General features: G+C 37.8%; 1 protein-coding gene across 4 annotated transcripts; it reads right to left on the reverse strand.

Annotated features, from left to right (window-relative positions):
- Positions 1 to 19,587: 19,587 nt before the first annotated feature.
- ZNF280D (zinc finger protein 280D) lies at positions 19,588 to 60,678 on the reverse strand. Of its 4 annotated transcripts, none has more exons than XM_027644402.1 (16): positions 60,660 to 60,678; positions 56,318 to 56,478; positions 52,005 to 52,360; positions 49,150 to 49,267; positions 43,301 to 43,410; positions 41,421 to 41,650; positions 39,270 to 39,427; positions 38,692 to 38,792; positions 38,449 to 38,595; positions 37,738 to 37,872; positions 36,032 to 36,276; positions 34,938 to 35,078; positions 33,270 to 33,332; positions 32,590 to 32,708; positions 32,377 to 32,413; positions 19,588 to 22,477 (listed from the first exon to the last, which is right to left on the reverse strand). In XM_027644402.1, the coding sequence occupies exons 2-16, from the start codon at positions 56,469 to 56,471 to the stop codon at positions 21,841 to 21,843; spliced, it is 2,751 nt and encodes a 916-aa protein (XP_027500203.1). In that variant the 5' UTR covers positions 56,472 to 56,478; positions 60,660 to 60,678; the 3' UTR covers positions 19,588 to 21,840. The 4 variants fall into 4 exon arrangements, with proteins under 4 accessions (XP_027500203.1, XP_027500200.1, XP_027500201.1 ...); XM_027644399.1 differs by lacking the exon at positions 60,660 to 60,678 and adding an exon at positions 57,649 to 59,603; XM_027644400.1 differs by lacking the exon at positions 60,660 to 60,678 and adding an exon at positions 55,611 to 55,695 and having other exon boundaries at positions 56,318 to 56,516.
- Between the last annotated feature and the right edge of the window lie 347 nt (positions 60,679 to 61,025).

A 61,025-nucleotide genomic window follows, 5' to 3' on the forward strand; every position in this document is an offset into this window, starting at 1 on the left:
AACAAGAAAACAAAAAAATCACTCCCCCAATATTATGTTTTGCTTTAGCTTATAAATAACAGTTTCCTGACCCCATATCTATTTACACATATACTGCAGAGATACAACTGCAGGTTAAGAACCTCATTTTAGTATTTTCAGAGGAGTTATCTCTACCCTCTTTCTTGTCTCTGTTACTTGTTTGGTATTTTTTTCTCATCCCACAGAGGTGTTTGTTCTTTTAAGTATTCTTTTCGGTACTCCTACTTCCTGGTTTTAATTTTTCTCTTTTGTGAAGCATTTTTCAGGCCTTGCCTCATTTCATTGACATGAAATTTTTTACTCCTGTTCCTCTCCCTGGGGTGACTCCTCTGTCAGTGGATTTGGAAAGACATCTCTCCTCAGATTTCTCCAGGATCCAAGACTGGGATCTGATTTCTGCAGACAGAAGAAGCAAAAAGTGAGACTAACACAAAATCTGTGTTAAATGAGAATTTTGCATTGCTCCTCCAACACAGAAACTTTTCACTGCTTGGATCTATTTGGCCATGGGTGCTTGATCTGAGATAATTTTTGTAGTGATCACTTATAACCTCAGAAAAGCATTTGAGGTCTAGCAGAGTAAATTCCCTAAATCATTTTGTCTCTTGTGTGCTGCCATTTCTACTATTGATTTTTTTCTTCCACCTTGGAATGGTGCTAAAACCTTCTCTCTACCAGTTGCATGGGGAAAGCAATCACTCCTAGAGTGCCTCACCTCTTCTTTCCAGGTTGTTTTAACATGTTATTTATCTATTTCAAATCCAGTCACTTCTTATTCTCACACCATCTGGCCAGAAATGTCTGCTTCTATATACTGTAGATGTTTTAACTTAAGATACTTGATCCTTAACAGTTAGATCATGCAGTTTAGTTAAAATTTATTTATAATTTATTTACACTTAGATAATGAAATATCCACTTACACCTTTTTTATGCATGTAAACAGAGATGCCAAATGGATGTCACTATCAATTTGCTAGGAATTCATACACGTTCCCTAGTGTTTATACAGGGGGATTAATTCTGGTTTAATACTCACTCGTTTTTATCCTGTGTGTTCTAAATAATTAATGTTTATTGATTATGACTTACAAGTACCACTGCACCAGGACTCTTCACCAGCAGCTGCATAAAACAAAGTTACGATTATCTAGACTGCAAGATTCACTTTCTAAATATTCTTCTGTTTTTAAAACTGACTTGAAAAAACAGTTCATTCTTACCTACTGGTTATGCAAAACGAAAGTACCTGTTTCCTGAGGGAATGTACATTTGTATTTTATATCTTCCTTAGAATGTCAATATTTTGCTATTTGATATTTGAAAAACTGATTCTCTCTGCCTTCCAGGCAGTGAATACCCACCTTGCCTGGCTCCCCAGCTGGCTCAGCAACTCATGGCAAAGCATCCTGGTTACTCTGCACACAGCCTGGGATGGGAAAGGCATCCAAGGCACTCCAGACCCAAGGGGTAGAAGGGAGTCCCCTGGCACGAATCCTTGTCTGGACACTTTGACCTTGAGGACACAAGCCTGAGTCCTTGTAGCAGCTTGTCCCCAGCTGAAAGCAAGGAAACAAACAACCAGCAGTATTCAAACTGTGCCTTCAAAATGGGATGTGGAAATGTAGACTATAAAGGAGATACATCTTAAATAACATGGAATTCTAAGCAGCCTTAGTTGTAGCAGTAGTCTTAGTTGTAGAAGATCCACCCTCCATGCCCTCAGCTGCATCAGATAGAGAATTTGTCTCCTTTTCCTCAAGAAGCAGTGAAAAAAAACTGAGCTGTTTTTCATCCCCACGTGTATGAAGCCCTCCCTAAATAATAATTTTCTCGCCAGTCCTAGTCAGTGCTAAATAAATGTTAATGTTATATATATAGGTTCTACTAAGATGTATTTTATCTTAGATTTGAAAAGTTTAAACTGATCTGCGTAAACACAGAAATAAATCCTACACATTTGTTGACACTTATTTTCTAAATAATATTGCCAAAAATGTATAAGTCAGCAATAAAATAAGCAGAGTTTACAAGCAAATGATATAATAATAATGCTAAACATAAGCTTAGTCATGTCATATTGTAAGGCAAAGCTCTGTAGTGAACTCATAATGAGGGATGGCAGAAACATTAAAAATAGAAAAGAATAACAATACCAGTACACAACAAATACTAAGCCACATGTTTTTGTGTCATCTCTACCTACCACCAAAAGGTGTTTACTCTGAATTCTTTTTATGCTCTGCAGATTTTATTTATACAAAATTTTGAAACTGTTCTAGTCAGTAATCTTTTAAGTGTAAGGAGATGCAGCAATTAAGATGCTTAAACATAAAGCCATGGAATAACATGACATTTGTGACATGCACCCAAGCTTTTCTGCAGGTCTCTTTCAGGTATTTTTTTTATTGTTGATACCCTGCAAACAGTGACATTTTTAAAATAGGTCAAGTAAGTTTTAAGCTTAATAAATTAGAGAATTAACATATTTGTAGCATTCCATAAACGTTGTTCAAGTGCAGGAGCTGTCTCTCATACCTTGTTCAGGCCTGGCAAAGGAGAGGTATCCCCAGGGCACATTTTTGGAGTGAAAGCCACACTGTACAAACACTGATTTACCAAGACACAGAAAGGGAAAATGAGCTCTTGCAGCTGTTTGCATCAGACTGTGTCCAGCCCTGGGAGAGGATCTCGGCCTGGGGAAGGCTCTGCTGGTGACACAAACCAGAACCTGAAACGGTGCATCCACAGCAGAACCACACTGCTGGACACCACCCTCTGCACCTCAGCTGTGACTCCAGGTTGTGGGATGAACTGGTCTCACACTTGGTAATAACCTGCTTTTCCACCAGTGACATCACCTGCCTTTACAGGCCCTTGTCCTTCATGACCTGGGAGCAGAGGCCTGCACTGATTTCAGCTGTCTGAATGCAGGTCTGCATGAAGATGACCAGAGTGACTCTTTTCCTATACACTATACTTTAAAACTCATCTTTTAAAAGTGGACTGTTAAGAGACACCAAAATAAACCCTAGGCCTTGGCTGAATTTAAGTTTGCTATACCCTGCTCTTCCTTTAACACAAGTGCCTTGTTTCCCTGGACAAGTTTCTGTGTGACTTACCATCTCCTTCAGCCTCACATTCATGAATGCACCAAGGCTATTGAATATTTATCAGATTTTGGTCATTTTTTTTTCTGAAAGATTTGCATTTAAATAAGTAACAACAAAAGAGAGAGCTGAAAAGAGTCTTCCAAAACTCCCCCACATCACCTCTTTCAACTTTTGTACCATCACTGCAAGTCATTGTCTACCAAATCTTCCCAGGCAGACAGAGAATATATTACTGTTGCAAAAGCCAAGATGCAGTTTAGGAACAATAACTGCATGCTATGACATGAGTTTATAACATGTATATTGTTATGATACTTGTAGTTTTTTATTGCTATTATTAAAACATCTACAATATTTGCTTAGTCCTTCATTAAAACTAATGTTGAATTTGCTGTTTATAACTCTTTTGTTATTTTATTTGATTTCTTTTCCTGGAAGATGCTCTACTGGAAAATGTGAATTTATCTTCCTTTAGTTCATTTAAAATTAGCTTCCTCAGCATAATCTTCTTCTATCCTCTCCCTGGGTGATAGCCACTCTTCACACAAGAGAGTCTTCTGGCAGCATTCCCTCCTCTTTTTGGTGCAAATGCCACCAATGAGGACCTACCACTCTTTTTGGTGCCAACAGAACTGAGATGTTTGTGCTGGACTGGCTCCAACAAGGGTGAAAATCAGAGCTTCTGCATGTTCCTGCAGGCAGCAAGAAAGAAGTAGCAAGATCTCGCCTGCCTACTCTTTGTACAGCCTTTCCCTTCCCCACAGGCACCCCTGCAGCACCAAACATCCACAGGGCAGAGAATAGGCTCAAGATCAGAAATGTGGAGACTTGTGCTGCCAAAGGAAATGGCTGCTCAGGACACACACAGTTGTGGGGAAAAGCTCTGAATGCATTTTCCCTTCACCCCCCACTCAGTAACACAGAGAAAGGGAAGATAAAAGTGAAGGGGGAAAAATTATTAAAAAAACAAAGAGCTACTCTGAGAGCTTGAAGCTGCTTCTGAGGGTCTGCAGAACAGAGCCAACCTCTGCTAAACATCCACAAATGTCAGAGCAACAACTGAGCTCATCCCCCTGTCCCCAGCACTACCCAAATTCCACAAAGAAGAGAACAGGAGCAACTCAAGCTCCTTTCTCCCCTGCCTATGTCTCACCTGAGCAAACCTGCAGCAGGAAAAAGGCAGCACCAGAAGTTTGGGTGTGCCACACCTCATACCAAGTCACACTTGAAACTGATGGTTTCAAGGGCAGGTTTTTCTTTTGTAAGGAATTTTTTGGCCTTGTTGCTACTGTGATGTGTTCAGAGGTTCAAGGACAGAGAAGCAATGACTCAGAATGCCAAAGCTGGGGGATGAGGTATCTGTAAGGACCAGCAATCCCTTCCCTTTGCTAGAGGTTTGTTGGTCATTATACTGGTCCCACTAACACTAAAGTGCGCTGCAAGAATATTAAATGTCTTTTTAGTACTGGTGTTCTATGCTGGCAATTGCAGTAGTTACAGAATATTACAAAACCACAGAGAAAGGCTGGATCCTCCATTCCCAAGGGGGCACCATGAGGAAGTTCAGCAGCTTCCAGACCATCACACTGCATCCATTCAGGTGGTGAGAGCCAATGCTGAGAGTGTTCACTCTGTATGTTTACTAGAATTAATCTGTACCTTTCTAAACTCAGAGTAATTTCCTGTCCTGAGGAATAGTGTCTTCTCATTCTAAATCCTCTTTAACGATCACGCCTACCCCATTCCACTGAGACTGTTCACAGGGAAGAGCCTCTAATCTATTTAGCTTCACGGAGGGTTTCTCTCTGACACGTGCTTTCCTAATAGACCATTTATCAGGATGAAGGGTGATCCCTAGAGAGTGCAGACAGCAGGACTGGCCTAGCCTGAGTGACAATCTGTCCAGCAGAGATTGACTTTAATGAAGCACAGAATAAACAGGAAGATTAAGAGAGTGCAAAAATCAGTGACAAGTTTTGAGTCCACCTGGGCAGCTTACTGTGCAGCACAGATCTGTCATGGAGTTATAAATGTTATATATATGGTTGCTAAGGATCAACTACAGCACACAAATCCTGCGCACATTACAAGAGAAAGCTTTCCCCTTGATTCTCACCCTTGAGAGAGGGTACCTGCTTTAAACCCAGAAACACAAGTAGAGACTGGGCTGGACTCTGGTGGTTGTCTGGTCTGACTCCCTGCTCAGAGCTGGGCCAGTTTCCAGTATGTTGCTCAGGGCCTTTCCAAGTAATTAATTTTCAGTTGACAACCTTTTGTAGATATTCATCACAGAGTTTCTTCTTTCTCTGCAACAGAAATGTAGTGACAGTGTGGCTACATTATATGAGATCCATCTTAGCAAAGTGCAGACTGCAGCATCTCCCAAAGTCCTGTTACTGCCAATGGACAGAAAGCAGGTGTGGCTGCCAGTCAGAAACATCCACCTCAGGGTGAGATCTTGTCAGCAGCTCTCTGCCTGGCTGCTAATGGAAAAAGATCAGCTCAGACACAGACATCTTTGGACAATGACTTCCAGCCACAAACATTAGGCATATAGCCCTGAGGTACAGCCAAGGCTCATTCTTCATTGTGACTGGTGCAACTCCTGCGCCAGACATCTCTCCATCTTCACACTCATTTCTTTCCATCTGTACTCAGATAGAAATTCATCAATGGAGGCTGAGGCTATGAATGGAGAGAAGTTTTTCACCCAGGGATAATGAGCCTCAAATGTGGAAAGGATCCTTGCAACACCTCACAGCTAGAAAAGCCTGATTACATCTATTAGCAGCAAGTAAGACTCATGTTAAATCTTCTTCCCCTGGATGACCTGCTGAATGTAAAGAGACCACTTTGGTAAAGCAAAGAAACCAATCATTCTTTCTGCAGAATCTAGTGCTGAAGAGAACAAAGAATACTGGCAAGATACTGTACTCCAAAAAAAGTGAATTGGGGTTTTAGCTCTAGTTTCTAGAGCAGAATTAAGTCAGTATTAACTACTTTCAAATAGTGCTGCTCATGCTGGTCAGACAAAGGACCAAAACCAAGAGCAGAGGTTTCCAGATAGAAGAATATACACTCTTGCTGCCAAATTTCAGGAGCACCTGTAGTTTTTGACATAAAGTGGCTATGTAAAATCAGCTTTACAGATGCAGTTCTGGAGCTCACACTGTCCAGTTTATTTCCCTGTAAAAATCCTGGCTTTTCTGCCTCAGCATTCACATGACATCCAACCCAACAGCCAATGGCTGCTCCACGGGACAGACTTCTGTGTGTGTTTGTTTTCTTTAAAGCACCACACACTTCTGCCAGCACAAGAAATGCAGCTGGACGTGAAACAAGCAATACCAGAAGCGTAAGGTTGGCTGTTCCAGGATTCCAACCTGCCCGTGCTGCAATTGTACACGGCCAACAGATGATGGCACCAAAATTCAGTCTGTACACAAACACTGCTCAGTAACTGACAGAGTGCTTGGACAAATAAATCAAACAATGTACTGAAATTCAGCTCATTTAACCTGTATAAAAGAGATATAACTAAGCAGAGGCTAGAATTCACCTTTTACAATTAACTATCACCTTTCCCCTGCTCCCTCTTCCCCCACATCTCAACAAAGGTTTTGCCTTTCCAAGTGAGCACGCTCAGAATTTGCCTTCTGAGGGATCCTGTGGACAGATATTCATGTTACTGCAGCCCTCTTACTCTCAGCCTTTGCTAATCTCGTGCTATATCCAGCAGTAAGCACGCTCTTAAAAGCCCAGGTTAAATACAGGATCAGGTGCACAATCAAGAATGTGAAGCTCAAGAATGTACTTCCAAATGCATGAATAATTTGGCTGTTGGAAGCCACAAATGTACTACCCCATCACTGATATCTCCATGAGTTCCTTCAATCTTTCTCAATTGCTCTGGTTTAAACACCATCAGTTTTGGCTAGCACTTGAAAAACCATCTGGTATATAAATATTCATAAATTAATTTATGAGAAATATAGTCTCCTTTCACTGCTTCTCAGGTAAACATCATGTGCAGTTTTAAAGAAGCAGGAGCAGTACAGTTTTAAAGTAGCAGGAGCTGTATATGTGATTCAAGATTTGATAACCTGATTAGTAATAGTATTTCTAATGCTTATTATACCTTCGAGCAGGAAGGAGGAAAGTGTTAAATAATTAAAACAAAGTACAGCAAACACTTAGGTGGTTAACAATTTACTGGGTTTAGTTGTTGCAGAGGTTTAATGGAAGCTACGTTGTTTAATCTGTGAAAAGTGTTTTCTGTTTGCCATATGTTACAGAGCCATCATTAAAACTGTAATGTATTATGGGAATGAGCCTCAAAAATATTGCATCCCAGCATCCTGTCCTGAAACCAATGGTCAGGTCAGCATTTTGTTCATGTATTAAGCTCTGACATGCCTCAAGCAAGACAAAGAGGTCCATTAATTCTGAAAGGCCCAAACCCCAACAGCTACACTTGTTAGAAGTATAATTAGTAGGTTGAATTCTATAGTCCAGAATAATGCCAGTGGCTAAACAACTTTAGAGGGTAGAACTCACTGGTATTTCACAACGGGTATTTAAACCTAAAAAATACTACGAAGTCTAATTATGGAATTTTATAAAGAGTAAACCTTTTTTGACACCTAACACATTCATATGTTCCTGTTGCCAAAATGACTGCACTGAAATTTGAAAGCTTAAAACTGCATCTTCTGTGTTCACAGATCACCGTGAAAGCAATTTCTATAACCTGTCCATTTATTCCTTCAAGCTCATTCATTTACTGATAGGACTGTCATTTTTTGACAGACAGTAATGAAGGTATTAATAGCTGGTTTATCCTGCTTTGTACATTTGATATACCTTTCCTCATTAAAGAATATTTTGACACATTATAACAAGACAACATTATTCTTTATGGTTGATGCACAGGGAGCATCTTTATACTAGGATGTGCCTGCTAAAAAAGAGCAAACATTTTTATTATTAGAAACTGTTTACTCTCTGCTTTTAAGGTATGTCAGGAAAAGGCTTTAGATGAGACATCAGAATCTTGCTCTTCAAATATGCAAAAATGATTTTTACACCATCGAAAATAATAATGAGATTCAAAACCTACCTTCATTCTTCATACAAAGTATGTTGTAGGGATTTTTTTTTTTGGTAACTGAAGTTATCTGTACTGTTCCAAAGTAAATCTTCTGCCATGGGCAGGGACATTTCCATTAGACCAGGTTGCTCAAAGCTCCATCCAACTCGACCTGTGGCAGTAGAAAGTTTTGCATGGCTTGGACTGTTCAGCCACCCTCCCTGAGTGGGTGTTCGCTGTACCCGAGCTCTTTTGAGTGGACTCATGTGCAAACACAGGGTTGGCATCCCTGGATGCCACAACTGCCTGCATGGCAGATGAACCAAGGCAGATAAGACTGCTTCAATGGGTACCTCAGCCGTCAGGTTAAAACACCCATTAACACATCCCATTTACACATAATTTGCAGAACAAAGGCCGTGGAAATTAGTCGTCCCTGAAGCAATGCAATACCCACCCAGTATATGGCTCACCCCTCCAGGAAAATAACTCAGCAAAGCCATGATTCTAGCTCATATAAATCAAAAGAGAGGGACCGGAGGGGCTTTATTACTGTGACCGGTAATAAAGCACCAGAAGTATAAATGAAATGAGTTTCTCCGATCCTAAAACATCACTCGATGAGGGGATAGGGAAGTTAAAAATCCCAGGAGTTTCAAGAGGCCACACCTTACTGACAACATAATAAAAAATGTCTTCTGTTTTAAAGAAAGGTATGAGGATTATAGTGATGTATTTATCTTTGGGCATCTTTTTGTTCAAAACCAAAATACCAAGCTCTGTTCTTCTGGGACAAATGTATGTGTGTTCATGTATTTGTGTATTTTAGTAATTTATATAGAACTAATCCAGTGGTGTGATGAGAAATACACATTACATTTAAATGAGCAAAGGGAATAACAAAGAAAACAGATGAATCCCATTACAGGTGTCTGTGAGGAAGAGAATACTGATGTGAAGCTGCAGTCTGAGAATTTTAACAGCTGTCAACATTAAAATACCCCAGTGGGAATTAGAAGAGTGAAGCCTTTAACAATTCTTGCAGGTTACTGATGTTTGGCCTGTGCATTCACAGAGGGTTGAAATTAATGGAGCAAGATTTAAACTCAGTCAGTGGTTTAGGATAATTTTGTGTTCTGGAAAAACTCGTCTTCATCATCCAAAATGAATGCCTGTCTTCTACTAAGAGAAATCCTGTAAATGTAGCATTTTTAACATTCAGAGTGTTCAGACCAATAAATACAACTGGAGGACTAAAAGTATTGTCTCGCTCTTAAACTCAGCACAAGTAAAGTTTAAATTGTCAGCTACTGGTAGCTTGGTGTTCATTTGCTTCAGCTACAGCACTAGAAAGGTCAGTTGGGTTCAATAATAGGGCAAACAATAATGTTCTACTTAATTTCTGTTAATTACAAAAAAACCTGAGACCCTCCTTAAGAAAGAGATATTTGCCTTGTTTATAGAGATTCTCCCCACTACTATGAAACACGTTCTTACCTTCACACAAGTGCTCTTCAAAGTTCCAGAATTTTGGGCAAAGAACTATGTGGCTTTCTGTAACATTCAAACAGAAAATACACATTACAGGATCCAAACTACATTAGGATTTGGCTTTCAAAATTCAGAGATGCTTGGATTTTAATGCTTGGTTAACTTACTTCAGCACCTGAAACTCTAGATGAGATTCTCAAAACTTCTGAAAATAATGGACAGTTCAGATTGGGAGTTTCCATCTGCTCTGGCAACAAAGAATTTTCTTTCTAGTCATCTGGTAAAAAGGATTCTGATATTCTGTTCTTCCATACATTGATGTACCCAGGTAATTTTAGATCAGTAAATAATTACAGGTTCTACAAACCATTAGAATACTCATTTCAGAACAAAATGACTGCCCCTTATGCTCACTTGTCCTTAAAAGAAAAATTATAGAAATTAAAATAATTTAAAAAGTATTTTAAAACAGAAGATGTCATTGTGTTTGTAAGAGAAGGAAGAAGTAGCTTTAGTTTTCCATGCCAAAGGTATAAACTGCTCCACTGGTAGAGTCAAACCTGTTAATTGTTATTTCAAAGGTTATTCACAACAATTGCAAAAGCAAGGCAATACAGGGAATGTCCAAAACACACATCCAGAACCAGGTTAAGAAACTGAGTATTTATGTCATAAAAATGAAAGGTAACTTGAACAAAGACACACAAAAAATCCCACATTTGAATCCAGAAATATTAATGTTGTAAACTGGTATTTAAAAGTCAGCGTTTTTAAAAGATCATAGAACTTTTGTGAAATACCATATCCTTCCAACTGCCAACCATCTAGTGAGCAAGAAAGACTGGGTCCAAGAGAGGTTCTTTTCGTGGAGACTGCCACCTTTTGGAATGAAATCTAAACTATGGTTAAAAGCAGTTTTTTAGCTAACTACAGTGCAACACAATAGTATTTGGCTAAGCCTCCAGACCTCCAGGGATTATTAACCTTTTGCTAGTAAATTTAAACTTTAAATTCATTTACTACAGACCGAGGAAAGTGGAAAAGAAAGCATTGGGTTGAAGATCTAAAGTGAATAGAGCACTACCTAATTTCTTAAATGAGTCAAGCCTATGTAATGACTGGAGCACAGGGAGAATGTGCTACTCATCCCGAAGTTGTCTGAAGGGGAGGTAAAAGCTGCATCTTGCAGCACTAACTCATCACCTGCCACGGGGAGATCTCCATAAGCACAGACTGCAGGGGATGGGTTGCAGTGTGTACTTCTGCTGCAGAAAGAAGGCAGCTACAAGCATATCTGAAAGAGAAATGACCTGGCTGTAATTAGGGAATAAGTGCCCATCAGAGGCTTTTAAAATTTGATTTGGATACCAAATTACAACTTATTTCTCTTTCCTTAACCACCAACAACAAAAAGCTCATGATCTAAAATAAGCTTCTTTAAAACTTAGTACAGCAGCTATTACTCAGCAGCTATATTGTACTATCACCCTGAAAACATCATCCAATGAGGTCTTGTTGTACTTGTCCTACAAATTTATGACACAATCCCTACCCTAACGAGTTTGTAGTTTCTATGTCATAAAGTCTAATTATAGTGTGAGCATAAAACAGAAGCCCTCCTACAAGAGGCAGAAATCCAAAAAAATCAAGATAATTACAACCCTAGCTCATCCTGATTTTTGAGGCTATTTTTGGAAAAGTATAGGCTGATGTGCATTGTGCTTTTTTATATTTGCATTAAGTCCTCTGTGATTCCTCCTCTGAAATGTGTGCATATGCTGAGTCCATGTGAGATGCTACCACTGGTGCTTGTCATAAGAATTAAATCCCTCTCAAGCTTGTTTACAGCTCAGCACTTGTCATACTGCTCCCCTGAGCTTCATGGCTGGTTGGGTTTTTTCTTTCTCTTTGGCTTTGTGAAAGATTTAATTTCTTTTTTGTTTATGTGTGTACTTACACTTGCAGGTGCAGAAAAGAAAAAAAAAAAATCGCTGTACCCAGATGTTTTGAAGCTGCAGTTGCATACATACAGCTGAAATTAGGGAGAAAAACTGTAGCACATAAAACCAACTTCCTCATGCAACATTCTATAGCATATTTAATAAACCTATCATGTTCCATTGACAAGAAGATCCTTGAAATCAGTTTTAGGAAGATCAGAATATTTTACAAGTTGTTGTCTCTGCCCTTTGGCAAAGAGTTTTTTAAAGTCAGAAGGTGGTCCAATTACTCATATTTTCAGTTTTGCTAATATCTTCTTGTAGTGGTTACAGACTCAATCACCAATACAGCTACTGCATACCAAGCTGTTTTAGCTCATTACTGAGGTAGTTGAAGCTCAGAGAGTTTTATCCAGATTTTCACCCATAATTTGAAAATGATACTGTGTTGTAAAAAAACCCCTGAACAACAAAAAAACTCAGACAACTTCTGCAGCAATAGGAGGAATCATTGTCAGGATTGCCTGTAGGGACTCCAGTTCTAACCTCTCATATAACATCTAGTTAAGCCTGTCTCCATTTCACAACTGTAGCTGGTTAACCCTGCAATTCATTTACCCCAGCAGACACTGGAACAGTCCATAAAAGGGTTGAAAATACTAACGAGCTCTGGTTTCATTGGCAACTACTGCAGCCATCCATCTACACACAGAGTAATGGCTTGTGTGCTTCACCTGAACAGCAGGTGCAGGCAGAGCCCTTCCCCATCACTAGAAGGGCTTTTAAAGTCTTTGTTCCAGCTCAGAGTATCTTTCCTTAGATATGTGTATGTTCCTGGTCAACTCAGTTTATTCACACAACTGCAGTGTGGGACAAAAGGATTCTTCTGTGAACTTCCTTTGATCAACCTTTACCTTTTAACTTCTCTAGTCATGCACAATTTGCAATACAAAACTTGCTGATGATGGGAATAATGAAAATACAAGCATATGATGCAGAACCCACTGGAATTTTAAAGGACACTCCTGTGAAACCTAAACAGATGAATCTGCTTTTTTTTTTAGCTGTTTTCAGCTTCAGTAACTTTCTCTAGAGCTTCCACTGAGCACTGTGTGGAGGAGCCTGATCAATGGCTCTGTGACATGACCTCTACAATCACAGTGTTCTGCTGCTGCCGAGAAGACAATTTTTAAATTTTTATATCCAAGTATTTGTTGGTTTTCCCTCGACTTCCAACAAGCATAAAGGTTTCCTGCTCTCTGCCTGTTCTTTCCAGCAGAGATATGAAAGACAAGAGACCCAAATGGATAATACATGTGAGGTGCAGGAAGTGCTTTTCACCTCCCCCAAGCCAGATATGACAATGATATGTATGATACACATTTTTCTTGAGGGACAGGAACTATTGCTCAGTTCAGACCAAGTGAACTTCATTCAGTCTTTGACTAATTGGTGTAGACTGTACTTGAGAATATCAGTTTACACTCAGGTCAAATCTTTGTGCTGTGAAGTGACTGATAACAGTGTGGTCAGATGCTGCACAGAATCTCATGTTCCTTGATAGAGATGTCTGCTCTCATTAACCAAACTCTCATTAACTAAAGGGCTAAAAGTAGAAGCATTTTGCCTGTACATGTTCTATATTCCACTCACAGCTAAGTTCCCATTTGCTGCTGCTTCTTATTGATCTTTTATTGCAATGAGGCATCTTGACAATCCAACGACACACTTTGTTTGCTGCTTTGTATTTTCTCTGGAGAGTCTGTTCAGAATTCCTAACAGCTTTAGCATCACCTATAAGAGTTTTTCTTCCTGTTATTGCAGGGAATCAGTTCAGGGTGGATATATTTTACCCACTCTAATTAAGGATAAGCAAGAGAATGACCTTTAAAACATTTTTTCCTGGTTCCCTCTCCCTGTATGTTGTATTTATGTTACCCTGCATAAAAGGTATGTGACCAAGAAATTCCCATAAAAGTGCAAGGGGATTATAAGATCTATCAAACAATACATTTTATCTTGATGGAAAGAACCAACATATTTGTAAGGACTCTGTAAGCACGTTAAATAAAGAATACATTAATATAATCCACAAACTATGTGAGAAGACAACAGATATATTTTTATTATTGCCAAAATACACATGGCAATTAAGAGGCAATAATATGTTAAAAGCTTCCAAGATACCACTGCTAAACAGCAGTTTCCTAGTGTAGTTAAATCACTCTGTGCTAGTCTAGAGTAAGAAAAAGAGAGGTCCATTTTCTGGCAGAGTTCTTTTTTTTTTTTTTTTAATTTAATTTCAGCAATGAATAAACTTTCTTGAATATAATGGTGTCTATGAATCAACTGTGCTAGAAGGGCCAGCTTTATCCTGGTGGAAGTGCACAATCATAGCAGCAGTTTTGAGAGGCACAGCTGTCCTGGACAGGAAAGTGCTTCCCAGAGCCCTCAGGGAGCCCTACTTCCTTAGTGCACATCTCACCTGCTTTTATGGAGAGTGTAGATGAAATCCCATTTCCCTCCACTGAGTAGCTCACCTAGTCAGAAGCGTGCTTGGATTAGCAAGATGCTCTAATTCAAATGTAATGGCAATTTTAGAACAATCTGTTTGGACAACTTTATGCTCAAAATAGCTTAAGGATTGTTACTGAACTCTACCCATTTTTAACATGATAAAACCAAGCCCCTTTGTTCTTTATTCCTCTGTTCATGCACATCAGGGAAAACAGAACCAAGTTATGTTTTTGTTGTAGTTGCACAAACAACTCTGTGTGTGTGTGGGTACAAGGAAAAGTAATGGGAATGCAGGAACAGTCCAGTGTAGTTAAGGCTTCACCTGACTTCCTACACTGTCACCACTTACCTATAAAGTTCAGGTTTTTTAGAGTTTTCCTTTCAGGCTGAATTCTTCCTAATTACTCAAAGTACTGGAATTCATTTTACTCCCTCCATTCCTTCCCAGGTTTACTGAGTAATAAGGGTTCATATATAAATAATTAAAAATTAAAGTGAGCAGTGAACATCTTCCTGGGTAGCAGACTAGTTTTCTACTTTCTAAAATCCTACGCAAAAACATTTGAATTTTTAGAATTTATACTAAAAATTAGTCTTCTGTAATTGCAATGGGGTGCCCCTACTGTGATGTGCCTGCTTGGATGAACCAAATACATTCAATTTGCACAGATCTAAAAACATACATCACATGCATGTGATTTATAAAAGTTGTATTTTAACATTTAAGCCTTTACGCTGCCGGATGTACAGGTCACACTAAAAAAAAAAGGCTTTTCCCTTCAGTGGCAGGAGTTAATTGAAATATATACAACTAGTAAGATCTCTGGAGATCCAGCCATAGTAAGCAGTTTCCAGAGGAACTGATCCAATCGCTACATTACTTGCAGCTGTTTGGTACACAGAAAGCTCACTGTGTTTACTCCTCTTATGGAAATGTTTTCCACCCCCGGCAAAGTAGGAATTTGTTTACAATTCCCTATAGACTATTCTGAAAGTTGTATTTCTGAGGCTGTGGTTTCCCATGCAGCAGCAACTGAACAGCCTGAACTGGCCATGCTGTTCTCTCCTGCTGCCACTGGGGTTTTTTCAGCCTGAGAGCTCCGGGATTTAGCTCAGCATGTATCTGCAAAAATTACTTTGAGCTCTGTTGTGTTCCATTAATTCCCCAATTTGAGAGAAAAGGCAAATTAAATAAGTGAAGAGCACAAGACTATCTAGTGGAGAGACTAGGGGAGTTTTAAAACCCTGCAGGATGGGCAAAGAAATCACAAGGAAAAGCCAAGGATGAACTTGAAGAACGATTCCAAGATTCTAATTTCAGTATGTTTTAGTTTTATACTGTACTTTTATTCAGGTCATTATTTCTAATATTATTTTTAATATCCATTAAACGTTTGAAATTTAGCTTCCAGACTCATCTTTCAAGCATCTTTTATCTTCTGGTTAAAACCTTGATACTGTCACTACATCCTTGCTAGTATTTTCAATATGCTAAGGGAAACAAAGCTTCCTCCCTTCCCTTTGCAGTTATCTTTCACTCCACTGAATAAAACTGAGAAGAGTTCTGGACAGAGCAGATATTATACATTCCCACCCACAAGTAACTTCCACTATTTTTGCTAGGAAAACTTCAGTATGTTTACTGTATTTTAAAGACAGCTTGTGCTTTCACTTCCTTTCCCATCATGACTGCCTTCCAAGGAACCCAGAAGACAACAGATTTCTTTTAGCTAATAAAAATATATTTTATGATATTAAAAACTATGTTCTACTTTAAGAAGTTTGCCTTAGTAGCTTAAATCAAATCCATATTAAGTAACAAGCAGGTCTATAAACAATAGAAGTCCTGTGCATTCGAGTTTCTTTTATGACTAATTTGAAGAAACTTCACAGTTTATCCTCAAGAAAGGCCAAGTCATTATCAGCCTTAAAGCAGAAGGTGTCCTGCTGTGGTACTTACTGGCCTGTGATCTCAGAGAGAGGTCACTGAAGTGACAAGCTACAGTTTAAAGGATGTTTATTTGGAACTGTATTGCTAAGGGACCCTTCAGAAGAACTGACAGAACTTCACTGTTTAGCAAAGATTAATAAAATGCCAGTACTCAACACTAAGGCACATCTTACTATCCTAACATAAAGCCAACTTACATGCCATGTGTTAAGAGATTCTTTTTGGTTCCATCAAGAAAGATCACAAGCACTCCTGTCTCCTCTATGATAAGTGGCCTTTCTATGGTCTCAGGAGGGCATCCAGTATCTGTTATTTGGGAAAGAAAACAGAGTGGAAAGTCACACAAATAGAAAAAGTGCTTCCCTAGCATAAACATGCTGCCTTGGGCTCCTTTTGGGAATTCTGAGCTATATGGATATCTAAAGCTCTTGGCTAACTTTCATTAAAGTTGTACCTAACTGTTCTGGTTCCTAAAGTTGCAATTTTAGGAATCAGTCAAAAAGCCTCACTGTATCAGATAGAGCAGGATTACCAACCTGCCCGGAATGTTCCACATTACTATTCATGATTAAAATTTGGAATTACTTTTGCTTCCCCTCTGTAGAAGTGTCTTTTGGTTTTTCTTCATTAGCCAACAGCTTAAAAGCTGATTATACACCAGCCATCAAGAGTCAGAGATATTCCAAGATGCAACAGATTGTGACAGGGTAAAGAAGTCACTTAAATGATATCTAACAAATACACTGGATTTCACTAAATACGCTGGGAAATGGTACCATGTGCCATCAACTTGCTGGAAGAAGTAGTGATGTCTTTCCAAAAAGATTAAGTGGAAGGTTACAAATCTCATCTGAAAACCTGAGAAACCAGTACATAAAATTCAATCCTCATTTCAGGCAGCAAACACCCAGGTTATTCAAATATACACGATTTAAAAACAATGAAGTATTCAGGTTCCACTTCTACAGCATTAAAAGAGAAATAAAAAAGGATTGTGATTTGTTGCTACAATATCACAACAGGATCAGAATGAAACAGTCACAAGAGGCTGTAAGGGACAAACCCACAGGTGACTTTCCTTTAGTCAAAAGGATTAATTATTAATTACACTATTTATGAGCAAAACATATGAAAGTTACATTTTTGAGGCTACCACATGGTCAGGATGAGACAACTTTCTTCATAAAGAAACCATTATATGCTACCCCATACACCAAGACTTTTGGAGAAAACAGCTCTTTAGAATTAAATGCCTAACACTGAGAATTTAGTGAACCAAAATATGAAATGCAGTTTATTTACATTAGATTCATAAGCAATTTACAAATGTTGCTTAAAAATCACTTAAAAATGGAGAATTGGTTGCTGACAAGTTACTATTGCTGAAAATGGACTTCATCTTATTTGGCATTGTCTGATTACAGCCCACACACGTAATTTGGGCATTTAATCTTCATAATATGAAGATAAATTCACCCAAACTTAAATGCAGATATACACATAAAATCACAGTTATCCTTGTGGTTGTCAGAAGAACTTCAGCTGCTCTGATATAACTGTTTGAACAGTAAAGAAAACCTCAACAAACCCAGCATATTTTTACATCAATAAACACATCAGCTTTATAGCACCTTGCAGGCACAACAAATACATTCATCCCCCTCAAATTAAGTGTTTCACAGCTAAACATTTTCCACTTTTTTTTTTTTCAAGCTCAGGTGCAAAAAGGAAAACATCAACTTCACAACGTTAATTTGGGTCAATGAAATGACTGAACACAAAATTTTAATTAGTTGTCTTAGAGCTAGAACAGTGATCCAAAACTCAAAGGAACACAGCAAACAACTTTTGCAGAGTGTCTGTAAGCTAATATGAAATACCAGTCAACATACTTTCCCTTTCAGCACTGAATTAAAATTAGAGTCAAACTTATGCATAAAAATGTAATGTTCAAAGGAGACAACATGCTGGGATTCACCGAAGAACTATGAACTGTCCTTTTAAACTACATTAAAACTGCAGCTATTAAAAAACTGTTCTATTAAAAGCAAAAATCATTCAAAGTAATCATAAAACATACTTACCGATTTTTTTTTATTAGGGGCATATTAAGCACACATCATAAACCACAGGATGCAACTAGACAAAATCAGTTCAGAAGCCTCAAAAATCAACACTAATGAAAACAAAGAGAACAACCAGGTATAAAACTTCCCCTACACAAAAATTTCTAAGCAGTCTGTAACAAAATTGCTGTGACAGCCTATGGCCATAATCTTTGGTGCAGTACTAGTATATCCTAACACATAAAAAACCCCCTGCTTTCTACATGCCAGCATATAAATAACAATGCTTAATGCCTGCAGAAAAGCTTTAAGACCTTTTATTTAAGGTTTTGCAGAATGTGTTAGTCAAGATTCTTTCCCCTGACCTTCAGTTTCTGATTCCTTCAAGCAGTAAAGCACCATGGAAATGAGATTTAACATATTGCCCAGGGCTCCTCTCTCTCTGCCCCAGGAAAAGTGGACATAGTTTTGTTATAAAAACTTGGTTAACATACATAGAATTCACTGTGTGCTACAACTGGATTTTTTTCTGGTTTTACTCATCCATTCTGTTTAAGAAAACCTGAACCACAAGTCAGCCAAAGTTTCTCTCCCAAGTTGTGCTGGAGGAAGATCCAAGTGGCTGAACACTCACTGACCAAGAGCTAATAATGACAGTTTTCCATTAAATGTCAATAATGTAGACAGCATACACATGGCACATGACTTCCTTAAAAATAAGCACTATATAAACAATCTGCAATGATTATTCAAGCAAAGATGATAAAACTCCTGAGATGAGGGGAAAGGGTGATTCTACTATGGACACCAAGAATTAACTTAAGTGACTGTTTTTTGGTAAGGCAATGAAAACTGGAGGTAAACTGTCTTTTTAAGTACAGAGAGATGGCAAAGAACTGCTGATGGCTGGATGGAAAAACAACTTTTAAATGACTCAGAAACAACAAACTGAATAATGTGCAATATGTTCAATTAACTCCAAATGCTTTCGGTGTAACTTGATCCTCCACAGTGGTTTCAGCCAAAAGTATCAATTCAACTTACCTCTGGGAAATCTCCCAAATAACATGAGAGAAATCCATCTTTATACTTAAGTAGTCCATTACAGTGTCTAGTCAGCAAATCTTCATATAGGAAAAACAGTAAGAAAATTTTAGCATTTCTCCTTCATGATAATACCATGGCAGTGTTCTCATGATATACCTTCCTTGCTTTCTTAAAGCTGATGCACTTGCTAGAACCATCTAGTTCTCTTTCACCTCTTCCTTCACAAGGACCAGTAGACATTTGAGTGTTTGTACCTACTTGCACAAGCATTCTCAACAAGGTTTGAAACAAACAATGATTTACATATTGAGTAATTGAGATGATATCAATATACTTCCCCCAAATATGCAGATTTTTAGACCTGAGGTTTATTTTCCAACTTTTCTCAGCAGCACATGGCCAAATCCTTCCCAATTTTAACTATGAAAATGGTAAATGTTTTAAAAATGTAATTACATAATAAAAGACAAATGTGATGAATTTACAAGCAAGTATTGCACAACTGGTTCCAGTTGAACTCAATCTTTTCCAAAACATATATGAGAGCATTATTCAAAATATAAAATTTGCATGGAAGATCATCAATTGGATTCAAAACACTATAGAGATTTCCCTGGGTTCAAGTACAGATGCATTCAGGAACTCGCCTGGTAACAAACACATCCAAGTCTGCAGCTGATCAAGTGCTTTAAACTGTATAAAATAAAGCACCACAATGACTATGTTCCATGTGTAAAAGCATGAAGACATCAGACTGGTTCATCTAACCACTACTTAATGATTTCACCAAGACCTTTAAAGAACAAAAGAATAATGCAACTTATTGCTCTCAGCCCTTTTGAATATCTTGATATTTGCAGTTCCTGAAGAGGCAGATCTCGAAGAGCTGTGACTATGTAAACTGTTCCACTTTTCTTTTTAGAAGTCTTCTATACCTGCATGGATGAAAATTAAGATGCAATTCAAAATTTAAATCACAGGATTCCTCAGAGTTTGAAGCAACTTTGAGAGGTTGAGACTGATCTTATTTAGAGGTTCCAACAATGGATGGCTCTAAATGTTAATTTAGCAGCAGAGCCCAGTTAACTCAGGAGGACAGAGTAGACTTCAGCTGCAGGCAGAGGGGTCAGAAAATATCTGTGTAGTCTGGAAAGGTTAACACATCATACCACAATACACAGGTACAAAAATATGTGCAAAGGCACCTGCTCATTTAATTCTATATAAACAAAACAAAAACCAACAAAAACCCCCAACCAAACATATGTCTCAAATTCACAATATTGAATTTACATGATTTTTGGAACTGTCACTAAATCTTTTTTTAAAAATGGGAGAAGACTCTGGCCAAAGTTTCGAGCTGAGCATAAATTATGCACAAAGACAAATTTTTGTTGCAAATATTTACTTAAAAAGTAATAATTTACAGCAGTGCTTTAACAGCTGTTCAAAACATTTAGCATCCATAGAAACAAAATTGTAAGTCAAAAGCACATTCTGAATGCTTCCAATGGAGCAATGAAATCCTAAGAGCAAGCTACCGTTAATCATATGCATTCCTATATCTGCTGCTAACTAGAACACAAAAAAAAAAATATCCAAAACCAAAGGAAAAAAAACAAAACAAAAAAATCCCCAAAACCCAAAACCAGCAGCCATCTTTCTGTACATAACTTAAGACTACAAAAAGTCCTGAAATTGAACTGTACAATTCGACCTTGTGTTCTATTTGTAAGTTAGCCAGTAGCAGCTGTAAAATGGCAGAACACACACCAAGTGGTGTCTCCAGTTTGGGGGTTTCCTTATTTTTGCTTAATACCATTTTTACATTAAAACCATACTTTGGTGTGACTTACAGACCATTCCTACGTGTCTATGGCTAAGAATCAGAAAACCAATGGTAAAAGCCTAACAGCTACAGTACTTTCAACATTATGTTCTACTTTATACAACTATGTACGGTATTTCTGCACAGACTGCACAGTGAAAACCCCACAAATATATAGTTTTATTGTAATAATTTCACTTTCACTGAAAGTTTATTAAGGTAAGCTTACAGCCTGGCAGGATTATACCTGTACAGAGGTGCACAGATTCATATAATTCTGTTTACATGCTTTTACAGACAGGAATGTGACACCAAGTCCCAAGGTTTATGTTTACCCAAATTATCAGCAGACCAATAGCCCTGATGACAAGTGCGCTCCACTTCAGCATCAGAAGTAAGTTCATACTCAATTCTACTGTTCAATGATATTCACACTGAAGAATTTAAAAAAATACTTTCTGGGCGAACAAATCACCTTATCCTGGGCTAGTTAACTATAAAAAAATTAGAATTTATACCTCTTTTCAAATATCAATCTAATAATATATCACATCCAAGAGACAGGAAGGTATATTTGAACTTGCTACCTTCTGTAAGTTCAGTTAATCACACATACACATACATGCTATCTCCATATGCAGAACTTCCCTTTGGTGTCTCTTTCTCTCCTCCCTCTCCCCCCTCCCCCTTTTTAATATTTAGCATCCATAAGCACACTCATCAGGAATGGTCCATGGTGTTCCTACCACTGTTCATGACAATCAAATTGACACAATTTCAGCTTGCTTCATTTTCATCTGTCTGGTTTACAGTTGTCTCCATTCTGCTGGGATTGCTTTCCTTAGAAACCTCATCTGTTTGTTCCGTGAGCTGTCCGGCTGTCTTCGATGAAGGTGTGACATTACCTTTCTGAAGGATCTCAGTAGCTTCATGCTCTAGTACTTCTGATGGAGTCAAAGGCTCCAAATGAATACTGCCTTGTTCACTAATGTCAGAACTAACAGACTCAGGTTCATCTCTCTTCCTGAAGAACTGCTCAAAACTCACATCCTCACCCAAGGTCAGCTTTAAGTCCCTCACGTTCATCGCTGACAGTGCAGTTTCATCCAAGCTCCGGACTTTAGTCTGCTCATCCAAGAGAACATCACCTGAACTTTGGCACCTTTTCAACTCACTTTCATCATGAATACCTTTTTGTTTCTCACCTAACTGTTTGTTATTATCATCTGAACCACAACAGGCTCTTTTCTCATGCAAAGACTTCTTTGAGCTGTTGCCAGGGAGTTCAAAACTAGGAACATCTTCTGTATTTGACAGTGATGAGTCTTCTTCGTTCTGTTCAGCAGATGCAACTTTTGTAGTTGGATTTCTACCGCATTTTTTTGTTTCATCTGAAGAGTTGTGCTCTTGTTTGCTGAAAAAAACCCAAACAACCAAACAAGTTACTTTTATAACAAACAAAATACAGCAATACATGGTTGTACCCTGCAAAGTGATAAAAGAGTGGTGTTGAAGATTTCCTATTTGGCTGTTGAGATATCCTTCAGTGGTGAAATCTTACTGCTCACTGAGGTAGTCATCAGAATATTTTCATTCTGTTACACTGATTTTTCACTCAAAATAGAAATGAATGATAGGCCAACCTCTTTACCAAATTACAACTTATATTTGCTACTTCAGTCAAACAGAAAATGTTAGGGTTTTTTTTTTCCATTTAGTGGACCAGCTAAAGAGTATATGACATTCTCAAATACACAAACAATTTATTTAAGTTCTTCTCTCTCAAATTTCTAGAAAAAAGGGGGGGGAAACATATTACTTGAGGGAAAACTCAAGACTAAGTTCAACCTCAAAAGCCAATGCTCAGAAGCCCCCACGAGCTGTGGCTGACATAACTGTTCCATAACTGTGCCATAACTGTTCCTAATTACCTCAGCTATTCCAGAGAAACACCTCAGCCATACAGAGCCCTATAAATACTAGTTAAATATTGAGAATTGTTTTCATATGAAAATCCAGTCAAATCCTTAAGAAACAGTGTATACACACATGACCTTTAGCTACTATTTTTCAACAAGCAGTTTGAAGGGCGACATATAGTTTGCAGAGCAAATGGGCACAGTGCTGTGCTTTATGTGGGAAGGTTTGAACACAGATATGCAAAGAAAAAAAAAAGTTTTAAATAAAGGGATGACTAATGCCTCATTATCACACAAAGAGCAGTATTCCACACTGGAAACCCAGATGGATCACATATATGTGTACACACACACACACACACAAGATTCACACCAAGAAACTCCTCCAAGCACAAATCTGCCCTTAGCATATAAAACAAATTGATTACCATCTTCCTCACCTTCTAGTAACCAAAAATCCCAGCTTCATCCAAGAAGTGGTGGGTAAGGGAAAAAGAAATATATATATATATATATATATATATTCATTTCTTGTGCAGAAGATACCTTCCTGTGAGTCATTTATACTAATGAAGGAGTACAAAAATAAAACAAGCTTTTGCACAAACACATCACAATTACCCACAAACAACAGTGATATTTCTGATTGCTAAGCACAACAGTCAGTTCCTTTAGATAGAACAATTCTCCAGTGAAATAATTCACCTCTGCTGAGAACTGCAGATGAATAAGCAAACCCCAGTGAGTGTGATGCACTAAAATGCCACAATAAAAAGAAAAATCGTAAGTACTTCAAGAATTCATTCTCTTAGTACATCAGCAGCTGAAAAAGAAAAGCCTTCTATCCAATTTTAGGAATGAGAAGTATTCTTACTACCCTATGTGGCAAATAGCCATTGTTACAGTGTTAGAAAACTAAAAATTCAGACATCAAAAATACTGGAAAATGCAAGAATTTGAACAACTGTATTATACAGAAATGGGGATGTCAGTGAATGGTTAGAATTGTACAGAAAATACAAGATTTAGGTGCCAAGTGAAGCTGAAGAAAGTGAGGTTCTGATCATTTATTGTTTTAAAATCCTACTAGCTCAAGTTTTTTTGCTGCACTTTATTTAGAGTGTACTATTATTTTACACTGCCATTTTATCTTAGGATTTTAAAAATAATTCAGAGGAAAATCCTACAGCAAGAAAGAAGTGTCACTACAAACAAGTGACACACACCTTCATATAGAGTAGTTGCAAAGTGTGTGCAAACACCCCTTCCCTCAGGCTGTGGAAAGTATTTCTCCAAGTAACAAAACCTGTATTACAGCTGCATTTATATAATATATTTACATTAACAGTTCGGTAACACCACGGTTTTGAGACACATTCCTTGATTGTTTCCACATAACTAGTCTGATTTACAAACCAGTACCAGGGCATGCAAATTACACTACTTTTTAAGGAAAATGAACTGGAAGCTCTGATCCACAAGTGCTCCAACTCCTAATGGAGCTGAGCCCTCAAGAGTCCAAACCAACAAGGGACGTTCCACACAGCTCTGAACACGAGCACAGCGTGAGCCTTCTGTCCAGGGAACACCACTCTGCTCTAAAACAACACCTCTGAACCACTTTACAGTGAAGATGCAGCATTCTCAGCTTTCATCTGAGCTACAGGATCTGCTCCTGGAGCACTAATTACTGGCCAATATCAACATGACTACCTTGGGCACATCCTCTGAACACCATGACCCAGTAGTACAGGTCCAGTTAAAAAAGAACTGTCCTGCATCTTCCCACTAGTTACAAAGCTCAGACTTTGTCAGACTGTGTGTGGAGAAAAGACAAGACATTACCTCCAACTTAGCTTCCTTCTGTCTAATGCAGGTTTCGGCCTTTAACCTAGTGGATAATGAATTAAGATGTAATGTTTTAAAATACTCTATGGTTGAAATAGAGATAAGGATGAAGAGACTTACAGTTAGAAAGCAGTCTGGTAATCTGAACCCAATTTTTGAAGATGATACTCATTCTGAGCTTAAATGTACTTTGTTTGAGAATTTTAAAATTTCCTAGTGGGTATACAGAAATTGTAAGATAAACTTGTAACCTATTCCAGTTATCTTGCCTCATAAAAACCAGCAAGCAACAGTCTTAAGAGGGTGAGCATTACTTTTATTCCAATGCTCACTGCAATTCTACCTGAGGAATGATCTGCTCACCATAAAAGCCTTTAAAACCATGACTGAAGCATTTAAGATCTGAAATGTTAAATGAGGTGCATAAAGGTACTGGACAGAAGCATTCCACAATACAAGCTCAGTTTTCTTCTATTTGTCTGCCAAAACCCAAACACCCACAACACAGCTGCAGTTTACTTTGGGACAGCTGTAAAACATCCCACCTGACCTCCAATATTATTTGGAGGAGACACTTCCCACAAAATACCTTTTACAGGCACAGTACCTACATTAGATGAGCTATAAATTATTTAAATTTATTGACTTGTAAACCCACATTAATTAAGCAGCTTATCGCAACATCACTAAAATTGATTTTCTCTGTTTCTCTAAGAAAATGTTATCGCAGCGATAGCAAGGATGTCTCCTACAAAACCTTGTTAAGTCATCAGTTCTAATAAAATCTAACCTTTCAAAGGTTTCTTATAAAAAAAAAAAAAGAAAAACTAAACAACCCCCTCAAAATTGCTTATGCCTGTATCTTCTTTGTTGATGCTGCATTAAAGGCAAATTTTATTTGCTGAAGTATGGTGCTTCCTTTGTTATACTTAAATAATGTTATTAATCATAAATTAAATTATTCACCACCTCAGCGAGTCTTAATGGCTGTCTACAGGGTACAAAATACTTGACATAAAAAACAGCTTTACCACTTAACTTTTATGAAAACTGTATACTATATCAACTGGACCTATTTTCCTAAATCCAAGAAAGCAGTGCTAAATCCAGACCTTTTAAAGAATTTTAGCACATAGTTTCAGCACACCATGAGCAGCTTCTTACACTAATGTTCTAGCAGCTAACCAAAATCTTGAAATGTAGCATAAACAATCATTTATAACTACTTTAATTATTACATCTTAATTTGCAACAATAGGTGGGAAAAATAGCTACCAAAAAAAGGATTGTTTTAAAATAACATTTCTACGACAGCACTGTAACAACAGTAAGAAATTACCAGGGTAAATCAAATGAGAACACATCTTTTGGGTCAGGGACTTCAAATACTCTGAAGTATTTAATCATGAGCAGCATCATCAGTAAAAGATGATGCAACACCAAATATTTAGCTTAGCTTCACTGCTTTAATGATTTCTATGCAAGAACTTAAACATGTTGGAAACAGCACTTTGTCAAAAAACAGTCGCTCTTCAAAGAGCAGAACAATTTGGGCACAAATAGACCAGATATTGTATATCCAAGGGCAAAACCTCGGATTCCCAGTGCATATCCTCAACCTTAATTCTGTTCAGAGGTTTTAGAAAGCAGTTCCTTCTAATTTGTAGTTGGCAGAAGCTGCATGAATGGACACTAAACCATTGATGTTCAGCACCTTGTGATGTTCCCAACACTTCTACGATACAAGAAAGCTTAAATCCCATAGTTCTCAAACATCAACAAAGGCAATGTACTTTATTACATCTGTGAAGCTACAGTGCTCCCAGAAAGAACATTATAAAAATAAAGCAAAGATTTTGACCATCTCCAGTAAGTACAACCTGTTGGTCCAAAAATTTTGAGCAAATCTGAAACCACTCTAGAACTCTCCAAAGATTCTTTATTCTATATAAAAATAAACTTCTAGTTAAGAACTATGAAAAAAGGCCCTTTAATTGTCAATCCCTTCAAAAAAATGTTGTCAAAATGTAGCAGCTGAGCACAAAATTTCAGCTTGATTGAGATATTCAGTGGAATGGATTAGCTATAAAACTAGAGGCTCAGAATAAAAGGTAAGTAAGAACATTAATTTAGACACCTTGAAGTCTAAATTCAGTTCAATCTGAAACTATTTGACAGATGAGGAGTCACCCAGGACTAATGAGAGAGATCTGGAGTCAGTGACAAAAACTAGACTCTAAAATGCAGTTCAAGTACAGACAGGAATATTCTCATTTCTCAAATTCAGTCTTATTGCTTGCCCTGTTATTTACAGAATAAAATTGTATATATTTGCACACACACACAGAGCTCAAACCACGAGTTTGAGTCTTCCCATCAATCTCTCATGCTTTCTTACAACCAAAAGTCTGTTGGATAAGCAGCATAAACTCAACTGGAATCCTCTGCCAACATTTCTTTTTTTATCCACCCCTAACCAAAAGTAACCTTTTCTGGGAAGACTGTAGCTTGAAGAATTTCTAGAAAACAACTTTGTTATTTAAGTGGCTCAAGGTACCTTCCAGTCACTCAACTGAACCATAGCCAGCATTATAAATACATGAAAAGGTCATTGGGTTTGGGTTTTTTGGGTTGTTTTTTTTGTTTGTTTTTTTTTTTTTTTTTAAATCAATCCCACCTTTTAACAGGAATTCCCTATTTTGAAAGATGCAACTTTATAAGTAGAGTTTATGATTCATGAAGCACAATTGTCCCCCAAGTATCTGACTGTATGAGTATTTCCTGGAAAGGTACACATGAATGCATAGTTAGAAGAAAAGCTGCTTCTATGCTAAGGTGTTTTACACTGTTAACAACTGAAGGAGAAAGAAAAGATGGTGATGTTAATGTTACTTGATTCTGTCTCCAGTCTCTCACCTGTAAAATGGGGTTAGTGATGAAGACAGTACACAATAACCTATTAGAGCCATGAGCAGTGAAGTGTCACTGCTCACAAAGCTCACAGTTACATTTAACACAATAACAAAAACAAACGTTTATTTCATGGAAAAGGCTTCCAAAAAAACCAGTTAAGGCATAATTGGCTAATCAAGCAGTGACACTCAACATCCTAAAAATAACGGGAGAGAGACAGGTTAAGGTACAAATGAAGTCTTAATTCTTTGACCCTAAGCTAAACTGGTTATACCACACATATTCATGCTCTGTCCCTGCAGATGTGGCCCAACATGTTGCATAATTTATGTAAGTCGTTGGGACCATAAGAGAGGTTTAATCCTCAGTCAGGCAGGTTTGAATTGCATGGTTTAGAAGTGCTTTTACGTTATGAGTTTTCCACGTGAGTAACTTTTCCAAGATCCTCACCCAAATAGAAACAGGATGCCACAATGCCAATCCACTCTACAGGAACTACTTGCACAGAGCTGTCAAACCTGTATGTAGCTTGCAAGTGTTATAAATGCGAGTCTGAAACTTAAATTTCTGTAGCAAAGCTGCAAAAGAATATTTGGAATATTATAGGATAATATTCCAAATGAGCATTCAAAAGACGTATAATTCACATAACTCCAAATCCAAGTGTCTACCTAGAGTCATTTCTGGGAAACTCTGAGAGAATTTTTCTGAAAGCCACAAAAATCTGCAACCACATTCCATTTTTGTTGTTGCTGGAAATCTGAATGAAAGTGAGACATCACAGATTCAACTTCCTCTGAAATGCAACAGCATGTTCACAATGAAAACACAAACCCACTATGCTTTTTTGAATGCTGCTGTGTCAAAACAGAAATAAGTCCTGCAAGAAAAACCTGTGGTAGGTAAGTGATGCTTGAAGCTGAACAGCAGCATTCAAGATGGAACATAGCTTCTGTCAGAAGGAAAAAAAGTAGCAAAAGGAATGAGGCTTCACAGTTACTGAGTAAACGTGCAGATGCTCAACCACAAAATATGCATAAGAGACAATGGATGACACGATCCCTGTCATTATTAGCAATACCACAGTGGTTGCAGGAGCTCACTATCACCAAAACTGTGACTGAATACTAAAAGTGAAGAGGACAAAAATACTGGTAACAATGAATTAATCTCAGAAAACTTGATTACATAGAAAATGCTGCAAATCAAGAACAGCTTGCATTCACCAAAAATAATGTCTCGTAACTAGGAGGTTATAATGGTGCCTGCTCTAAGAGCAAGAGTAGCTTTATCTCTTAGGTTGCTTGGAGGCTAGTAAATGAGAGATCCAACCAAGACATGTCCACTGTAAGCAGGAAGGTTGAGTTTGGAGGAACGTTAGATGTTCAGCATGGCAAAAGAAAAGCTCATCACATATCCAGACAACCTGCTGATGGATAAACTTGCCATAGATAATCTAGAATTGAAGATGAAGTCAGAAGCAGTGAAATCAAAAGCAGATGTCTCAGCAGCTTGAGTAGAGCATCCTTGGAGATGAGAGATGATACCAAAAGAACAAGGTGAGAGAATGAACTGGAACTGTAGCTGCTCCACCCTCAGAATCAAGGCTCAAAAAATGTATCTACTTTCATTACATGCTTTCTTCCTCCCACAGTATTTAGGAACAAAAAGAAGCTACCAGAGAGCAAAGCAGCTAATAAATTCCTTTGGCCAAGATTCAGTTTATGTAGTTACATGCCACAGAAGTCATCCAAAGCACATTTCGCCACTGTACACCATAAAGTCACTGGCAGACAAAAATGCAACTTCCTTGAATATTAAATAGATCAGGACTTGTATGTTTTAGTGAACACCCAAAAAGAATGACAAATCCCTTTAGTTTTAGAAGCTGGCATCAAGTTCAGAACAAAATGGGTTTTGATGTCAACCCTACACACTTTTTACACACTACTCCATTTACATCACCATTTACACACTACTCCAGCTTGGGATGATACTGATAGACTGGAGCAGGGAAGAAACACTGCAAATGAGCAGCAGAGAAACACTGCACCATGTAAGTGAAACTCCTGGTAAGCCTCTCTTCAAAGGAGTACAGCCCCCAGAAAGCTGCCAGGCAATGCTGCAAAGCAGAGAACATTATCACAGAAGGGCCTTTGCCAGACTACAATACTGGAAGAAAAGACCAGACCTATTGTCTATAAGATGCAAGAAGAGAACACCACAGCTTCAATGCATGAAGGAAAACGAAAAGGTCTGGTCAGATCCTTGTTTGCTTACATACCAAAATAATCCCAAGCTGGACAGGGTTCAATTTTCTGGTCCACAATGATGTATCAGTGAGCCAAGGCAGTATAGGATACCTGCTCACTTTCAAATCCCCTGCAACAAAAATGTCTTCTGTCAGTTCATTTAAAAATATGTTAATGGTTGCGCAAAGCAGAGTTGAGCATTAGAAGAGTACTGGCATAGTTATCAAGCCTTATTCCCTCAGCACAAGGTGGGTCACCAAATAAACAAGGTGATTTTATGTAAAAATTTAAAGAGCAATTTCTGCTGGAACATCCCCAGCTAGATTATCTGTATTACTAATGGCAGGATTCTGGTCCAAAGAGAGCCTCAGTAACAGAGCTCATGGAACATGTCTGGTCATTAGCAATAAAGATGAGTTTTACAACACATACAGATCATCTGATATATAATGAAAGACACCAAAAGATACCATTTGAGAGTTGCAAGAGAAGATCCAAAAGTGTTCAAGATTGTAATTGTGAGTCATTGTTTCTGACGATGAAGTGATTCTGAAGAGCCCCACAAAAAAGTCACACCTCACTGAATTATCGGTCAAAGAATGGGAAGAAACACAGATCACTGAGAAACTACACAGCAAAGGTTGTGAATACTGTCTGCAAGTTCCTCTTCTTCCACAGCAAACCACAGAGTACTGTTAGGAACCATCCCACAAAAAGATGAACATTTTTGTACGTACTCTGTACTGAAAATAACGAATTAAAAAATATGCCACACAGGTACACTCATGCTCTTGGGTTTAGCAATGATATACTCTTGTCCAAAGTATCAGAGAATAAGTACGTGGAACAGGACAAGAGTCATGGAAATTACCCAGTTCTATGAGCATGACAATTAAGCACCATCACAGACTTTATATCACTTCACGCAGTACCAGTAACTAATCTTATGTCAAGATCAGAGTTCTCAAAAATAATGGCTATCTGCATCTGTCCTAATCTAACAGCTTGCAGAAACAAACCTGCACATATTCTTGACTTAATTTCAAATCTTTTCAGTGCTCATCCATTTGATACATACTGTATATACAACGTTCTTATATATTTCCATATATCTCTGCAACGCATTCAAGACAGAAAAATCCTTTTGCAGTACTAACAGCCTGCCACAGTTGTACATCTTCAGCCACCATTCAACACATTTATAACCTTTCCTTACACCTATTTCAGCAAGTATTAATTCCCAACACCTAAAGCCATCTCCAAGTAGAAGAGCTGAAGTTTTCAAAGGTATCATAGCTCTACACTTAAGTTTTTCATTGTTGAGTTTCACTGAAAGCTAAACTATTAAAGGACTCCCTCTTACTAGTAACTTCATGGAAACTAAGAAAGAAAATACTAAACAGTGATGAAATAATCTATTTGGGATATTTCCAATACTCAGTGAAAGCTGATTTATACTTAGAGGCCTAAGAACTTCCTGCTCTGTTGGAAGAGTTCTCACTACACACGAGCCTATCAAATCCCTTTTAGAATCCTGCCATAAGCTAGATGGACTCACTGAGGGTTAAACCATCTTCTACCATCTTTTAAAATGTCATTCTTTGCAGTGTAATTGACATTTTTATTTCTGTGTTCTGAAAAGGTTTGAAGAAAACATGAATGCTTTGATTTAACTGACACAACTCTGAACTTTCAATTAAGGCATAAGCAGACACAAACTACATCGTAAAGCCTCGGAAACTGTTCCAGAATAATCAGGGATGACTTGGCACATCTGATTTCTCTAAGGTTTAAAACCCCCCCCCGTAACATGATCTCCACAATACTGCAGGTTCTTTTTCAAACCCTTAAAACCCCCTGATTAATTAATAGTAATTTTTCTTTGAAAGGTGGAATTAAAAAAGTTAATACAAACCAGTATACTTTTGTCATATAAAGAACATAATTTTGAAAATATTTTCTAAATATTTATAAAATATTAAGACTGAATTAGTCTTCCTTCAGTAAATGACATTTCTTTTGGCATTCATATTAATATTACAAAAAGAACACAAAACGCTCATTTAATAAAGCTAATATTAAAGTAAACTGAAGTAACAGTCTCACTGTGTCTAGACTCAGAGGTCAGGATTGAGAAGTTCCAACACTGCAAGAATTATTTATGCCTCTCCAAACTGAACAAAAAGCTGGTTTTGATTTTGGCTGCAATAGGTAATCATTTTATCTCTTCCTTCCTGTAATTGTGGACATGGTAAGAGCAAAAAGCACTAGTAAAGTAAGGGCCTGTGTTCATCCATACATCTCAAATTCTATGAAATTCAAAAGAAATCCAAATCTCTAAACTAATAGAAAAAAACATTAAGCAGTAAAATAAAACTTACTCAGATACTTGTGCAGCAGTTGGGATATCTACAGAAACTGAAAATAAAAACAAAGGATTTAATTAAAATTATTTAAAAATGTGAAAATACAGAAGTACTCACTGTCAAATCCAAGTACACAGAAATAATGCAACTAACAACAGGACTGCAATAACAGAGACATCCACATTAATTATTTATATAGCATATAAAAAAGAGACTCTATGTACTCACCTTTCTCTATAATAACTTGACAAGTATGAGTGTGGCTCTCACTCAGATGTGTGGCCATGCTATCTAAGCCAGAAACATCAGCCAGGAATTCACAGTTAAGACACACTACAGTCAAGCCTCTAGAAAAGAAAAAACAAAAAGGAAGTATAAATACAACAGTTTTCTTAACTTACAGCAACTGGACAGACCATAAAAAGAAATTCATTCAACTTCAGATGAGATTATTCACATAAAAACATATTCTTACTTTTTCTACTGCAACTAGTATCAGGAAATCCCCATCAATGACCAGGGCATCTCCATGCTGGATGTAGTACAAAGAACATGACTTTAGACAGAAATTTATCTGTAAAGCATGAGTTTCTCTGTTTTGATGGGTTTTGTTTACATGGTTGCTTTTTCTTTCCCTCACCCCCTCCCCATTTTGCACCTTATGAATAATGGAAAAAATAAAGAAATAGAAATATTATTAAAAACTGCTCGGAGTTAAGATAAAAAATAATAAATGTTGACAAATAATACATATTTGTCACTGACCAGAACACTGGTATTGGAAGTTTCATATCTCTGATCTTTCTAAATTGTGGAAACCTAGAAATTCAAGACCCTACAATCTCAACTATCAATGAACATCAGAAAGTAGAAACACAATGATCTGTAACTGAAAAAAGCTGCATTACCGTAGTTCTTCTGATTGCTTCTTATAGATCCAAAATCTTTTACGTGGACGAGCACTGTGAAAACTAAATATATGACAACATTACCACTTAAACTGGTTTCTTGAGTACGTTACTCCTCATATCCCCTGCACTATCCATGGTCCTGCAATTTGCTTATGACAAGGCATGAAAATAGAAGGCTGAATTACTGTCCTGCATTATTCCTAAACATTCAATTGCTTAAAGCTTACAGGCTTGTGAATCTCAGCTCTAGCTTGAAACAACGTCTCTCGAGTAAGTAACGAGTTTGGGAGAGGAAAGGCTTAATTTCATTGACACAGTCCTGTAAGAACAGTTACATTGCTTCCATCAGCAGTTTAGGGCTTGAAGAGCCATAGCTGCAGCCACAGAGTGCACCACAAAAAAGTGAAGCTTTGCCAAACTTGTGCTTCCGAAAGAGACGGTTCTACATGAGAAATGTAATTTTTAGACAACTTGTAAGTTGTCCCTTATGCAGGTCAGACGTGCCAACACTGTTCTCTCCCGTGAAAGCACATTCAGGCAGCTGAGTACAGGGGCTGCTATTGCAGAAACACCCTCCAACAGTCTCCCTCCTCACCATCCCTTTTTCCTTACACTCGCCAAAGAGGTGAGGAGAGGTGCTGCAGAGGATCCAAGTAGGAGAAGCATTAGTGCATCAAGGGCACACGGGACAAAAGACTGACTATTTTTAATGCATAGTTGAATTTGACCAAACAGCCAGGGCAGTGGCCACAACAGGAACAGTTTGCCTTAGATTTCTCTTTCCCCTTCTGAAGTAAACTTTTTCTTGTACAACTGGCATTAAGTACAATAATTTCTGTTATTTTTTTCAAGATTGCAAACAGTAGATTATATCTCAGCCTAGGACTTACATGAGCATTGAAGTTAGTGTGACTTAGGTCACAGACCCAAGAGTTCTAGCACTCACAAATGCCAAGGCATTTTATACATACACGTCTTTAGAAAGACAGCTGCCTTCGGGATTTTTCCCTGGCTTGCTCAGGGCACAGGATTAACAAGTAGGCTTTCAAAACTTTATTTTACTGCCACAGCTCTGTGTCTAATTATTGCATAGTATAATTCTATGGTTCTAAAAACTAATGCATTTGTTTTCTTAACAGGCTTTTTTACAGCTGTCATCACCAATACCCTACGCTGCTGCACAATCGGTGACAAACCTCCTGCAAAATGAGATGTTATTTCTGTGGATGACCAGAAGTAACATAAGCAAAAAGTATCCACTTGAGTATGCTATTTGAGACATCCTTTACATCAGAGCAGAGATTTCACTAGCAATAGCTGTGCTCTGTATGCATTCAGCACTCATAAAATCAGATGAGGCTTCAATCTGAAACCTGGAGAACACACAATAATTAGTCATTTTTCCTAACTCAGGCTGAAGTGATTACGGAAGATCCCACAGAAACTCTGAAGCAAAGATAAAACACTGCCTGAACCACTGGATTTTTAAGGCAAAACACGAACCTGGGGTTTAGGCCTTCATTACAAAGTAAAAAAATCCAACCTTACACAGATCCCTGCCATTCTGATGACCCGGTTCAAAATTCAGCTAACAAACACTTAGCCCACCTTACACGAATTTAGGAAGTATTTGCTAAGCCAGTAAAACCTTTGAAGAGCTCTTACTTCACCATGTGATTCACATAGGCTTTGCTACAGCTGGTGCTGTATCTGCACAAACTACAGTGGACGTAGGCAGGAAAATGGCTGGCGAAATCCTTGATTTCTGAGTAACACTCAATGCACTTGTGATGTCCCGAATGACACCTGACAGGGATATGGAAGAGTTAACAGTGAAGAGCAACACTTTAGGATGAGAAACTATTTCAAACTTTTTGCTTCAAGCTTGCCTACATGAGGGGAAAATGAGGAACTCAAAAATGTATCAGTTAAATACTTAGAGGTTACACTTGCAAAAAAAACTTAGCAAAGAAAAAGCTTTTGGTTTTTCCGTCACTCCAATATTCCCCACGAGCTTTGAAACATCTACAAAGCAAGAATGTAATCCCACTCTTCCCCAATTTTGCTGGTTGATTTTGGATGTCTCCTGCAGCTACACACTGTGAAAGTCAGCAACATCTCTGATAAAGAAAACTGCTAACTTACCTTACCAATGAAATTATATTCTGGTCATTAAACACCCATGTAATTATTAACATAAGGACAGTAACCCCCCAAAAATTGCAAAGATAAAAACAAGCTACTGGGAGAATGCTGCCTTACTTTCTTGATTATTTTTTGTTAGCTCCCCAAAATAAGTTATCTCCTAGGACAGACAGGATTTAGTCTTTTAACTAACAGGTAAACAAAAAAAAAAAGGAACAAGAAAAAATATTTTTCCCTCCATAAGAAAACTTCCAGAGAACACCCAGGCAGATGTATTCCCCTCCACAGGTCAGTTTTAAACATAAATCTGCCTAATGAGTCAGTATTTCAAGAGTCTGTGGCTCTGTGCAGAAAAAACTCTAAATGTAGCACAGAGAAGTTTCCAGAACATCTGTTCTTCATAACAAAGTGGTTTGCCACTACTAAAATTGGTGAAAGAAGATACTGAATTCTAATCACAGTACCAGTATGAGGAAAGTTTATGCACCTGCTTTTTCTGCAAACCTGAGGTGTCAGATCTTCTGTATTACAGTATTGGAAGTCATCAAAGGACAATTAAATGATCATTTATATTCAAAGTATACTTAAAGATAGATTTAATGCTAATATTTTACCTTAGATGATGAAATGTTATATTTGTAACTTCCTTTTTTTTTTTGCTGTTGGTCCATGCATTTTGTTTCTTTGATGTAGTTTGTTTTGATTTTCCTCTTGATTTATTTGCATTAGATTTGTTATGATTTTTAGTGGTTGTGGTTTTAGATTTAGGTGATAACTGAAAGGTGGAACTGCTTGTACTAACAGAAGATGAAGCTGATGATCCTGACTGATGAGATCCTAGAGATGCTCGAATAGTCACCTGCAAGTATGAAATAAAAGAAAATTTAGATTTAAGTTCCCATTTCTATTTGTCTCAAAGCATAATACACTTAAGAACAGAAATCATAGCATAAGAAACTCTGCTGAGTAGAGATTACTTTGAAAAACACAAAACACTGAAAATACTTTTGGACTACAGGTAACCTCCATAGCCTCCTGGATGCTTAAAAAGCTCCTTTTGGTGGAAATAGCCATGAAAAACCCACACTTTTCAGACCTGCAACTGGCTACATCCTACTTTCTTAAAACAAAAAAAATGTAGCAGAAGGGTCAGGCCAATGAGCCCTCTAAGAAGAATACCAAGCAATCCCATCAGTGCCTGGATTTAACAAAAGTCTTGTGTCTTCTTGCCTCAGGATTAGCCACTCTACTTCCTTCAGGTATTTTTGCTCCTCATCCTAGAACCCCAAGGACTAATTCTGGTTTCTGACCTCTCTTCTGGCATTATCAAACTCCTTTGTCTTGCCCTTAAATTCGGTTCCTGAGTTTTCACTCACAATTGTACTTCTTGCTCACATTCATGGTTCAGAAGCACCTCATCTTCTAAACCTGTTCCCAGGCTCTTCAGTCTCATCATGTGCATCCTGTCAAGGTTTACTAACACCAAAATTTTAACATAACCTAAGCTTTTGCTAGATCATGAAGACTCTGAAATCTTTAGAAAATTGAGGGTTTGTCACAGAGTACAGAATCAGTGCTTTACATTCATTCTGCCAAGCAACACAATCAACATCAACTGCAGTCATTTTTCCCTTCCTGACTCTACAGCAAATGAACTACGAAGAGCTGATCAAAATGTAAATTTTCTTCCTTGCAACTGAAAGGACATATCTTTCAACATCTCATTAAAACACTGCAGGAAAAACTCTCACAATCTGCAAGAAAATCCTAGTCTAAGTAGTTTCTTCTTAAGAAATCAAAGGATGATTTAAAGATGGCCTAAGTTTACTGAGGGACACAAGTTTTCCCCCAACCCCTTCAAATGCTGAAGCTAAGAAGACCTGGTGAACTCAGCTTTAAGCATATATTGTCTGTGGAAAAGTAGGTCTTGCATTTTTTGCCAACACCTTTCCATAGGTAAAAAATCTTTCACTAGAAATGATGCAGAAGCATCTCCTAGCACAAGAAAGGATAAATGGCAAGTACCAGTTCAAGAAAGCTGCAGTTCTAACTGGACTTCTGCTATATACATGTATGGAACAATGGGACAAAAAACAACACCAGGAATCACCAAGAAGAAACCATAAATTGTGCCAGGTAATTCTTGCAACAGGAGTATTTTTTAGGGTTTTAGTTTTGGAGGTGAGGGAAAAAAAAACCACCAAAAAACAATCCCAAACACTGGGCTTTGGAAAAAAAGGGAGAAAAATACTTCTTTCTATTCCAGCCTTTCCTCTTTTTTCTTCTTTGTCCCCTCAAATTTTCCTGTATGGACACTTACCTTTGTCCCAGGAGGTAAGCCTTCTAACTGTTTGGGTTTCCTGAATGTTCGGTGATGTTGAGTCTTGTGATCCATTTTTTCCTTGCAGGTTAGAAACTGCAGCCTGCATTTAGTGCAGCGGTACACTCCCTTTTTCTGTGAGAAATGAGACAAGCTATAGTAAGCACGGATGGCATGATAAACAAAACCCGAGCACTAGCTTGTCTCAAGCAATGCTCATCCTGTTTTTACAACTTCAACTGAACAAACTTCTAATACTGTACAAAGACAAAATACTGTTTGGAATTAGAATATTTAAATGCTTGAAAATGCAAGGCAGCATGATTAGTAAGAGGAGGAGAAATCAGATTCCAGTTACAAGATGACACTTCATTATCTTTTTCTTTATTTGTACTAGTGAAAGGTTTGCTAGTAACCTCCAGAACAGCAGAACACATCACTACAATGTAATGAAGAACCTAAATAGCAAAAAAGATTCTTTTAAGGATATTCAGAGACTTTTTTTTTTAAACAGGGAGATGCTGCCACACAAGAACATGACAAAGTCTAACAATTCCCTTAAAGACTTCTCAAATTCTTCTAACATATTTTATTAACTATTCTTATCCAGTAACAACCATACAAATCAGTTGAGGTTCATTTTTCAGAGGGAGATTCCTTACATATATTTAGCATTTTTTCTAGCATTAAGGATTGAAATTATCTGCTTACCTGATGCCTCATGTAATGATGCATATACGGTGCTCCAATTTTAATTACTTTGAGGCAAAATGGGCATAGTAAATGTTTTGTGTTTTCATGAACTGTTCTAAAATGAGATTCTACATCTGAAAAAGTTGAGGATCTGTAGCTGCACACCTAAAATAAAAAAGGTTGACTATTTTTGTTAAAAGTTTATTGACAGGGGAGACAGGGGAGTGGTGTAATCTAAATAGGAAATAGTCACTTAGATACCTGGCAAACATATGGCATTTCACCTGGCTTGTGATTATCCTTCATATGTTGCAAAAGAACTTGCTCTGTTTCAAAGGATAGTTCACAGATTTTACAAATGGCTAGAAAAAGTGAAAAACAAGATAAAAAGTAAAAATTTGATTGGGGTCATAAATAGATAAGTCATGACACATACGTATATGTGAACTGTATATATTTCTAAAGGTAAAGCAATCTAATATTATTCTACTCTTTAGAAGAATATCCCTGTACAGTTTCAGAAAGTCAGGAGGGCAAGGGGTCACAAACAACATGAGTTCTTGCAGTAAAGCTTTCAATTAAAAAAAAATTAAAATAAAACAAAGAAAAAAAAAAAAACAAGGAAAAAAACCCAAAAAGCACACATTTTTTGCACACATAAAAAAATGCCTAAAAAAAAAAAAATTGAAGGAGTGCTCAGTTCCTATATGAAATCTCAAGATTATTGTTCTTTAAGTACAATAGCTTTATTCTGAACTTAAAAACCAGCAAAGTCAAAGTCAGAAAATCCCTAAAAATTGTGGCTTAGGAAAAACTCAAGGGGCTCTGATCCAACTTACTGGATGACTCGTAGAGCGTGTGTGTGCTCTCGATGTGGCACTGCAGCTGGAACGGGGTGGGGAACTGCCGGTAACAGTGCTGGCACGTGGTGTGGCTTTCCCAACTTTCATTGCTCTGCTTCTCGAGCTCCAAGTGATGCTTCATGTGGTTCATAAACCTTTAAATTATAGTGAACAGGTGCAAAAACCAACACTTTAACATTTGCTATACGTGACATATCACTAGCAAGATGTACAGCATTCTTTAGAAACTTTACTCTGTAAGGACAAAGCTGACTAGAAATCTTGACTTTAAAAGAACATACAACATATGTGAAACATATCCTAAGACAAAGCAATCTATTACATTTTTCATGTTTACTTAGACAAAATTTTTGCCTTGAAATAAAGGGAATTAAGGAAAGACACCAAGAACACAACATGTTGACACTTCATTCACCATCACCAGTCTCAAAGCCACATTCTGAAACAAGTGCAGCTATGCTAAAAACTATTAAGTAGCAAGAATATATCTGCAATTTGGACATGACAGTTTTATGTAAAACCACAACCATTCACACCTGGCAGGGTTCCAGGAGTCTTCTTTGTCTAAAGCACTTAGGACTGAACTTGAATTATGAAGGACAGTTATCAAAGAATGCCACTGTGCAGCTGATGTCAAAAGAGGATGAGAAACTGGTATGTTACTGCTTCAAATTAGCACCTTTTCCTCATTAATTTGTCCACCTGTCTGGAGTAGGAACCTATCCTGGTTGAGAAGTCCAGGCACCCATGACAGCACAGCAGGTCACCATTACTGGTGGAGCAGCACAAGGACAGGTTTGCTGCACAAGCCACTACTGTTAAACCTCCAAAACTCTTCTACTGTCAATGTGCTTCATTTCAGTGCAGCCAGAGGAACATTTAAATGTAGGTCACAGTCACAAAAGGAATGTAAACCTTGGAACTGGACAAAACAAATGAGCAAGGAGAATAGTCTCTTGAGCTCAAGCTTCTCATATCAAGCAGCTGGTTAAAAAAAAGGAAGAAGAAAAAAAAAAAGCCAATTGAAGCTATGCAGGTACCTAACCAGGCAAAAGGAACCAGCACTGTTACTGCATATTACCTTAACAGAAAAGTATTGCAGTGGTATGTTCAACCACTTAAAGGAAGCAGGGGACTACCATGAGGAATCATTTTTGGTTTTTTGAATTAAGGTCCAAAAAACTTGTACCTGAAGCGGAAAGGTACTACGTATTTATTTTGTCCATTAGAAATAGTTAAAGGTGCAAAATATATCTTGGAATAAAAATTCTGAAGTTACAGAAGTATGGAGTACAACTACAAAGTTAGAGCAAAAATTAATATGGTAAAATCAACTCTAGAGAAATTAAAAAGTGCTCACATGTTTTTAATGACTTGCTGTGGAACCCACAGGCACCATAGCACCAACAGCTTACAATATAATGCTGAGTAGAAAATACTTAATGATTAATAGCAGATTTCATTGTTTTAATTACACAAAACTTCTGTTTTGTTCAATAATATGGGTCTAATGTTAGCATAAACCTGTTCATTTTAACTTGCAGACTGTGCCCTTTGAAGCAATAGTCCATTTTTCAGTTTTACATTCTGCTACTTCAGCTTCCTTTGAAGAATGCACGTAAAAAAAGTTCAGTGACCTTAACTTCCAAAGGAACGATGACACAAAGTTGTCTACCTGCTAAAACAGCTTACTGAAGTTTTTTTTCAGCATTTGGAAGTAAAATTATTCCATCAAAATAACAGATGTTACATAAGTAAACCACAGACTATTAGTCACTGTGCATCCCTAGAGGGAATTAACACTCGCATCCACCAGTATCACCATCAATCCAGATGGCAAATTGTAAAATACTTTGTGTTGCCCCTTCTAACCCCAAAGTCCTACAACTGCTCTCATTAAATCTCTATGTTTATGTTAGGCACCACTAAAATTTGTACTCTAATCTGTAAAATGTTCCAAGTTATGGTCACACATGCAAAGTAAAAATTAATTCAGTTTCTGTTCAGTCACTCAATATTATCAGTCTTCAGGAAGAAGAGAACTCTATTCCAGAGGCACAAATTTTTAATACATGAAACTGCTATGGGCTGTGATTAAAAAACAATTAAGGAAGTGAGTTCAAATACCTTATGTTATTTTTAAGAACTTTGAGACAACTGATGCACTTAAATGTCGTATGAGTCTTCTGCTCCTGTTGCACCTGCTGGGTGTCACCTTCATCCTTCCCATAATAAAAGTCATTAACTAACATAATCAATTTTCCTTTCTCAGATTCAGCAATCTTACTTGTTGTGCTCAAACATTCTGTTTTGATCGTTGCTGGGAAAAAGTTATTTACCAAATCTGGACAACAATACTGGAGGCAAACAGGGAGGAGAAGAGACAGAAAGAGACAAAGGTGTCAGTCTCTCTTACCAAACTGCATCAATGACAACAGCATTTCAAAAACTGAAGGCACTCACTAGACTTAGATGCAAAGCTCAGTTCTCTGATCCACCAGCCTTAGTCATATTTTCATATGATTTTAAACAATAATTGATCTTTATGTAATGTTCAAGTAATAAACCACTACGTATTATAAAAATTGGAAAAGGATGATTCTCATAGGTTCATGTAACACAAAGTTAATAAAAACCCCAGAATACCAGTGTTGCCTTGCTCATTAGAAAAATTTCTACTTCATTAACAAGGAAGAGAAAAGCAGTTTTTATGCAAGCATTTTGCTGACAAGTATAAGTTTATTGAGAACTTAATGTAAAGTTCTATCTTTTATTTCTTAGGGGAGAACATATGTTGAAACCTGCCAAAGTTCTTTCCAGCATTACTAAAAAATTCAGAAATTCTCAGTCACACAGTACACATTGTTCAAGCTTCTTTCTGTCCAACTATACATAAGGAATGCTTGGCCAAACAGAGATAGCACAAAACTTAACACTTAAAATGTATGAAGTACTTCATAAAGAAGGTACTATGAAGTTACTAACAGTGCACAAAATTAGAATGTTTCAGAGGACAGAATTTCTCCTGCTGAATAATGGTTTTTATTGTGCAGGACTACTTTCTATAAGCCTACTAGTAAGGAGTTAATTTCCTATCATGGAAATGTAACTCAGTATATTTATCCCATATAGTTCAACTAAAAATTTAACTAAATAATACTAAGTAAACACACTTCTTCAACGGTTCTTTCACTCCATTGATGTACTCAGTCCAAAAGCTATTCTGAACAAATAATGATTACAAAAAGATAAAACCCTTGGGTTTTTTTCCACTTATCTACATTTCTTAATTGTGTTTCAGAGCTGAAGACAAAAATAACTACCATTCAGGGTATGGTGACCCTGTAAATCAGAACCATCTGTGGTAACAGTAATTCAGATCCTCACAGATTTCTATTACACAGTAGTTCATACTCTGTATAGACTGCAAAGCCATTATCTGCCCCCTGAAATGGAATACATATGCCTGAGAATTGCACAGATCTTTGCCAAATGATATTAAATATTTTTCAGGAAACAATGTTTCCAGAAACAATAACAAGTAGTTTAATAATCAGACAAAGTGATGCTCAGTTTCTACAAGTTTTGTTTCTCACAGTGTTTAAGTATGAACTACAAACTAAATTCTTCCCCTCAACTTAACTTTTTTAATGTCAAGTGTCAAGTATTTTTATCTTGATGTTTCAAGTGACATATCAAGATAAAAAGGTGAGTTTACACTGTCATCTTTGTGTCAGTAGTGATCTAACACAGATGTGGGTCTTCTGGCTGTCTATTGTCATAGACACTTACCTTCATCACATTGGAAAAATGAGGCAAAAAGGAGCAGGGTTTAGAATTCCCCTACTCCAGTCTTCCTCTCCATGACTGTAAGACTGAGCATTTGGCTCTGGTTGATCCCAGACAGAAGCCAAACGATCTTCATATCAAAATATGGCATGCTTGCATAACCAAACAGAAGCCCACAGGAGCTTGTTCTAATGTCTCCCAGTCCCAGAATATTTTACCTTCATATGATTTTTTAGAGGATCCATAAGATTGAAATGAATATTACACTTTGGACAAGCTCGTGGAAAAGGTCCTCCATTTTTAATGGTGCTCGATGCAGCATTTGTCCCTGTAAAATTTAAAATATGTGAAGATTCAGAATTCAAACAGAATACTCAATTTATCATTATTATTCTTCTAACCAAACATTCTATTTCAAATGAAAACTATTCCATCAGTGTAGCTGTAGTAACCACAAGGAAGGTTTTACAACCATCTTTTAACTTTTACAACCATCTTCCTTTTCCCCCCATCTTGGAGTTTGTTCTGTTTGATATACACTGATAAACAACTTCTACAAAATCTTAGCAACACACTAAGAAAAAACATATGAGAAGGTGAAGGTAACATGACAGAGACAAAGCATTCACTCTGTGCACCAGCATCCCACCACACCCTGGATAGGATGGATTTCTGACGGGTTTAACAAATTTAATTTTCAAATGAACATGCAAAGCCTGTTTTATGCTATGACCTGATCATCATCACAGTAGGGTTCAGATAACTGATTTTGGAAATATTTCAGCAATTGGTTCTCAACCATGAGAGTATTTCTCTCTGGAGAGGTGTTGGAATCTAGGCCTATTCAAATGTATCATTCCTGATTAGCAAAGGTGTCTTTGGAGAACCTAGAGAATAAATCCTCTAAATTAAAAATTACTCCCAGTAATGAAAGGAAATGGTGCTTCTCTTATCAACATAAATGATTAATACCTTTTGAGCAAAAGAGAGGTATTAAAACTTTGCATCAGCCTAAAACTTCAATGAATATACCCAAGCTTCAAGTTTTCTCCAAACTGCCAAAGACCATCAGATCAAGAGTCACTTTTCAGATGAAGTTCTCTTGCATTCTCAAGTCATTCACAGATCTGAAGGACTCCAGACTGAGTAAGAAGTTTAAAAGTTAAACACAGGAAAAGTAACATCACAACAGCAGAGTCTCTGTCAGGACTATGAAAAAATGTAACAAAAATAAACACACAAACAATTCAGCTTACAAGAAGGGAATGAGCATATGAGTTAAGAGACGACGATGCAACAGTGTTATACATTTTTACAAAGAATTAGTCTTGCATAGTCCATAAGGTAGACAGTGTTTTTCCTTAAAATAACAGTATTGCTAAGAATCATTATTAAGCAGCAAGTCCTTCACATGAGTGGATGGCCATGCAAGAGATGTCTCACAAAACAGTGTTGCAAGTCTTCACTATTACAGTCTGGAAACATTTTGACAGGTCACAGCTAAGGGCAAACTGAGCTGAAGCAAACGGGTTCTGCGGCAAAATCTCGTGTTCTGCAGGGCTTCAGCACCGGGTTCTGTGGCACACTAGAAATTGCTGTGCTAGAATGGGAGGGCTTGGAGACAAACTCAGCAAAATGAGGTTCTCAGTGAGTAGGATCTATTTCTTTGTTAGTGTATTTAGCAAGATCCTTTGGTTATCTTTGCTGTATTATAGGCTGCAGCACAATATCTATTTCATTCAAAACAGGGTGGAGGAATTTTTTTGCTGCAATATTCAAGTTACAGCCACTTCCTTCTGGCTGCTGGGAAAGAGTGTGATGGCAAACCAGCTCCAAATTAGACAGGTAAAAATCCCAAATCTGAAATGACTCCAAACAATCAGTATCACACTGTAGATAACTCCTCATTTTAACATTATAGGAGAGAATACATCTTGGAAATATCAAAAGACAAGAATCCTTGCCTATAACAATCACTGGAAAGCATCTTTTGGCTCAGAAGAAAAATGCACCCAATTATTAAATATTCTAAAAACAGCTAGACTACCTCTCTTCTTGCAAGGAAGAAAAGATCTTTCCAGGAACATCCTCTCTTTGAAATCTCCCTTCTCCCCTCCATTACTATTTTAAACTGCTGCACAAAAAGGGGAAACTGCAAAACACACTTTATAATAGTTAGTCACAGTACAGAACTGCAGAGCAATTAATGTTGGACCTTGGGAGGTGGTTTTGTGCAACCTCCCACTCAAAGTAAATCAGACTTTATCAAGATGCTTAGAGCCATGTCCAGTCAACTTCTGAATATCTCCAAGGATGTATTCCACACTCTGAGTCCTTGCTGCCTTGCCTGGCATTACTAAAATGACTTTCCCCCTTTCTTTTATCTGATCAGAATTAGTTGATAAATCCAGTAGTCATAGAATTCTTGCCATCTTGATTTTCTGGTTGGTTGTGTTTTAAAGTTTCAGTGCTCGAGTAGACCCGAAAGCCCACAGCTACATATCAAAAAGTCTAAAGTGCCAGCACAGGTCTGGTAAACCTCTCAAAATCACAGACTGCAAATACTGTTCAGACTATGAGAAACTATGACAAGGATTGGACTTTAGTTCTGGACACAGAGATCTGAGTTAAGGACATTCTTGTATATTCCCCTTCCAATGGTACAGCTGCTCCAAGGACTTTTTGGGTGTAATAAGCAGCTGAATTAGTATCTTTAAAGTCTTCTCAACAAGCAGAGACATCTTGTGTCACATAAAATCATTCAGATTTCTGAGCAGAAACAAACCAGCCCTCTCCCACCCATAGTGTGTTTACTCAGTGGGAACTATCCAAACCCAGCAAACATTCTGGAGAGTCTCCCCAGTCAATGCACAGAGGCAGATCCCTGCAGGGAAGGCTGCTGAGCATCTTGGAGAATTTGCCACACTGTGCCTCATACATGGGAAAACATAATTCACTTGTTTTATACATATTTAAACATCCTAACATTCTCTTTTGCAGCACACCTTTCCCTCTTTCTAACCTAAGTAAACATATTAAGCTCGAATGCCTCACTCTATTCATCGTTTGCCCAGGGTTCATTCATTCACACACACACAAAATGAACAGGTTATTCATTAGATGCTACAGCTGCCAGAGGGTTTTAATTCACTTACACTCACACTGTTAGGTATATGAGCTGCTTACATTGACATGTCTTGCTCAGCAAAGGCTTCCATAGAGCTGGTATGACTTTAGCATTCTTCTGTATCACTGAGGATATTTGAGCATCCAGCCACCAGCTTGATTTTACAACAATCTTCAGTAAAGGATTTTATTTGACTTTAGAAAACCCAACTTGGAAAAAAGGACTATTTTTATACACTACCAAAATTGTTAATAAGTTCAATTTTAAAAGTCTGACACATCTGTGATAAAAATTTTGAAGACTTTTGTATATTTATAAAGGTGAGTAGTCTTAATTCAGTTTATACAACTCTGGTTAGTAAATTCCCTCTTTCAGAAAACTATAATAATACTAGGAGAATATACATTGATTAACATTTTAATTCTGTTGTTTGCTCATGTAAAAAAATTGGGCCTATTTTGAAAACTAATCACACCAATTGCAAGTATTATTTTAATATTTAGTTGGTATAAATCAGATTGACATCTCTTATCATAAAAGTGCCTCTCTCAGTTGGAGTGTGGACAAAAGAATTCCTTGAATCACCCACATTCCAGAGTAATTTGACCAATCCTCTCTCCAGCAGGCCACTGGGACTCTGAGGGCTCAGGACAGCAGGGAAAAGCAGCAGCCAAACAATTCTTGTGTGGTCACTTTGTGCTATTAGTGGATACTTTTGTAGCTATTATCCAACAGCTGGCTGTGCTCATACCCACAATATTAGTGTGCACCATATCCAAAGTGATGGCAAGCAGGACCAAAGTACACTGGATGTAGCATCACCTTGCTGAAGGTTCCTAAACACACATTAGAACACTACTGTGAAGTCCTTAATGCTGCTCTGTGCATCTGTGCTGGTTTGGCCCCATTTTATGAATGATGGAAAAAGGCATTAGAACCAGTAACCTATGATAAAAGCATTGAATGTACTGTGGAAACAGAACAGGGACAGCAAAGCCAAATTGCTTCAGGCCTGTGGTGCATTGTCTGCAGCAACATCTCCCAGTAACCTATTGCTGTGCATCCATGGATACAGTCCAGTCAACTCCAGCCAGAGTTCTTTTGGTTATGGCTTCTTCTGGTTCCTCCAAGGGGGTAAAGTCTGTGGGAGAACGTTCTCAAAATATTCCCAGAAAGTCACATTTTACATACAACCCCAGTGCCACCTGACCTGCAGAGAAGAGGTACCAATGCTCTTACTCTGCTATCACCACCTATTTAACAGCCTTTCCCTGCTCAGATCTCAGAAACAATCATTTATGCAATATCAAGCTAAAAAATGCCTTTAATGATCCATGTGTGTAAGTTAAGTTGTCTTGCAAAGTATCACAGGCCAGTTCCCAAAAGGACTCTCCTTTTAAATACCATATTCCAGAACGTCTGGTGCCTGCAGTGCTGCACATGAATTAGGGGAGCACAGCACCAACACAGGCAAAGTAGGCTTTGGCACATATGAACATGAACATAAGCACCTTACATGACCTCCCCAAGCAAGTCAAACCACAAAATACACAGACACTTCCTTCTTGCAAAGTCAAATGTATCTTAGATTTTCTTTCTGTGTCATAAAAATGTTCATGTTTCAACACACAATTAAAAAATTTTTATTCTAACTTTTAAATCCTATTGCCATTTTACAGAAATAAACATAGAACAAGTATGGTACATTTAAGGTGTTTTGAATTACAATCCTTAATGCTTTTAATTTTTTCTCAAGAAGAGACTACTACAAATAATTTTCAAGTATGCAAGCAAGTCCCTTGAGTTAAAAAAAACCCAAAAACCGCAAACAATTAAACTTAAATACCTGTTCTTTGGAGAACAAGGGCTGGAATACTGATCCATTTTCAAGAAACAAACCCTTTTCTTACTTAACAAGAAGCTATTTAACCCAATAAGACGACAATGAGACTAAGAAAATAGCTGGACACAGGCAAGAAAATCCATATCAGTGAAGGTCAGTAGTGTATCTGGAGTGAATGCCTAAACTAAAAATGCAAAATCTTCACATGAAGCAGAATAAACCAGCTCTCACTCTGTCCTACATAACTTGTCAGTGTGACCAGTCAGGCCATTCTCTGTATATGACCTGTTACCTCGTGGAGAATCAGCAGGGATTGTCCTCCAGAACTTAAGACACAATAATGGGACTCTGGGCAGTTACTACAAAAGTACAACCCTTCAAAAAAGAGGAGGGAAGTCCCAGGTTACAGCCTGTTTAAGACTGAATACACTGCATACTTCGAATTTCCTTCATCTGCTGTGACACACACACACAAAAAAAGGCACATTTTGTTTGTTTTTAAGTAGGTTAACTCTTTACTGCTGAAACGCAATTTAGATTGTTGAAAAAAAGTATTGTAGTTGTCAAACTGTAGACTCTTTTTCATTTCTCTTCCTTTTCAGGAAGGATCCTTTTGATCCTATCTACTCCAAGTCCTGCATATAGCAGTGAGGAAACCCAGATCATCATCCCAGAGAACCCCCCAGCAGATTCAGCTCTCCAGGTGTTGTTCACAGCCCCTCTCTTGTTTACAGTAACTCCTAATCCCACGAGCCAAAGAGTGATGAAACAAACCTTTACCTGTCAATAAAATTACAGTGGATCTGGCAGTGCCTTTTCCCATTATAAGATGCATAAGATGAATTATAAGAGCATTACAAGATGACACCTCTTGATATTACAGTCAGTCTAAAGCACTGAAAAGCAAAGTCTGACAACACAAGGCTCCAGAGATTATTTCATCAAACATTATACAAAGTTACCCACAGGGGGGAAGAAAAAAGTAGCTATACTATGTTCCAGAAATTCTAATTAAAGTTATAACCAAAAGACCTGCACTGCAATGAAATGACATTAGGTTGTTTCTTTCTCTTATCAACAACTACAGTTACACCCACCTGTTACATTCACTGCTGGCCCAGGCTGGTACTGTGGAACTCCTGAGTTCTGTCTCACACCAAACAGTAAATCAGATGTATTATCTGGTGCATCTGGTGGAGAATCCATAATATAATCCTAATAAGGTATTTTCAAGAAGGAAAAGAAATTGGAGGTTTAATTTTTTTCTTTTTACTTGCAGACTTCAAAAGGTTTATTTTAAAAACACGATCACTTAAAAGCACTCGTAAGTACTCAGCTGAAAATCAAGTCCATTACAATCTCCCCAAAATAGTTTGACATTTTAATAAGTTTGCAACTCTCATCAGTGCTTGTTAATTCATTCACAGTTGTGTATCAGAACAGTAAAAAAAAAATCCTATGACCTGGGTAAGTCCCTTTCATAAAGTATCACTAATCTGTTGGAATTGCTAATTGTAAGTGCTTGTGTTCAAAAAGTCTGATGATGTTTCAAATTATACTTGAATTGTTTTTCAAAAAAACTATTACTTTCTTCCTTTAACCTAAACTCAGGCTGCCTGTTCCTCTTGCATAACAGCTAGCTGCATTTTAAAAGATCAAAAACCAGAACTCAGATGCAGTACAAATTTGCAGAAGCTTCTCAAAGCAAGATGATATTAAATTCAAATTCTAAGTGGTCCAGTTTTAACGAAAGTAAGAGGTATCTCCAGCATGTTGGGAATTAGTGCTCTTCCCAGTCAATGTCACTAAGTTTTTTGTTTTCTTTTATGTAAAGTATATTTTGTAAGGATTTCTGAAAACAATAACCAAACTCTCTTTTCAAAGCACAGCTAACCTAAAGGTTGGTTCATGTTTCCAAGCACCTTGTTAAATTAAGTTTTGCACATGTCCAAGTACAAGTACTCTTTTAGCCTTCAGTTTAAACAGTTTGCCCTCTAGTACTAGATATAACCTATACAATTCAATAGTCCACATTTCTTGGCTCTAACACTGAAGACTGTTAAAGCTGAACAGCCTCACTCAGTGGGTAACATTTGGAGGGAAAACAAAAGTGATGTTTAGTTCTCTTTACAAATATTCAAAGTTAGAAGGTGAGGTAGAAGAAACATTTTCCAAGATTCATCAATACTGCTTATATCTTCATAGGCCATTCACCCCAGCACAAACTGAAACATGAAATATTTTCAGGAACAGCAATAAGCAGTTAAGAAAAACATAACAGAGTTAGGTTTAATTTTAACATTAAGGTATAAATGGCACAATATTGGCACTTGATCTTTATTAGAATGAGAAGGCACTCTGAAGGATGTTCAGCTAAAAAGGAGTCCTGTCACAGTGTCTAGTCACACTTCACAGTCATCTTCATAACATGATATTTTAATTTCAAGGGTAAGTTTCAACATCTGGAAGTTGAAGATTCAAATGTCAAACATTTCCCAGAAAAACTTATTTGAAGCCTTTGTCACTTAGGAAGAATCAAGCTGGGAAGAAACAGAACATGCATGAACTAAAATATCACAGAAAGCCAAGACAGAAAATCATCATTATAAAAAAGCAGTCCCAAGTGAACTAAACACTAGACAGGGAAGAGGTGAGGAATCCAAAAAAACCTAAGGAGCTCTTGAATGAAGACAATTCAAACCAAGGACATGAACCAAAATACAGGTGGTATATATATGACTCTAAGAACAGCAAACGACATAATGTGACAGGAGTAATTAAAAATCATAGAACTTTGCCCAAGAAGCTAAACTATAGAACCTCCCTAAGAAAAAGGCACAGCAAACAAGCCTCTTTCTCCATAGAAGGGTAATATAATCAAGTGGCAAGAACAATAAAAAAACAAGAAAAATTATTCTAAAGCTGAAACTGGAAATACAGTTCTGAATCTAGAAAAGTTAAGCAGAATCCATTAGGCTGCATGATTTTTATTTACACCAAAAGACAGGCAGCTGGGACAACCACAGGTATGTGTATTTGCATGGTCAATGGAGATGGTGCCACTGTCAGGCTTCATCTTAACCTGACAGCAGAAGCTAATATTACAGGCACATTGTCTAAACAGTTTCACTGTCAATTCTCTTCAGTAAAGGTATCACATCATAGTTCACCTCATACAGATAGGGAATTTTAATCCTCATTCTTTCTCTCTCACATATGTCCAACAGATAAGGCAACAAAAACAGCATCCAACTCGACTCCCTCACATCACCATTCTAAGGTTCTGTGGCAATCCAGGAAGATCAATGATATGTGATCTAGGAAAGTAATCCCCTGGGGTTTTTCAAGCAATACAAATATGTTGCCAAATTGTTTCACCTGCTGGTCCTGCAATTTTTGGTTGCTTAAACCCTCCTTATCATACTAGTGTTTCACAACTGTCTCACGAATCAAAATGCAAAACCCCCCAAGGAGGTACCACTGCAGCATTCTCTTAAGCAAAAAGGCCAAGCAAGGCACTGTAAAAACCAGGTGGAAAAACCACTAAGTTACTTTACACACCAAATGCAAGCTATTTAAAAATTAAATTCATTTATCAATACAGAGGATCCATCTCTGAGCGAAGAAATCTGCAGAATTTGGAGAATGGATTTCCATCACTTTTCCAAACAACATAAAGAATCTAAACAGTACTAATTTCTTTAATATCTGGGATTTTCATTTAATGTCATTTTACCGTGACTTAAGCTATCATCTTTGAGCCTGGCAAATTGGTATTTCCAAATACACATTTTAATTTACTAGTGCAAGGTTATGGTCCCAGAATCTTTATGGTTTTACATAATGCCAGTCTATAACCTAGTCCAGGTCTCCAAATCACTAGACTGAGTCAGTATGTTCTTCATTAATTTATTCAAAAGTAATGGTACCCGTTAAGTGAATAAAGATTTACCTGATTGAGCATCACAGGCTGTGCTGTTCCAGTCTCTGGCCTGGACACAGGTTGAGCCACTGCAGGAACTGTGATATTCCTTGATGCTGGCTGTGTTGTCACTGGAATGGTTACAGGCTGTGTTATTCCAGAACTCAACCCAGGCAGCTGCTGTGTTGATAAACATCCAGCGACTGGTCTCTGCAGTGTTTGTGAAGTTCCTGAAACATTCACTTGTACAGACAGTGGCTGCACTGCTCCCGAGCTGCTCAAAGGTCTGGGTGCAGCCTGGAAGACTGATGGGACGGGCACGGCACTGGGGCTGGAGGCAGCGGTCGCATAATGGTGACTCTCGGTCTTGAATGTAGTAACTGGACCTGTTGCAAAGGATTCCAAAGTTATCTTTATGCAGTTTTGCAGTCAAATGTTTCACAAGTGTTGTGGATTTTTCTTGCTTTTAATTGCCATATTAGGACAATAAAGTACCTCTACTGGGTGTACCATCCTGTACCCCCCCCCTCGTGATGAGCTGAGGTTGACTGTGTTCAATTTATCTGTCAAAAGTTACCTTTATCTTAATTGCAAATAAATTAATAGCTTCATTGCTCTTCAAATTAAAAGTAGCATTCATATCCACTAGTTAAGCCAACCAAGATTTGACTTATAAATTAGAATACTATTCCTAAAACAAATACCTGGCAAATCAAACTATAATATGTACAAGTTAAGGTATGTTCTTCCACTCTTCTTCAGTTAAGCTAGTTCACATAAGAGTCTCAGGGGTTTTTTTCTTGTAGACAACACACAAATAAGAGTGCAAACAAACAAACAAATTAATTAACATTTAACTTTGCTAATTATAGTGCATTTATTTACTTCTCTTTCTCATATGCATCATAAGTTCCCAAATACCAGAAACTGTTACACTAAAGGAAGTATTTTCTCTAAACCAGTAATGACACAATCTGCTTCTGCATTAACAGGAAAATACAGCACTGACAAACTTGGTTTTAGACTTCATGATATTCATTTTCCAATGTGAAAGGAAAATCAACAGATCAGCAATCAGAGGAGTCATGCTAGAATTGCATTACAAGAGAACTAATTTCCTCACATATCCTGCATGGTAATCTGTGTCCAGAGCTCTGCTCATCAGAAACACCGGGAATTTTTCAAATTTGATGTTTACACCCTAACTAATGCCATCGATATTCCTTGACTTTTTCTGTCTTAGTCTGGGGTTTCCAATCACCCCAGAAAGTTACAAAAATATTCCTCAAATCAAAATATTTTTCAACTCCCAGATTCTCCATTAGTGTTGCTGACAAGTTTTGTGCTCTGACCTGTGAAAATATGCATAAGAAATTAGATTGATTCTCCAGTATCTAACCACCAAGGTTTGAAGTTACTTCTCAAACCAGGGTCAAGTTACATCATGTTTTCAAACAACAGATCTTAAGACTATCTACACATTGTGCTTAACAACCTTAAGGCTGTTTCCACGAGCAATAGCTCATTATTACACACTTCTCCAGTTGGTAAGTAAACCTAATAGCAGTGGAGCTCAGAAGATCACAGCTGCATGTAGATCATTTAGATCACCTGCCACCTGCATTTAGATCATACTAATAAAAAGCAGCTGCAACCAACAAATTCAAACAGGTTTGCATTTTTTAAGATAGAACAAAATTTCATCCCCTAATAGTAATACCATTTTTACTTCAACACAGCAATAACTACAAACAAGGATTAAATTAGTTCAGGATTTAGCTCAACAAACACATTTTGTGATTGTTAATAAATCTATACCTCACATGTGAATTCCAGAGTGAAATGAAACTAAAGCATCATCTACTTCCAAAAAAAAAGCTATCCTAAAAGTTATGTCTCACATAGTATAGTCAGACAGTGATGTGCACACAATTTACATCCTAAAATACAAAGGCAGATTTTACTGCTTTTAAAAAGAACATTTCAGGAAGTCAGTTATTTGAAATTATAAACTAGTCTTACATGACTCAACTGATTCATCATAGACCCGATGTGCTGTTTTCCCTCTTCCATCAAAGTGTTATTTGTCCTGTTCAGGTAGAGCACTGAAGCAGCAGAAAGCTGACACACACAGTAACATTGTAAAGTAGTACCAAATTACAGGTTTGTAACATCATGAAAAACAAAGCAAGAAAGAGGCGTAATGTAGGAAAAAGGAGCAGTTGCAGGAAATGATAAAGGGAACAAAGTGTGAATTACTTTTCATCTCAGTCAAAACAATGCTCCAGTACATCAGAAGGGGCACTTGATTCTACATGACACTGTGCCAGCAGGTCTAAGTTGGCTTTTTAACTATTTCCTTCAAATTATCCACACCAGTCTGTACAAAACCTGCTAACTGCACTGTCAGGAAAAGGTTAAGAAAATGCAACGCACCGCATACTTTCAAAAAAATTAAGAACTACACGTGAGTTTCCATTTGTCATCAGTTTTTCATCTGATCAGACAGGAGCTTTCTCAGGTACACTCTCAGCACTGATAAGCCAAGTTGAGTTCACAGTGTCTTGCCTGTCGCCGATAACAAACTGAAGCCTGACTGCTGCCAGGTGGTCCTACTTACAAGCCAGAGAAGAACTGAGGTCATTCTTCCCGAGCTGTTTTTGATAGTGAAGTAGAAGATTACAAAGAGACAAGTTGAGGAGAAGGAAGGAAAAGAGATAAAGTAAAAAGTTATACCGTATGTGATTTTACTTGTGCATGGACAGCACTAGAGTAAGATGCAAACATTTCAAGTCTCTACCTTTTACCAAAGTCCTTAAAGTTCACAGAACCATATCAAAATTATAGTTTTCACCTGAACTACTACTAATCTTTGACTACAAAAAAATCTTGAGACTAAAGCAACTGCAATGAATCTTAGCATATTTGTTGATCCAACATATGCCCAAGTGCCCTAATAATTGTTCTATGCCATGACCTACTGCCAAATACAAACAGCAATCCAGAGATCTCTGGACCTTCCAGAAAACAGTAAAGGTATTTTTCAGTCTTCCTAGAAGTTTGTAACTGCAGAAAACTTATTAAAATAATTTTAAAATATTCTTCAAATTTTTAAGAATATCCAGAATATTTTTAAAATATTCACCCTTGAAAACTATTTTCAGGTGAGAGAACTTTAATATCAGTCTCAGGATTTCTTTAATATTTAAAAAGTAATTTTCCACCTTTTCAATCCAGTGTAAGAAGCAACAAACTATCCCAGTGAGCAACAAAGTAAAAAAGTTGCAAGATGAAAGCATTGTGAACTAAAATGACCGAAAAGTTACTAACAGCTCCAAAATCCATGCAGAGGTGTGACTGACAGCCTAGTTCAACATTTTGTCTTGAGATTCCCCACTGCAAACTATACACCTTCAGAAAGCAACTCTGGAAATCTTGGATACAAGCACAGGAGAGATGAGGCACAAACTGAGAGCAGCAAACCTCACCAGGCAACATCTCGTGTATTTGACTGCTAGAGAAACATCAGGTCAAACCTCTTAACAATTGACTACCAAATGGATGCACACAGAAATCAAAAAGTTTCATTACTAAAATTAATTAAACTAACAAAAAAAGCAGTTCTTCTTTACTTACCTGCCAAAGCCCAAGCATAGACAAACAGTGGAATCCTGACACATCTGCTGTCAGCATAACCACCTAACCTCACTCCCTGCACTGCCTGCATTAGGAGAAAACCACAGAACTTGATGAAAAAACCTCTCTATTTCACAAGGGATGAGTAAATTGATTAATAAATATCTCCTACTTCCCAGACAGGCTTCAAGCATTTTCACATTAATCACTTCTCCAGATTGTGCTTTTATTATAGGCACTTAAGACAGTTACCCAGGTTTTGTCAGAATGGAGTCCACCAACATACAAAACGTGGGGTGGAGAAAAAAAAAAAGTGACTGTAACATGAAAACTTGAATTCATGCACATTCTTTTAGTGGGGAGACACTTTCAAGTATGTAACTAAATACCAACTATATCGAGAGTAATTGCATGTATGGTTTCAGCACCATATAGACTGACTTTGAAATGATGTTGTTAATGCTAAAACCTCCAAATGTCCTTGTTTTGACTCCAGAGAACTAAGGTTAGACGTAAATAGAGCTGGGTATAACCTGGGTTTTAGGATAGAATTTCTTAAGAATTATTATTTTCAGCATGACAGAGATGTACAGCTTTAAGACGTAGAATTTCTTAAGTCTTACTGTTAAAAATTCTATCTTTTCAAACTGAGTTTAACCTTCAATACCTTGAAATATCTGTTTTAAATGATGAAAAGGTTATCTTACATGTAGTAGCTGCCTTCGAGCTTGTGATTTCCCCAACAAAGATTGGCTCATCATCATCATCATCCTCATCATCGTCATCCTCCTCCACTTCTGTCACTGTTTTTTGCCATGGTTCCAGCTCCTCTTCTTCACATTCCATAAATAATTCTGCCATCTTGGAACTAGGCAGTAAAAAAAGAAAAAAATTAATAAAATCACACATACCAAAACATTCACTACTTTCATGAAGTGTTTCACTGTTGTGTAAAGAACACTGCACTTGTCAATAAATCCCACACAATGGTCTCCCTCCCTCTCCGTATTCTGTACAGTTTCAATCTGATCTGATCCAGGAGACCTTCAAAGATTGATGCCATTTTGATAATTTCTTGAATTCTCATCTTTGTGGTAAAGAAAATTTACACAAAATTCCCCCAAACCCACAAAATATTAACAAAAACAAGCCACAAACAAAAAGCTCCACAACAGCAAAAACCCCAAGCCATACCCACAACGCACTGCAGTGTTCTCATTATCAATTAGGACCTGATAAAAATATTGCATGGATGTCATTAGACTGAGCCCCTCGTGCTTGTAGACTTCCTCTTGCACTAAGAAAAGCCATGTACAAAAATAGTAATGAAAAATAAGTAGCTTTTGGAATTTAACAAATTATCTTCACATCTCTTATCGCAACTGAGTTTGTTTTTTAAATAAACTGTGATGGCCAATAAAGTTTTCATCTTTCTTTTCACATTTTTTTAACACAATCTTGAAAGTATTTCTGAACAACACAACAAATAAGAAACTGTGCTGTTTCTTTATACACCGTATCAATAATCTAATTTCTAATAAGATCAGTGTTTGCTTCGACTAAGACATGGAGCTTCACAAAATTCAATGTCTTCATTCTCTTGTAAATCAGAGGGAAACAATACAGTTTTGCATGAGGAACCCAAGAGTGACTCTGACAAGAATTCCTTCTAATCAAGGAGCAGTAAAGCACTGCTCTGACAAAAAGTGAAGAATATCCAAGCAACAGTTCCTTTTACAAGCCCATAATCAGTACAAGAATATTTCTAGTCTTACTACCAGGCTACTCCCAACAAAAACCATTAACAATACTTCCCTCACTCTTGTGGTGATGTAATATTTACCTGACAAAGCTTCACTTCCTACTATTATGCAATGATAGTTCTCTGACCCTTTAACTCCCTGAACCCAATAGCCAGGGCATCAGAGCAGCACTAATGTACACAACTATGTCAGCAAAGACTATCAAATATTTCACATAAGGTGACAAAATCAAGATTGCATTCATATCATGAGCTGATATTTCTTAAAATATTTACCTTGCAAGATGAAGAGGGTGTTTATTGTACATTTTTCTGTACAATTTCCCCTTATTTTCTCCTTTCTAAAAATATTTCAAGAGCAACATATATACTAAACATTTGGACAAGTTTTTTTCTTTAAAGTGTACTTACGCAAAAGTAAGAACACCCCTCATTATCCATCAACAGTTTGAAAATGTAAGTCTTCAGCACAGACACAGTGAGAAAACTGTCTAATATCTGCGAGAAGACAATTTCAGGACAGGAGTAATGAGCTGGTAGATTTGGTGATGGACTGTGGAAATAATTAGTCTGTAACAGCTCATCACAAGGGAGCAGAATCATCCTCTATAAGAGAACGGGGCTGCTGGTGTTGGTTAAGGCTTGCAATAAAATAAAGTAGCAAAGCTGTGCTCCTTTCCTTCCTCCAACAGCTTTTTGGAGTTAGCCATGGTGCTGGGAAAGAAGAGAACAGGACACTAAAGTAGACTCTTGTACTGAAAAAAGAGGAAGATTATGAAGCAAATTTCCACTTGACAGAGACGACAGAGGTCATGTGCCAGGTCTGGCAAAGAGAATCAAGCCCAACTCTCTAATTTTTTCTTCTCTGTAGAAAGACACTCTTTTGTTAATAACACCAAGTTTAATAGACTTCAACACAAAAGCAAGGACTATTTCAGGGACTTCTTTCATGGAACTGACAACATAAATGAGCTGTGTTTTTATTTTAAAAATGTAGTTTTATTTGACCTCCAGGGAAAAAAACCAATAAATTATAACGTGCTCAGACAATGCTTTATATTAAAACATAAAATAGGCACAAACAATCTGTATGTTAGCAGAATTCTAGCAAGAGACGTGATAACCTCATCTACACTATAATGCAGCTGAATTTTTTCTTAAATATAGTTAAGAGTAATTTGATAAAATAGGTATGGACTTTTAGAAAGTGACACCAACTGGTGACACCTCACATTTCATTTTACGAATCAGGAGGTACACATTAAGGTATTCTCAAAGGTGAATCAAAATGCAGGGCAGCTTTTAAAAGGCCAATATCAAGATTAATTTTGCATCTTCTAACCTCATTTTTTTTTTTAAATTTTAATGCTATAATTTGAAGCCAAGCTTTCACTGACTTTTTTTTCCTGGGAAGAAGGCCAGCCTAATGAGTTCCCACCCTGCTCCTTCACTGCTTCCTCAGTTGTGCTAGCACAACTTTGCATGGGACTCTGACATGAACTAGGGCAGGTTAAAAATAACCTGGCCCACTAACAGTTCTATCTAACAACTGAGAGGTCAAAAAACCTGTGGCCTGAACAATTAAAACTGCAGTAAGGGGAAACGGATTTGATTAGGGGAGGTGTGCAGGAACAGCTCCTGCAAATGGTCTCCACTGCCAAAGCAAATATCTACATCCATTTTTAGAGTACAAGTAGCTTCCAAATTTTTAGCTTATTTAATGTAGAAAATGCATTCTGGGAATCCTGCTGGCAGTCGCTCTGAAAGACAAAACCAACAGTGAATCCTTCCCCCACTCTCCTCAAATACTTCCCAGAGGAGGTGCAGGCACTAGTATAAGAAAAATAAACCTACTGACAATAGACTTCATCTTCCTCATTTTTTAATAGGCATAAACATGTACACATGTTTGTACACATATTTCCTTAAGGGTAGTCCATGGATCTGAGAGGTCCAAAACTCCACTGAAATGCTATATGTACATACTCAAAGAAAGTGTTTAAATGATTACTGTAGGCTAAAGTGTCAAAATTGTGAACAAGTTCTTTAAAACATTTTAAAAATGTCATTAGACTATACGAAGATACTGTTTTAAAAGGCAACTTTCCATCAAAAACTAAGGGTTGCCATGAAAGTTCATTAGGCAGGCACAGATAACCAACAACCTGCAAAAACACAAGTCCCTGGTACACTATTTTAGTTCTTACAAAAGTGATGAACTAACAACTTGATACAAGACAGAGAGAAAATTTGAAATCATTACACAAAACAGCAATAAACTTCTGATGAAACAACTGTATTAAAAGCACTAATTAGGACATCCTTATCAAGGCAATTACGTTTCATTAACTGTAGAAGAGTGCCTTGAAGATGGACAGAAATCAGTACTACAGAAAATCATGGGGCAAATGCCCCACGTATTACTTTAGATGCAATTCACCTGTTCCACTGTTAAGCTTAACTGAGCCTTCCAATATTCAATACTTCTTTGGATTAGCTTAAAACAACCAAAATCATATCACTGATAGGAAACTGGTAGTGAGCTTAAAGAGTGAGGACATTTACATTAACCTGGAAGTTTCAGACTAGCCTGGTCATCTTTCCATAACAGTATTATAAAATCATAGAATATTCTGAGTTGGAAGGGACCCACATGGATCATCAAGTTCAACTCTTAGCCCTGCACAAGACAGCCCAAAGGTGCCTCAGAGCATTGTCCAAACTATTCTAGAACTCTGGCAGACTTGGTCTGTGACCACTTCCCCGGGAAGCCTCTTTCAGTGCCCAAGCATTCTTTTGGTGAAGCACCTTTTCCTAATATCCAACCTAAACCTCCCCTGACACAACTTCAGGCCATTCATTGGGTCCTATCACTGGTCACCAGAAAGAAAAGGTCACTGTCTGCCCCTCCTCTTTCTCTCAAGAAGATACTGTAGACTTCGATGAGGTCTCCACTCAGTCTCCTTTTCAGGCTGGACAGAGCAAGTGACCTCAGCCACTCCTCACATGGCCATTATCTGTGAGTTACGCAAATAATGTTTTCCTCCTCTTTAATAACCACACTTCAAATGCCCAGGAAAGTTGTCTTATTTACAACATAGATCACACAGCAGGCACCACGTTATATTTCTCAGACAACTTCCCACGGAGGCACATGACTTTGCACCACATTAGTTATCGAAGGGTGTGCAATCCACAGCACCGCCGGGTCTGCAAACAACTGGGCTATTACTGAGCGCTGCATTTGTTTCAGCAGCGAAGAAACAATGACCAAGATGAAACTGCACCTGCACGTTGTAAAAAGCCACGGCGTAAAACAACTTCCCTCAAACCCAAACCTCAACAGCCAGCGCTGCCCTCCCTGCCAGGAGAAGGCACAAGCTCCGCCTAAGGAAGGGCAATACGGCCTGTGCCAGCCCGCCAGCAGCTCACACCGCCAAGCCGCGGCGGTGCCAGGCCGGGGGAGAAGCCGAGTCCCGAGGGCGCTGGAGCAGCTGCCGCTCCCGCCCGCCCGCCCCACGTCCCGCCCCCCGCGCCGGGTGACCGCGGGGCCCTCGGGCTGCGGGCGCGGTTCGGGAGAGGCCGCACGCCAGAGCCGCGGCGGGCGGGGAGGAGGCCGGGCCGGCAGCCTCGCGCTCGCCGCCAATGCCCCC

The sequence above is a fragment of the Corapipo altera genome, unplaced genomic scaffold (assembly GCF_003945725.1).
Source record: "Corapipo altera isolate COAL_440 unplaced genomic scaffold, ASM394572v1 50, whole genome shotgun sequence".
NCBI classification, from domain to species: domain Eukaryota; kingdom Metazoa; phylum Chordata; class Aves; order Passeriformes; family Pipridae; genus Corapipo; species Corapipo altera.

What these genes read in the sequence shown, in the direction of transcription:
- ZNF280D (XM_027644398.1), bottom strand. Translation starts at nt 56,519, where the DNA reads ATGTGTGATTTTATTAATTTTTTTCTTTTTTTACTGCCTAGTTCCAAG. An exon ending in GCCAGCAGTGAATGTAACAG is followed by an intron (nt 43,411 to 49,149) that starts GTGGGTGTAACT and finishes TAAATTTTACAG; the next exon opens with GGACAAATGCTGCATCGAGC. An exon ending in ATCATTACATGAGGCATCAG is followed by an intron (nt 37,873 to 38,448) that starts GTAAGCAGATAA and finishes CATTTCTCACAG; the next exon opens with AAAAAGGGAGTGTACCGCTG.